Source organism: Oryx dammah, unplaced genomic scaffold (genome assembly GCF_014754425.2).
Source record: "Oryx dammah isolate SB20612 unplaced genomic scaffold, SCBI_Odam_1.1 HiC_scaffold_28, whole genome shotgun sequence".
Classification (NCBI taxonomy): Eukaryota; Metazoa; Chordata; class Mammalia; order Artiodactyla; family Bovidae; genus Oryx; species Oryx dammah.
In genome coordinates this window covers 15,067,601-15,128,548 of record NW_024070212.1, presented here as the reverse complement: position 1 = coordinate 15,128,548, position 60,948 = coordinate 15,067,601, and the positions used below count along the sequence as shown (strand labels likewise).

At 48.5% G+C, this 60,948-nt stretch overlaps 2 protein-coding genes, 1 non-coding gene and 1 pseudogene across 11 annotated transcripts in view; 1 reads left to right on the top strand and 3 right to left on the bottom strand.

The window, feature by feature from the left end:
- The first annotated feature begins 999 nt into the window (after positions 1 to 999).
- Positions 1,000 to 1,165, top strand: LOC120857102 (annotated as a pseudogene).
- Positions 1,166 to 11,859: 10,694 nt separating this feature from the next.
- Positions 11,860 to 11,965, bottom strand: LOC120857147. The gene has a single exon (XR_005719614.1). It is a non-coding gene; the product is annotated as a small nucleolar RNA U13 (small nucleolar RNA).
- Positions 11,966 to 24,368: 12,403 nt separating this feature from the next.
- On the bottom strand, positions 24,369 to 41,475 carry PMVK (phosphomevalonate kinase). 3 transcript variants are annotated; one of them, XM_040230410.1, is made up of 5 exons: positions 41,103 to 41,475; positions 38,633 to 38,696; positions 35,932 to 36,084; positions 31,319 to 31,448; positions 24,369 to 30,169 (listed from the first exon to the last, which is right to left on the bottom strand). In XM_040230410.1, the coding sequence occupies exons 1-5, from the start codon at positions 41,195 to 41,197 to the stop codon at positions 30,033 to 30,035; spliced, it is 579 nt and encodes a 192-aa protein (XP_040086344.1). In that variant the 5' UTR covers positions 41,198 to 41,475; the 3' UTR covers positions 24,369 to 30,032. The 3 variants fall into 3 exon arrangements, with proteins under 3 accessions (XP_040086344.1, XP_040086346.1, XP_040086345.1); XM_040230411.1 differs by lacking the exon at positions 24,369 to 30,169 and adding an exon at positions 30,187 to 30,573; XM_040230412.1 differs by lacking the exon at positions 38,633 to 38,696 and having other exon boundaries at positions 41,103 to 41,200.
- A 15,897-nt stretch (positions 41,476 to 57,372) lies between these two features.
- The window catches only part of PBXIP1 (PBX homeobox interacting protein 1), a 15,583-nt gene continuing 12,007 nt past the window's right edge, over positions 57,373 to 60,948 (bottom strand). For all 7 annotated transcript variants that reach the window (XM_040230346.1, XM_040230347.1, XM_040230348.1 and 4 more), the window contains 6 exons: positions 60,834 to 60,948; positions 60,690 to 60,713; positions 60,300 to 60,382; positions 59,851 to 59,979; positions 58,037 to 59,256; positions 57,373 to 57,560 (listed from right to left, as the gene is read on the bottom strand). The exon at positions 60,834 to 60,948 is cut by the window's right edge and continues 116 nt beyond it. In XM_040230346.1, the coding sequence (XP_040086280.1) occupies positions 57,479 to 57,560; positions 58,037 to 59,256; positions 59,851 to 59,979; positions 60,300 to 60,382; positions 60,690 to 60,713; positions 60,834 to 60,948 (1,653 nt within the window). In that variant the 3' untranslated portion in view covers positions 57,373 to 57,478. The remainder of the gene's footprint in view (positions 57,561 to 58,036; positions 59,257 to 59,850; positions 59,980 to 60,299; positions 60,383 to 60,689; positions 60,714 to 60,833) is intronic.

Genomic DNA, 60,948 nt, shown 5'->3' with positions numbered 1-60,948 from the left:
AAAGAGCACAAACAAAAATTCAGTTAGGATGTAAATGCCTTAAATAGTACAATCAACCAAGTTGACCTAATTGACATTTACGGAACCCTCCACCCAACAACAGTAGAACACGTATTATTTTCGAGTGCACATAGGACATTTACCAAGACAAACTATATCCAGAGCCATAAAGCAAGTCTCAAAGAATTTAAGTCACATAAAAATATTCTCTGGCCATAATGAAACTAACTAGAAATCAATAACAGAAGTCAGACAGAGAAGGGGAAATATCATGATATCCCTTATGTGTGGAATCTAAAAAGAAATGATACAAATGAACTTACTTACAAAACAAAACAAAAACTCACAGACTTAGAAAATGAACTTATGGTTGCAAGAGATGGGGGCTGGTAGGGATAGTAAGAGAGTTTGGGATGGTCATGTACACACTGCTGTATTTCAAATGGATAACCAACAAGGACTTATTGTATAGTACATGGAACTCTGCTCAATGTTATGTGGCAGCCTGGATGGCAGCAGGGTTTGGCGGAGAATGGATACATGTATATGTATGGCTGAGTCCCTTGGCTGTTCACCTGAAACTATCACAACATTGTTAATCAGCTGTACCCCAGTACAAAATACAAAATGCAAAAAAAATTACAAAAAGATCTCGGCAATATCCGCAACCATTTGGAAACCAAATAACACACCTCCAAATAATCCATGGGTCAAAGAAGAAATCAAAAGGGACAATGGAAAGTATTTTGGATGAAAAGAAAACACACAGATTATAATTTGCCACGAAATGATGCTTAAAAGTTATAGCACCAAATACCTGTATTAGAAAAGAATAAAGAATCGTTCAGCGGTTAAGATTTTGCACTTCCGCTGCAGGGTATGTGGATTCAATCCCTGGTCAGAGAACTAAGGTCTCACAAGGTACAGCCAAAAAAAATTTTTTTTTAAAGAATAAGGATCTCAAACAAATGACTTTAGCTTTAATGTTAAGAAGTTGGGGTGCTCGCTCCAGCAGCACATATACTAAAATTGGAACCATACAGGGATTCCCAGGTGGCGCTAGTGGAAAAGAATCCGCCTGCGAATGCAGGAACAATACAGGCAAGATTAGCATGGCCCCTGGGTAAGGATGACAGGCAAATTGGTGAACGCATTCCATATTTTAAAAGAAAAAGTGAAGGAAAGAAGAGAAAATTAAAAACCTAAGCAAATGAAAGAAAGGAGTATCAGTGGAAATCAATGCAATAGAAAACCTAAAAAATTAAGAAAAAAAAATCTATCAAACCAAAAGCCGCATCTTTGAGAACATTAATGAAACTGATGAATCTCTGACTCCAGGATAACAGCTGGTCACACGAAACACCAAGCTGTGATTAGAAGCCTGAAGTTTTCAGTCCCACTCCTCATCCTCCAGAGAAGGGAGAGAGGCTGGAGATGGAGTTAATTAACATTGACCATGCCTATGGGAGGAAGCCTCCATAAAATCCCAATAGCACAGGGTTCGGGGAGCTTGCAGGTTGGTGAACACATCCACATCGTGGTAGAACAACGTTCCCCAGCTCCACAGGGACAGAGATGCCTGTGCTCGGGGCCCTCCCAGACCTTGCCCCGAGTATCTCTGTATATCCTTAAATAAACTGGTAACATATATTTTTTTTAATTGATGAATCTCTAGCCAAATCAATCAGGAAAAAGAGGAAAGACAAAAAGTCATCAACATCAGGACTGAGAAAGTAACAAACCTCCATATCCTTAGGTATTAAGAAGATAATGAGGAAATATTGAAAACAAGTCTGTGCCAATAAACTTGACAACTTAAATGGACAAATTGCTTGAAAGACGCAAACTACCAAAGTTCATACAGAAAAAAATAGATAATGTGAATAATCCTATATTTATTAAGGAAATTTCCTTGTTTAAAATCTTCCCACAAAGAAACCCCAGCCCTGCATGTCTTGACTGATGAATTCTACCAAGTATTCAAGGAAGAAATAATACCAATTTTACACAAACTCTTCCAGATAATTGAAGAGGAGGAAGTATCCCTAACTCATTCTATGAAGCTAGAATTACTCTGATACCAAAACAAGACAAAGGCATTATAAGAAAAGAAAACAAGGCCAAAATTCCTCACAAACATGGATACAAAAATTCAACACCAAAATTTAGCAAATTGAATTTTGCTATATATAAAAAGAATATATATATATATATATATGTAAAGGATAAAATACCATGATCAAGTGAGATTTAGCCAACAAAGGCAAAATTGGTCTAACATTTGAAAATCAATCAATATAATTCCCTATGTTATTAATAACAAATGTAAAAAGAAAAAGAGATATTTTTAGATGTGGCAAAGGTATTTGATGAAATCCAACATACATTCCTGATTAAAAACCTTCAGCAAACCAGTAATAGAACAAACCTCTCCAGTCTGATAAAAGGCATCTACAAAAATAACTATGGTTAACAGCATACATAATGGTTAAAGTCTAAGGGCTTTCTGCCCAAGACTGGGAATGAGTGACATCCAAACTCATCACCTATTCTGATGATGGTACTAAAGTTTCCAGCCAGCGCAACAAGATAAGAAATAAAAGACATCCATATTTGAAAGAAGTGAAACTGCCTTTAGGCTTCCCTGGTGGCTCAGCGATAAAGAATTCACCTGCAGTGCAGGAGACACAGGAGATATGGGTTCTATCCCTGGGTCAGGAAGATCCCCTGGAGAAGGAAATGGCAACATATTCCACCATTCTTTCCTGGGAAAAAATCCCACGGACAAAAGAGCCTGGCAGGCTATGGTCCAGAGGGTCTCAAAACAGTCAGACATGACTTAGTGACTAAACAAAACAAAGCGAAAAAAGAAAAAACACTGTCTCTAGTCAGAGATGACATAATCATTGATGGAGAAAATTTGATGAAGTTCTCTAAAAGAGCTACTGAAAATGATAAGTGAATTCAACGAAGTTGCAGGATACAAGATCAATATACAAAACTCAATTGTATTTCTACTTATTAGCAATAAATAAGTAATGACAACAAAATAAATGACAATTACAGTAGTTTTAAAACTATGACGTAGGGGTAGATCTGATCAAAGACATGCAACATCTGTGCACTAAAAATTACAAAACATGGCTGAGAAGAACTAAATAAGTGGAGAGATATATACCACAGTCATGGATCAGAGACTCAAGGATGTTAAAATGCCAGTTCTTCCAAAGTGTCTATGGGATTCAATGCAACCCCAATCAAAACCCCAGCCAGCTTTTTTATAGACATTTATGAGCTTGTTCTAAAGTTTATGAATGTGGAAACGCAAAGGACCTTGAGGAGCTGAAAAAACCTTGAAAAACAAAGCTGGAGGATTTCTACTACCTGGTTTGAAGACTAATTATCTAGCTAAAATAATTAAGACTGTGGAGTTTTAAAAAAGTAGACAAATAGATCAATAGAAAGGAATAGAGAGTGCAGAAATAGGCCTAGACATATGTGTACACAGAGCCTCCCCAGTGATATTAGTGGTTAAAGAACCTGCCTGGCAATGTAGGAGACTTCAGAGACTCCGGTTCAATCCCTGGCTGGGGAAGATCCCTATGGACAGAGGAGCCCAGTGGGCTACAAACCACACGGTCACACAGAGTCGGACACGACTGAAGTGACTTAGCACACACTCCTAGGCATACTGCTGATTTTCAACAAGTGTGGAAAGGCAATTCAGTAGAGAAAAGATAGTCTTTTCAATAAATAATGCCAGAACAACTGGATATCTATATGCAAAAAAAAAAAATCTAATAATCTATACCTCACACTACATACAGAAATCAACTTAAAATGGATCATAGGCTTAAATGTAAAACCTAAATTTATAAAACTTCTAGAAGAGAACATAGGAGAAAATCTTTGTGACCTTGGGTCAGACTGGGGTTTTGATTGGGATTGTATTGAATCTATCGATCAACAGATACAATAGTGAAAGCACAGTCTATAAAAGAAAAAACGATAAACTGAGCTTCAACACAATTAAGGGGAATTGGAGAACCTAACAAAATGCACCCGATTTTAGCACAGTCTGCCAAGTGCCGTGGGAGTATAGTGGGCATTAGTTGGTTACATTCCCGGCAATAATTGCCCTCATCTCTGTCCTAAAAACTCTCCCTCTGGGAACCACCCCACTCCTACTTTGTAGGAGCCTCGTGCTTGGATGAGATTGCTCTCACTCCGGTTCCAAGGTGATCTGCCTGGCATAATTTCATTGCTTGTACCACACACTGACTGATTCAGGAAGAGAAGCTCTAATATGAACTGGTGTGTGAATTCTCTTATCCACTTTATGTCAGTCTAACCACAGTGGGGTTTAAGGCTTTTGCTCTATGGCTGGGGAAGAACACATTTTCTCTTTATGCCCTTAAGTCAAGAAGGATGAATGCAGTCTTTATCGCTGCTGGCCACCCATCTTGACTCCTTGAGAGAAATCAATCTGAAAACAAAGCCAACACATCTGAAGAGGCTAGAATCTAGAGAACTAATGACGAAAAGAGCCGCCGTCCTGATCAAACCATTCCTGAAGCTGTTACTTCTGAAATTCTTAGGCATCTGAGATAATAAATGGAATTTCCTCTTACTTGCATCTAAAAGCATCCTTATTGATATAGGGGCATAGAAGACAGCTCATTAATTTTGTCTGATAATACTGGAGAAGTCTTCCCAGAGGGGACATTATTCAACCTTTGATTTAAAGGCTAAGTAGGCTTTCGCCAGCTAATAAGAGAAGTAAGAATGATCAGCTGTCACCTTGAGGACAGCCTGACTTCCCTCCAACCCTGAAGCTGAGATCCTTTCCCTAAGTCCTCTCTCCCCCTTGAATCTTCACCTTCTCACCTCCGTTCACCAGGCAGCAGCTTATTGCCAGTGGGGATATATTAAAGCTGACTCCTTCTGCCCAGGAAATGGAAAGAACCCAGGAGAATTAACTGGAAAAAACCTATTAAGCAACAAAGAACATACCCAGCTAGCAAATCATCTTCAGAATTCTAAATCATGCAAGTGGCCTTCTTGAATGGCTTTCCCTGCCTGTAAGAGCTCTCCACCTCGAGAGAACCTTGGAGACCAACGGGGTCTGGAATTTTCCTAGCTTGGGCATGCCTCATCCCTCTCCCCTGTGTGCCCTTCAGTCATGAGACTTTAACAAGATCCACCTAGCCATGAAACCCTCACATAATTACAAAGAATCCTTTCTCCTTTTGAGAAGCAAGCCTTTTCCCCTTGGGCTGAGACAAAAATCCAGCCTTTGATGTGGCCTCAGACTCCATGTTGATTAGAGTTCCTTCTTGTGCAGTGCTTTCCAGCACGTTATCTCATCCAAGCTGAGAACCAGCCAGGGATTCTGGGGCCCAGATAGCAGATGAGGACCTGGGGTCTCCCAGAGATTAAATGGCTTGCTCAAGGTCACGCAGCTAGCACCTGGAGGGGGCCCATTCCTGGATCCCTGCACTGCCTCTCTTCTTACATGAATTCTCAGAAAAGCATCTCCACTGTGCCTACAGTCTGCTATGCGAACAGCAGCCAACCTCACCAGGGCAACAACAGTGTTCTATCCTTCCAGAAATCTAGGAATCCCCCGGTAGGTCATGCCTCCCCTCATAGCTTAGTAAAGAACGTGCCTGCAGTGCAGGAGACCCAGGTTCAATTCCTGGGTCAGGAAGATCCCCTGGAGAAAGAAATGGCAACCCACTCCAGTATTCTTGCCTGGAGAATCCCATGGACAGAGGAGCCTGGCGGGCTACAGTCCATGGGGTCGCGAGAGTCGGACACAACAGCGACTAAACCACCAGCCGGTAGATCTTGACAGGGCACAGCTGCCAAAGTGAGACACTGGGCAGCCACTCATTGCATCTGGGCCTCAAATCCCTGCACGTAAAGTGGACCTAGCTGCCTCACCAGCAGTGGGGACAGTCGCACAGGGCCACTGAGCTCCTCCGATGGACTGGCATTTACCCTCCACCGGCCTGAGAGCTGACCGCGGTCAACAGTGCTGGAGCGGGCGTGGGCGCTGAGGGTTCCAGCCGACCACATGCTCAGCAGGACGATGGAAGAAAGGAGTCAGGGGAGGGGTGGCTTCCTACCTGCCCCGTGGGAACCGGGGCAGAGCGTCCCCAAGGGCCGAAACCTGCACACCACCCTCAGAGTTTCCATCCTTCTCACACGAAGCCTCGCTTCCTTTCCCACACTGGTATTACCGCCCCAAGCCACCGCCTCTATTGCCCAGCTTCACCCGGAACAATGGAACCTGGAGGCCTTCTAAAATTAGCCTCTGGCCCTGCCAGGGTTCCTGCCACTGCCCAGGGTCACTGACTTCCTGAGCTGGGGACATGGGCCTGCTTGGTTTTCTTTCACTGCTCTCCCTCCCTCCTCGCCTGCCTCCTCCTGCCAGCTCTCAGGTGCAGAATTCACCTGGGTTCCTATCTCGTGCTCCCAACCAAGGCAGTGAGCGAGCCAAGCTAGGAGTGGGACTGCTGGGCCTGGAAGAACAGAAGGCTTCCCTCCGAATCAACAGCTGGGCACAGCTGTAAGTCAAGCTCAGATGAGGGGCTTGCCTGGTGGTTCAGTGGCTAAGACTCCACACTCCCAAGACAGGGGGCCCAGGTTCGATCCCTGATCAGGGAACTAGACTCCACATCCATGTGTGGCAACTAAGAGTTTGCTTGCTGCGACTGGAAGATTCCCCATGCTGCAACAAAAGACCCAGCGCAGCCAAATAAAATTTTTTTTTTCATTTCCAGTGAGCACCCACATGCTCAGTGAGCCCTGTCTGCCTCCACAGAATGACATTTCCCCAGACTCCAAAGTGATATACACTCTCCTCCTCTCACTCTTCACACCTCCCACATTCTCCTCCCACCCCTGCCACTTCATACCACCACCACGCCAATGACCTTGCTTTCTACTTCCTGGGGAAAAACCTGGTGCAATCTGACAGGAACCCCCTCCTCTCCTTACCACAAACCACTGGCCTACTCACATCAAGACCGCCTGTCTGCTTCCCTCCTGTGAGGAGGGATAACGTCCTAGGTCCATCCGGGTGCTTTGATTCCACGCTCCCCCGCTCCTCAAGGACACAGCTCCCGCCCAAGCCCTCATACCTGCATCACGAGCTTCTCTTCTCCCCAAGCCACCCATCAGCACGTAAGCATGCTTCAGCATCTCGTGTCCGTACACATCTTCCCACAGTCTCATGTCCCCTTCCAGGGGCTCGCCCCAAGCTTTCCTCCCCCTCCTCAGCAAAACTGTTGGGCAGTGGCAGCAACCACACTCCACCCACTCGTCCATCATTCTCTCTCAATGCCCTGCACTAAGAAGCCAAGCTCCTTCCTACTTTCCGGCCTTTGCACATGCTCCTCCCCAATCTTTGCTCTTCTCCTTCAGAGCTCGGTTTATGTGTTTTTCCTCAGAAGTTCTTTTCTTGACCATTTAACCTCAACCAACCTCCTAGTAACCATCACGTCTCCCTGTATTAATTCTCAGGATAACACTTAACTGTCTAGTAAGTAAACTGACTGTTGGGCTTCCCAGGTGGTGCTAGTGGTAAAGAATCCACCCGCTGATGCAAGAGGCATAAGAGACACGAGTTCGATCCCTGGGTCGGGAAGATCCCTTGAAGCAGGGAATGTCTACCCACTCCAGTATTCTTGCCTGGAGAATCGCATGGACAGAGGAGCCTGGTGGGCTACAGTCCACAAGGTTGAAGTGACCTCACACACAGACTAACTGCTCGATCATTTTCTGCTTCTTCCTTTGTGATCCATCCCCCACTACAAGGATTAAACTCCGCAACAACAGAGGCCTTATCATTCTCATTCAGTACTGCGCTTAGACAGTGCCTGGCACCTGATTAACAGGCAATGACTACGTGTTGATTGGCTGAATAAAGGTGTCCTGGACAAGCCTATTTCAATTTTTTAGAGGGGTTTTTTAAGTTGTCAAGGTCATTATTAAAACCAGGTAATGGAAGATTGACATGCAAATAGAGAGAAGCTGGAAGTAGAGGGGGCTTTAGGAAGCTGATGCCACAGGGGAGGCAAGAGGACATGCTGCCAAAACGGATCAAAGGCGGCGGTCAAAGATATCCAGGGCTGGCAGGGGCAGGGAAACCAGCGTTCTCATGAACTGATAATGACTCTATAAACCATGCAATGCTTCAAAAGACAAAGATCATGGCATCCGGTCCCATCACTTCATGGCAAATAGATGGGGAAAGAATGGAAACAGTGACAGACTTTATTTTCTTGGATTTCAAAACCACTGTGGATGGTGACTGGAGCCATGAAATTAAAAGACACTAGCTCTTTGGAGAGAAAGCTATGACAAACCTAGACAGTGTATTAAAAAGCAGAGACATTACTTTGCCTACAAAGGTCCATATAGTGAAAGCTATGGTTTTCCCAGTAGTCATGTACGGATATTAGAGTTGGACAATAAAAAAAGGCTGAGCACCAAAGAATTGATGCCTTTCAATTGTGGTGCTGGAAAAGACTTTTGAGAGTCCCTTGGACGGCAAGGAGGTCAAATCTGTCAATCCTAAAGGAAATCAACCCTGAATATTCATTGGAAGGACTGATGCTGAAGCTGAAGCCCCAGTACTTTGGCCACCTGATGGGAAAAGCCGATTCATTAGAAAAGACCCTGATTTGGGAAAGATCGAGGGCAGGAGGAGAAGGGAGCAACACGATGAGATTGTTGGATGGCATCACCGACTCAATGGACATGAGTTTGAGCAAACTCTGGGAGATCATGATGGACAGGGAACCGTGGCGTGCTGCAGTCCATGGGGTCGCAAAGAGTTGGACATGACTGAGTGACTGAACAACAAATACTTCTGCAGGCAACTTTGGTAGTATCTATTTGAAATATTAAATGTCTGTGTTCTCTGACCCAATATTTTCACTTCTGGGTGTTTATCCTGCAGACAAACTCTCACAAATGCATAAAGAGAAATGTATACAGAAACACTGCAGCACTGTTTATCATAGCAGAAACTTGGCCATAACGCAAATGTCCATAAATAGGGGACTGGTTACATAAACTATTGCATAGCTGCACAATAGACTTAAAAGAATGAGGCAGACTTATATGTATTTTCTAGAAAAGACATCTAATATAGTCCAATGGAGAGAAAAACAAGTTGCAGAACGAGCCGTATACACAATACTATCCTATTTTTGTTTTTAAAAAGAAATAAAATATGTTAATATGTGTATAAAAATGTTGGAAGAGAATATACTAAACTGTTTATGACAGTTATTTTGAGGGGATTCTGTATGCAGGGAGGTGCAACTTTTTAGATTTTATATTTCTGCAATGTGTTGGGTTTGTATATCCATACATTATTTCTGTGACCAGAAATTTTCTAATTTATTTGTTTTTTATTTTTGGCTGTGCTGGATCTTCACTGCTGCTCAGGATACTCTAGTTGTGGTGCACAGGCTTCTCATTGCTGTGGCTTCTCTCGTCGCTGAGCACAGGCTCCAGATATGCAGGCTTCAGTGGTTGCCACACTCGGGCTCAGCAGTTTCAATATACGGCTCTAGCGTGCGCCTGGGCTCAGCAGTTGCAGCTCACAGACTCTAGAGCACAGGCTCAATAGTTGTGGTGCATGGGCTTAGTTGCTCAGCAGCCTGCGGGATCTTCCCAGACCAGGGATCAAACCCGTGTCTCCTGCATTGGCATACGTGTATGTGTGCTGAGCCGCTTCAGTCGTGTCCACCTCCGTGCGACTCTATGGACTGCAAGCCGCCAGGCTCCTCTGTCCAGGGGGATTCTCCCAGCAATGCCGTGCCCTCCTCCAGGGGATCTTCCTGACCCGGGGATTGAACCTGCGTCTCTTACATCTGCCTGTATTGGCAGCCAGATTCTTTACCACTGGGCCACCAGGGAAACCAGTGACCAGAAAATACTGAAGACAAACAAGAGGTAATAAATGGCAGGCAGCTGAACTAGGACAGTGGCAGAGGGGGTACAGAGAAGAGGGCAGGCAGGAGAGCTATTGATGAGACAAGAGTCACAGAAGCTGTGCTGCAGACTTTTAGCCTAGGTGATGAGGAGAGCAAGGGCCCTAATCCAGGAGGGTAACACCTCACCACACGAGGACTGCAAAATAAGGTCGACCACATTTCGTGTAAATGACCCAAATTGCAACTGACTGACTGCTGCCATTCTGGTCCTACATGCCTTTCTAGCCGCCCAGCACCAATGTGACAAAAGCCTTTGCTTTCACTCCCCCCTGTGCTGCAGAAACTAGGCTGCCAGCACCATTCTCAGACCTAGGCCAAGGAGCCCTGTCCTGGGACCTCCTGTATGCGTGCACACACGCACACGCATATACCCAAGCGCACACGCATATACCCAAGCACACACGCATATACCCAAGCACACACGCATACACAGAAATACTGGTAAAGAACACGAGTGACTCAGCAATTCCATTCCCTCTTAAGTACATCTCCAAGAAAACAGAAACATATATCCACACAGAAGCTTGTACAGGGATGTTCGCTGCAGCAGTTCACAATAGCCACAAGAAGTGGAAACAGTCCAAACGTCCATCAACAGGAAACTGGGTAAACAAAATGTGGTCTCTCCAAACACTGGAATCTCATTCAGTCACAGAAAGGAATGACGTGCTGATGCATGCTTCAACTTGGACAAGCCTTGAAAACATTATGCTAAGTAAAAAAAAGTCAGCCACAAAAAGGCACATGTTATGATTCTGTTTATATGTAATGTACAAAATAGGCAAACTCATACAGAAGGAAGTAGACTAGTAGTTGCCAGGGACTTGGGAGAGGGGAGAACGAGAGGCGACAGCACATGGGTGCAGCATTTCTTTTTGATTAAAAAAAAAAAAAAGACACTGAAATTGGTGCTAATGGTTGCACAACTGTGTGAACATACTAAAAACCACTGACCTATTCATTTGAAATGGGCGAGTGGTATGGTATGTAAATACTGTTAGAATACAGCTATTAATAATAAACATACACACAGACACCTCCCTCTCTCAGAAGCATAGCTCAGGGCACACACAGTGCAGCGCACAACCCTAAACATCCTCTGTTGTGACCCGTGTTCTTCCATGTCTCTGGCCCCATGGCTTCCTTGTCAAAGACACCTAAGCCAAGGGTCAGGACAAGGTGTGGCCGTGGTGCAGCCAGAGCTAGAGATGGACCTGCTTTAGAGGGCAAGGAAGACAGTCCTGAGGAAGTCTTCAGCAAATAAAAAGAAAAAGCAATCCATCTGCCGGATCCTTCCTTTTAGATCTGTGACAATACATCCTTTCCCAGGAAGGGGGTGTTGATGTTCTTGCTTCTCTTCCTGTTTCAATCATAAAGTATTCAGGAATGAGCAGAGTATTTGCAACTTTTGCATGTGATTTTTGAGAAAGATTTTCAATATTAAATCATTTGTATTACTCCTCGATTTGTAAATGTGGAGGTCTAGATGGAAACGCATACAGCTTGGTACTGATTCTTTCCACTGGCCACCAGAAGAATGCTGAATACTAGAGCTGGAAATAGTTTTATGCTTATAAAAGCATGTAATAAGATTCAACTGATGGCCTAGTGGTTAGGATTTCAAGCTTTCACTATGTGGCCTGGGTTCAATCCCAGGTCAGGGCACTAAGATCCCACAAGTCAAGGTGTAGCCAAAGAAAGAAAAGATTTAACCGAATTTTCAGAAAATAAAAATTTAAGTCATCAGCTTTATTCAAAATATTTGCTTTACATTTCTATATTTTTCTATTTAAATTAGTAGTGTGCATTTTATTTTATTTTATTTTTTATTATTTTTTTTTTACGTCAGACGGGTAATGTGCCGGTTGTCGTAACAAGGTTTGCAGGGAGGCACATGTCACGCAGCAGCGTGAACACCCAATCATCACGCTTATGAACTACAAAAGGATCAGTAGTGTGCATTTTAATAGATGATTTTTGGAAGAAAAGGGATTTCTTTGAAAATATATGGTAATTAATTTTCACTTGATAGTGAAAATTTGCTTCAATTTGCTTCAATTTACATTGAATTAATGAAACAATTCAAGGTCTGTATTTTTGGAAACTGTTCTTTGTACTTTTATTCTTTAGTTCATTGCTATCAACAGCACACAAACTAGGGAAAATCCTGACCAAATCAATATAATTAGTGATTTTATTAAAATAAAGACAAGAAAAATCAATGCCATGGAAATTATATAATAATTTATGAATGGTATTTGTCTTTATTACTTATCCAGTCATCTCTGGCCCATTAACAAAATACCCGGACATGCACAAAATTAAATTCAATCAGTTTTGATTATGTTGCCAACTTTGAGTTACATATTTCCTAGTTTTGTTGTTATAAAGTTATATTTGCCAAAGTAGAAGGTTAGAAGGTATTTTATTATTTATAAAGAAAAGTTTGTTTTCCTTATAACTTTTAAATATTTGGCCATGTAATATTATGCAGGCCTCTCACCCCAGCCCCACAAACCCAATGGGCAGGCCCACTGGCTGTGCCTTCAGACTCTTTCTGAGGGTGATGGAAGACAAGCATACAGAGGATAAACAACCCCAGCTACCAGAGATGGGACCACTCCCAGGGCCCATAGGCCCTCCATAACACACTCCAAGTCCACCTGCAGAGGAAAAAGATGACTTCCCCATAGCCAGGCAGATATCTGCCTTCCTTAGCCAGGAGCATCTGCTTCCTGGGATGATGGGCCCTTGGGAGAAACCCCAGCCTACCAAGAGAGGGTGCTCCTGCTCTATGACCCCAGAGACAGCAGAACACACAGTTTCCCCATTCATTACCTCATCGGACAGACGCAGAGTCCCCGCCCTCATGCTGCCTTCAGCCTAGTGAAGGGAGGGACACCACGGTCACACGCCTAGAGGACCTGCAGCCCGTCCAATCCAGGTGGGATGCACCAGGGCCAGCCTGCTCTGGCTTCAGTCTCCCCTCCCGGAGAGGTGTGGGGACCATGCCTCCTGCCAGCCGGTCTTCACTCGGCTCTGGATGCCCCACGGAATCCTGGCCCAACAGGAACACCCAACACTGGAGAGCAAACAGCAGTCTGTTGCTCAGGGTCCCCCATATTTACAAAGGTTCAAGAAACACTTCTGCCTGCAACTGCCCGCCACCCACCCAACCGCCACCCACCCAACCGCCACCCCTGAAAGTGAGAAAGGCTCAGAGACAGAGCTCCGACTCAGCTATATGCAAAAGTCGCTATTACCAAACAGAATGACTGGACAGCTGGGAACGCACTCAAGGACCCCATGACTTCACTTCTCCCTGAGAACAATGGGTAAATGCTTACTTAACCCGCAAATAATGAAAGGACTGCTTTGGGCAATTTTTCTGAAACAAAGGAACTGCCTGCTCCAAAAAGAATTGAAGTCATCACTTCTAAAGACCAAAACTTCTTGTGACCTTTCCAGAGAATTTTTCGTCAAGGTTTCAAAAGTCTGAGAGATCGGTCTCAGCCTGAACACCCTGCTGCAGTTTGAGCAAGGGAACACGGAAGGGAAGGAGCAGACTTGGAGGGGTTATGACAAGGCTGGTTTGAGTATAACTAGTGGCATGGGTAGCGAAGCAAGAAAATTTGGGAGTCATCCACATCAAGATGAGCTCACCAAGGGAAGTGGGGAAGAGAGAGAACAGAAGGCGAGGGCCTGAAGAACACCTGTATTTCTAGGACACGAGGAGAGGAGGAGTCAGAAATAGAAAAGGCAGGAGCAGACAGGCAGGAGAACCAAGAAAAGTGAATTCAAGAGAGAGGGAGTGGGTGGTCGTCTCTGCAGATGCAGGCAGGCCAGGAGTGAGAACTGAAGACGTGTCCACGGTGGGTGACCTGTAAGAAGCTGTTTCAGAAGAGATGGGAGCGGAGGTCCAATTGCAGGGTGTGAAGGAGTAAAAGCAAGAGAAAACTGAGATGGTGACTGAGGGGTCAGTAGACGGAACGGAAGCTGTTTTAGGACAGGCGAAGGTGGAGAAAACTGGGAAATCCAACAGAAAGGAGTTAATTGAGGCCGCCAAGGCCTCGATGGAGGGATGGAGGGGAGTGAAACACTGCAGAGAACCAGGGGCAGGCCCTCCACCCGCAAGGCAGGAGGGACAGAAGGAGAAGGATGGAGTTGAGGGGGGAGGGAACACAGGTTGGGGCTCAGCCACTGTGGCTGCTTCACCTCCCCAGTCTGGGAAACCAAGGTCAGCATGGCCGAGCCACCACTGTGGGTCTGGCATCTGAGCTAAAGGACCCGTATGCCCAAGAGCCCAGGCACTTCCATGGTGATAATAAATACCTCCTGACCAACCATGGATCACTCTCTCATTCACTTATTTGACAATATTGGGCTTCCCTGGTAGCTCAGACTATGAAGAATCTGCCTGCAATGCAGGAGACCCAGGTTCGATCCCTGGGTCGGGAAGATCCCCTGGAGAAGGGAATGGCTACCCACACCAGTATTCTTGCCTGGAGAACTCCATGGACAGAGGAGCCTGGCGGGCTACAGTCTATAGCGTCACACAAAGTCAGACACAAGCAACACTCACTTTCTTCACCATCCCCTGCTCTGTGATGGGTACTTCACTGAATGCTGGAAGTTACAAAAGTCAGAGGGACCCGGACTTGCCCTCACAAAGCTCAGAGAGCAGCAGGGAGCAAGATGAAGCAGACCTTCACACAGTGTGGTAAGGCTAGACAGAAGGGGATATGGAATTCCAGAGCAAGGACATCTCACCTTAGGGAGGAAGCACGTGGGGGAGAAAGCAACACATAAGCTAAGAACCAAGGCCGGAGGAGGAAGGAGCCAAGAGAACAGCAAGGGCAGTGGTGTTCCAGGCAGAGGGTACAGAGCACTCAAAGACACAGAAGTGAGCAAGACCTGGTGATGCCAAGAACCGGATCCGAAAGGTCAGGGTGGCTGAGAGCGGGGCATACAGCAGTCATTCAAGGGATGGGGTTGAAGCCACAGGAACAGGGCTTGCCTGAGATATTTAGAAAAAAAAAAAAAAAAAACAGAATCAAATAAAATAATTACCTGATTACAAGTACAGCCTCCACAGGTCACTATATCCTGGGACCAAAACAACTGTGTACATTGTGTACTGAATAAAATCCATAACCCTTGCCAGCGGGTGGCGGGAGGGAGGGAATTGCTGCAGTGATTAAATCAGTGACTATCAGAAATGTGAAAGAAAGGGAGGGAGGGAGGGACGGAGAGAGGAAGGGAAGAAGGAGAGAGCCTGTACCAGCTTGGCTTAATGGAAGCTGAAAATAACTGACTTTTTTTTTTTAGCTGATCAGGTTTAGTCCCATCGATGTCATGAAAGCAAGGCCTCTGAAGAAGGATTGACAGAGGGAAATCTGGTCTGAACAAGCCCTGAACTGCACCTGACTTCTGCTTGTACCTCTTGAGTGTGGTCCTCCCAAATGTGTGGGTTATCAATTGAAAAACCTCTATAGTTTCCGAGCCAGAGTGAGAAGGGGTCGGCATCCTGGGGTGTGCTGAGAAGCTGCTCAGGGCCCCAGAGACACACCAAAGAGCACAGCTGAGCCTTCTCCAGGGCTGATTCGAGTTGAGCACTCCCTCCAGGTTCAAGGTGGGCTCAGACCTAGTGAAGATGGGAGAAGCTTCTGGGAAGGTCTAAGAACCCTGGAGAACCTGCCTGGGGGCCCTTGCAAGTCAGTGTCTGCACTTGCGGAGGAAACAAAGGAAGGGAGGAAGGGAAGGGAGAGAGGGAACAAAGGACCAGAGGTAGGTGTGGTGAGCCCCAGGCAAGCCAGCCTGATATTTTTCTCTTTCTCTCTTTTCTTTTTTTTTTTTTTTTTGTCTGTGCCACATCCTTGGGCCACATGCAGGCTCTTGGTTGCAGCATGCAGGATCTAGTTCCCCAACCAGGGACTGAACCTGGGCCCCTGCATTGAGAGTGTGGAGTCTCAACCACTGGACCACCCCGGGAAGTCCTGTGTTTTCCTTTATTTCTCAGTAGGAATTCCCTTTCAAAAAAAAGGAAAGTTTAGCTTATACATACCAAAGGGAAAGGTAGAGGAGAGAAAAAAAAAAAACTAAAAATGGAATAGAAGCTCAATTCCAGGCCCAACTCACTGGCTGCTGACTGTGTGGTGTGCGGGGAGGGGGGAAAGGAAGAAGTCCCGGGAACTGAGCTCCCAAGGGGTAACCCAAGCACAGTGCTACCTGCACAACCTCCGCAGTGAGTAGCAAAGCTGGGAATCAAAGCTCAGAAAGTGACCCAACCAGCTCAAGGTTCCACAGCTGGATAATGACAGGTGGGGTTCAAACCTGATGACAGGCCGTGCTGAGCAAAGTCACTCACCTTTCTGTGTCCCTGTTTTTTCCATTTTAAAATGGAAACAGTAATAAAGCGACCGCGAGAATGGAATGAAATAATACGTGAAAACACACATAGTAAACTGTAAAGCCTGAGGCCCCTGTTACTGTCCTCCCCAGGCCCCTCCCCCTGCTGAGGCACGATCTGAGCCACTCCCCTCCCTGGTGCTCCCCCCTCCCCACCTCACAGAGGGCAGGTGTTGAGAATGACTCTGCCAAACCGAGCCAAGGTCTGGACTCCCTGCCCTTCCTGGCTTGCTTGGCCAATACTCAACAGGATTTATCACAGTTCCTGGAACACTGCAGATCTGCTAGAACAAGGATGTCCAACCCTGGCCAGCTGTCCTGGAGCCTCCAAACCATCTTGTAGGACCAGCCAGCCACGGCAGCTGGAGACCTGATGTGCCAAGAGTACTGCTGGCTCAGGACTGGGTGTGCCTGGAAATTCACCAGAGTCGTCACGACAGAGGGACATTGCTGGGAATGTCTCCACCTGGGAGACACTGTCTACGCCCATGTGGAAAGCAGCCGTGGTGCCGGGCAGGGCCCTCTGCCTTCAGAACCCCAGCCCCAGCCTCTGAGGAAGGCAGGTCCAGGTCTACACCCATCTCTCCCCTCCTTGTCCCTCGCACGCCTCCTGGGAAGCGGCCTCTGTGACCTCCTCGTCCTAGTACAGCTTGATTCATCTAAACAGAACATGCCAGGTGGTGTGGACAGGTGGCCCAGCCTCCTCAGGGAAGTCTGGAAAAACCCAGGAAGCAGGCCGAGCTCCCAAGAGCTCAAGCTGGGCTTTCTCTGCCAGCCTCTGATAAAGGGCACAAGGCTCACGTACCCTCAGGGACACAAAGGGCAGGGGACAAGCCCTGGGTGGGGAGTCAGGAGCCCTGGGGCCTGGGCCTGGCATTGCCAGGATTACTGTATGACCTTGAGCAAAGCACTTCCTTTTGCTGGTCCTCAGTCTCCTCATCTGTAAGCGAAGGGTCTGAAACTAGATCACTGAGGCCCATTATAACACTTGCTTTCTATCCATCACATATCGTGGTCACCCTCAGAAAGCCTCATATGGTCCCCAACACAGACGCTTCACAGGCCCTGAAACTGGACGTCATTTGAGTCAGAAATTGTTACTCATTCAGTCATGTCTGACTCTTTGCAACCCCGTGGACTGCAGCCCGGGCTCCTCTGTCCACAGAATTCTCCAGGCAAGAATACTGGAGTGGGTTGCCATGCCCTCCTCCAGGGGATCTTCCCAACTCAGGGATCGAAGGCAGGTCTCCTGCATTGCAGGTAGATTCTTTACCATCTGAGCCACCGGGAAGCCCAGCAGAAATAGGCGGCAGGTCCACCTCTCACCTCCTGGGGGAGCCCTCACCGCCCTCAGCTGAGGCTCCCGAGGAACACAACTTCCGGCAGGACTCCCTGAACCCACCTAGAAGAAACTCTAAGCTGTAAAGGGGAGCTCATCACTTCATTCGCCTGTCAGACAACGAGGCACTGTCCAGAACCTGAGTTAGGTCATTAAAGTGACAGCTGCTCATCCAGAATATAATAAATCTGCCTCCTTGTCACTTGTTCATCAGGTCACAAGGGAACATAACAAAGGCCAGCTTTCATCACAGTCTGGTTACTGACAGTATATCCTGAGCCAAGAACAGGTCCCTGGGACCTTCCAGCAGCTCACCGCAACACCAGCAAACAGAACACTGGGCAAAGCACACATCTCTCCAGCCCCTTGTGGTGCTGGCAGCAAGCTCCAGACAGAAAGCCCAAACCCAGGAATAGACAGGAAAGCTTTGCCACCTTGGAGAAGTCTCTTAGTCCCTGAGGATAAGAGTAATAATTGGATTGATGCAAGAGATAAAATATACAATACAGAGACATGTGCTGTATAAACAGCAAAAAAGTCACCCAAACAAACTGGGTAATGGTGAAAAAACAAAAGCGGTGTAGAATTTTCATGATGTACCGTGTACTGGAGCGAGCTTGCAAGAGCTCATTTTTAAATATTCAGGAATTTTGCTAGCCAGTTAATATTGTGTTTAGTAGCTTGAAATCACTGGAGAAGGAAATGGCAACTCACTCCAGTATTCTTGCCTAGAGAATCCCAGGGACTGCTGCTCCCATAATCCTGCTGCCGTCTATGGGGTAGCACAGAGTTGGACACGACTGATGCGACTTAGCAGCAGCAGCAGCAGCTTGAAATCAGCTATAGCAGGAGTATTTACATCTCAGAAATGTAAAAGCCCATCAAAGAGGGCTTTTTTCCCCCTAGAGAGCCACGTGTTCAATATTTACCAGCACACCACTGTTTATAAATAAGAGCAGTGCAAAAGAAGTCAGCGTGCTATTGCTTCAAACACATGCACCATAACTTTATACATCCAAATGACTGTTGACTAATTCAAGACAGTAAGCTTGGGAGCTTATATTCTTTCCTAACACTTATAAAACATTTCCAGGACTTCCTTGGCAGTCTAGTCGTTGAGACTCTGCGCTTCCAGTGTAGAAGAGCACAAGTTCAATTCCCTGGTCAGGGAAGATCCTGCATGACACATGATGTGGCCAAAAAAAAAAAATTCCATTTCCACAAACATGTATTGAGATCTACTACATGTCAGGCACCAAAAATTCAAAAACAAAAGAAAACAAAATCAAACAAAACCTTTCCTGAACTGTTCACAGGGTGGTAGAGGAGTGAGGCAGCATACACCACAGGACAGTCCGGGAGTGGAGCGGCCTGAATGCTAGTCGCAAGCCACAGGGGAGGGCACTGTGGGCAGAGGGAATGGCATACACAGAGGCACAGAGGGATGGGCGATAAGACAACTTTTTAAAGTTTCTCTCTAGAATAGGCTTGGAGGAAGTTTTAAAGTTGATCTACTATAGGCAGGGTAACAGAGAAGGCGATGGCACCCCACTCCAGTCCTCTTGCCTGGAAAATCCCATGGATGGAGGAGCCTGGTAGGCTGCAGTCCATGGGGTCGCAAAGAGTCAGACACTACTGAGCGACTTCACTTTCACTTTTCACTTTCATGCACTGGAGAAGGAAATGGCAACCCACTCCAGAGTTCTTGCCTGGAGAATCCCAGGAACGGGGGAGTTTGGTGGACTGCCATCAATGGGGTCGCGCAGAGTCGGACACAACTGAAGCGACTTAGCAGCAGCAGCAGCAGCAGGCAGGGCAAAAGCTAATAGAGTTTTGTCAAGAGAATGCACTGGTCATAGTAAACACCCTCTTCCAACAACACAAGAGAAGACTTTACACATGAACATCACCAGGTGGTCAACACCGAAATCAGATTGATTATATTCTTTGCAGCCAAAGATAGAGAAGCTCTATACAGTCAGCAAAAACAAGACCAGGAGCTGACTGTGGCTCAGATCATGAACTCCTTATTGCCAAATTCAGACTTAAATTGAAGAAAGTAGAGAAAACCACTAGACCATTCAGCTATGACCTAAACCAAATCCCTTATGACTATACAGTGGAAGTGAGAAATAGATTCAAGGGATTAGATCTGATAGACAGAGTGCCTGATGAACTGTGGATGGAGGTTTGTGACATTGTACAGGAGACAGGGATCAAGACCATCCCCATGGAAAAGGAATGCAAAAAAGCAAAATGGCTGTCCGAAGAGGCCTTACAAATAGCTGTGAAAAGAAGAGAAGCAAAAAGCAAAGGAGAAAAGGAAAGACATACCCATTTGAATGCCAAGTTCCAAAGAATAGCAAGGAGAGATAAGAAAGCCTTCCTCAGTGATCAATGCAAAAAAAAAACAGACGAAAACAATACAATGGGAAAGACTAGAGATCTCTTCAAGAAAATTAGAGATACCAAGGGAACGTTTCATGCAAAGATGGGCTCGATAAAGGACAGAAATGGTACGGACCTGACAGAAGCAGAAGATATTAAGAAGAGGTGGCAAGAATACACAGAAGAACTGTACAAAAAAGATCTTCATGACCAAGATAATCACAATGGTGTGATCACTCACCTAGAGCCAGACATCCTGGAATGTGAAGTCAAGTGGGCCTTAGAAAGCATCACTACGAACAAAGCTAGTGGAGGTGACGGAATTCCAGCTGAGCTATTTCAAATCCTGAAAGATGATGCTGTGAAAGTGCTGCACTCAATATGCCAGCACATTTGGAAAACTCAGCAGTGGGCACAGGACTGGAAAAGGTCAGTTTTCATTCTAATCCCAAAGAAAGGCAATGCCAAAGAATGCTCAAACTACCGCACAATTGCACTCATCTCACACGCTAGTAAAGTAATGCTCCAAATTCTCCAAGCCAGGCTTCAGCAATACGTGAACCATGAACTTCCAGGTGGTTTTAGAAAAGGCAGAGGAACCAGAGATCAAATTGCCAACATCTGCTGGGTCATGGAGAAAGCAAGAGTTCTAGAGAAACATCTATTTCTGCTTTATTGACTATGCCAAAGCCTTTGACTGTGTGGATCACAATAAACTGTGGAAAACTCTTAAAGAGATGGGAATACCAGACCCCCTGACCTGCCTCTTGAGAAACCTATATGCAGGTCAGGAAGCAACAGTTAGAACTGGACATGGAACAACAGACTGTTTCCAAATAGGGAAAGGAGTACGTCAAGGCTGTATATTGTCACCCTGCTTATTTAACTTATATGCAGAGTACATCATGAGAAACGCTGGGCTGAAGGAAGCACAAGCAAGAATCAAAATTGCTGGGAGAAATATCAATAACCTCAGATATGCAGATGACACCACCCTTATGACAGAAAGCTAAGAAGAACTAAAAAGCCTCTTGATGAAAGTGAAAGAGAAGAGTGAAAAAGTTGACTTAAAACTCACATTCAGAAAACTAAGATCATGGCACCTGGTTCCATCACTTCATGGCAAATAGATGGGGAAAGAGTGACAGACTTTATTTTGGGGGGCTTCAAAATCACTGCAGATGGTAACTGCAGCCATGAAATTAAAAGATGCTTACTCTTTGGAGGAAAAAGTTATGATCAACCCAGACAGCATGTTAAAAAGCAGAGATATTTTATTTATTAAAAAGCAGAGCCAACAAAGGTCTGTTTAGTCAAAGCTATGGTTTTTCTAGTAGTCATGTATCATGTGAGAATTGAATTATACAGAAAGCTGAGCGCTGAAGAATTGATGCTTTTGAACTGTGGTGTTGGAGAAGACTCTTTGAGAGTCCCTCGGACTGCAAGGAGATCCAACCAGTCCATTCTGAAGGAAATCAGTCCTGAATATTCACTGGAAGGACTGATGCTGAAGCTGAAACTCCAACACTTTGGCCACCTGATGCAAAGAACTGATTCATTTGAAAAGATCCTGATGCTGGGAAAGATTGAAGGCGGGAGGAGAAGGGGATAACAGAGGATGAGATGGTTGGATGGCATCACCGACTCAATGGACATGAGTTTGAGTAAACTCCGGGAGTTGGTGATGGACAGGGAGGCCTGGCGTGCTGCAGTCCATGGGGTCACAAACAGTCAGATATGACTGACTGAACTGAACTATAGGCATTATTTATTCTAGCCAAAAAGTGTATCTCTCACCTCACTCCTCTCAGCAGAATTTAGCACCAAATTTCCTTTGGCTGTTTCCAAAACCGAAATCCACTTTCAAGGGATGAGAATTTGCCATTGAAGAGTCCAGCCACTCAAAGTAAAAACACTGACAGAGACAACCTCTCTGTTGAGGGGGCTCCTTCAGGCTGGCTCTTGGATATATGAGACAGTTTAAATTTCCATCTCATTTCTCCATAATGCTTTACAGGGAACAATGAGCACCAACTTGTTTCTCTTGAAACATGTCCACGTTCTGCCTTGGAGAATGCCAGAATTTGAATTTCAAAAGTGAAGGCCAAGGAAAAAAAAAAGCATCCAGACAGCAAAAGGAGGTTACCTTCAAAGGAACAAAACTCAAGGTGACCTCAGACTCCTCAACATTAAACACTAGCGACAGGGGAACCAGGTCATGAATCCTAAGCCAGCCAAAGCACTGTCCACGTGTAGAGGCAACAGAATGTCATTCTCTCATTCACAGAGGTTCAGAAAATTATACCATCCTCATGCCCTTTTGGAAAAAATATTTGAAGGCAACTAACCATCTGGAGGGGAAGTAAAATACAAAATTCAAAAATGGTGAAGTTGAGGTAACATGGAAAAACTAAGAAGTGTGCAGTAAAGCAGTCAAGTCTAAAAAAACAATTGTTGGGGAATTTCCCTGGCAATCCAGTGGTTAGGACTCCACTTTCATTGCCAGGGCCCAGGTTCAATCCCTGGTCAGGGAACTAAGATCCCACAAGCTGCATGGCATGGTCAATAATAAATATTAGGATCAACATATATACACTATTGATATCATGTACAACATAGACAACTAATGAGAAAACTAAATGGGAAAGAAATCCAAAAAAGAGAGGATATATGGATATATATGCAGCTGATTCAGTTTGCTGTACAACAGAAACTAACACAACATTGTAAAGCAAATATGCTCCAATAAAAATTAATTTTAAAAATAATAAATAATTGTTGTAAATGTGTTTTAACACTAGATGTTAGCCATTTATATGAAATTCCAGAACAGGCAAAATTAATATATGGAGAAAGAAATTAAAACAACAGTTGTTTCTGGGGGGACAGGGGTTGACTTCCTAGGAAGGATTAAAAAGAAGCCTAGAGTGAAGAAAACATCTCTATTTTATAAACAACTTTTATTAAACAGGTATGCACATTTGTCAAAACTTGAATTGTACACTTAAAGTCAGTACATTTCACTGTATGTAATGATGTCTCAATAAAAATGAATACCTTGATTCTTACAATCTATGAATATGGTATAATTTCTGCTTTTTAAGTCATCTTTGTCTCAGCAATGCTTTACAGATTTGTACAGATCTGTAGATTTGTACAGATGCTGTACAGATTTTGCATATCTTTTATCAGATTTACCTCTATTCCATGTTTTTAATGCTTTAGTTAATTTGCATCATTTGAACTTTTTAAGATCTAATTTTTTATTTGTATTTTTTTTTGGCTGCACTGGGTCTTCGCTGCTTAGTGGGCTTTTTCTAGTTGCAGAGATCAGGCGTTCCTCTTCATTGTGGTGTGAGGAACTCACACTGCAGTAGCTTCTCTTGCTGCAGAGCACAGACAGGCTCTAGAGCTCAGGCTCAGTAGCTGTGGCACATACGTTTAGCTGCCCTGAGGCATGTAGAATCTTCCTGAACCAGGGATTGAATCTCTGTCTCCTGAATTGGCAAACAGATTCTTAACCACTGGACCAGTGAAGCCCTATTTTAATTTTTGCTTCTTGCTTATAAATAGAAATACAATTTATTTCTATCCATTGATCTTATATCTTGAAATCTTGAACTCACTTATCAATTCTAGTAGTTTTTTTGGAAACTCCATCAAATTTTCTATATAAATGATCATGTCATATGTGAATAAAGACATTTTTACACTCCCCCCGCCAATCCAGATGCCTTTTATTTCTTTTTCTTATTACAGACTAGACTCTTCAATATGATGTTGAATAGGTAGTAAGAGTGGACAACCCTGCCTCATTTCCCAGTCTTAGAGTGAAAGCATTTAGCATTTCACTGTGAAGTATGCTGTTAGCTATAGGGCTTTTGTAGATGTTCTTTTTCAGGTAGAGGATGCTCCATTTTATTCCCAGTTTGCTGAGAGATTTTTATCAAAATTGAACATAGGATTTGCATCAAATTAATCTTATAGAAATGCAAATAAAATGTTCATGAGATTCCACTATCTACCTATTAGAATAGGTAAAATTAAAAAGACTGACCATACAGAGTATTGGTGAGGATCTGAAGCAACTGGAATTCTCTTTCAGTATTGGGGAGCATGCTGTACCACCACTTTGGAAAACAATGCGATGGCTTCTTAAAAGGTTAAGAATGTATCTATCCAAGAGAAATGAAAATACATATCCACACACAAAAATGTTACCTGAATGTTCACAGCTTCTTTATTTGTTATATCCAAACACTGGGAAGAACCCAAATGTTCAACAGGTGAATGAACAGACAATGGTGGTATATTCATACCACACAACAGCAATAAAAACAAGCAAACTATCCACAGGAACCTGCAGTGATGTAGATGGATCTCAGAACTTACGCTGAGTGAAGGAAATCAGACCAAAAAAGACTGTAGAGTGCACAGCTCATTTAGACAAAGTTATTGAAAACGACAACTAATCTACAGAGACAGAAAGCAAATCAGTAGTTGCCTGGGAACAAGGGTTGGGAGAGAGAGGGTAGACATGGTGAAGTTTTTGAGGATGATGGATACGTCCATTTAAAAAAAATACTTATTTATTTGGCTGCACCAGTCGTTAGTTGCACACAGGATCCCAGATCTTCGTTACAGCATCTGGGATCTTTAGCTGCAGCACAAGAACTCTCAGCTGTGGTATATGGGATCTAGTTCCCTGACCAGGGATCAAACCCAAGCCCCCTGCATTGGGAGCTCGGAGTCTTAGCCCCTGGACCACCAGAGAAGTCCTGGATATGACCACCCTAATTGTGACCATGGGCATATACAAATATCAAACCTTGCCAAATTGTGTACTTTAAATATGTGCAGTTATTATATGCCAATTACACCTCCATTTAGCAGTTTAAAAGCAGAGTAATAAAATTTAAGAGAATGTTAGTGATACAAATCATTATTATTAAGAACATATATATAATATTAATAACTTAAGAGCAATACTCTGAGATCATAACCATATACAAAATTAACAAAGATTAGGAGGGTGGGGAGAATGTCTTGAAACAAAAGGAGTTAAAACTCTCATCATAAGATAGGGCATCAAAACTCAGGGTTATTACTGATTTTGGTATTTACAGAAATTTCATGGTTTTTTTTAAAGTGCTGAGAATCTTCAAGTCCAGCAGAAGTGACTCTAGTTAGCCACTGGGTCCTCCCACGTTAAGAGGCATCAGTGCCAACCTGTCGAAGGATGGGGAGTAGACTCGCTGGCTTCTCAAGTCACGTCCTGTGACTCTTCCAAACACTCCGAGCCAGGAACCAGGTCAACACCCCTACAAGGGACATATGAGAACCACCAACCAGCCTACGTTCCCTTCTCTGCTTCATCCCTGACTCCTGGGAATTTAAACTTAATTGACAACAATCATTTATCATAGGGCAATTCCACTGCTGGGTAGACATCTAAAGGAAAGAAAACAACTACTTCAGAGATATCCGCAACCCTATGTTTACTGTAGCATTATGCGCACTAGCCAAGACATGGAAACACCCTAACTGTCCATCAGTGAGTGAATGGGTTAAGAAAATGTGCTAGGTTTACACAGAATGGAATTATTTTCAACCAAAAAGAAAAAAAAGAGGGAAACCCACCTTTGGCAGCAACATGGGTGAACTTTGAGGGCATTATGCTAAGTGAAAGAGTCAGACAAAGAAAGATAAATACTGCATGATCTCACTTACACATAGGATCTAAAAAAACTGAACTCAGAAACAAGAGTAAAATGTTGGCTGCCAGGGGCTGGGAGCTGGAGAAATGCAGAGATGTTGGTTAGAGGTTACAAACTTTCAGTTACGAGATGAGCAAGTTCTGGAGATCTAAGGTACCACATAGTCACTGTACTTAGCAATACTGTATTATATACTTGGAAGTTGCTACATGTCATCACCATCACCCAAAACAAATGACTGTTACGTGAGGTAACAGAGGTGGTGGTGTTCAGTCGTGTCCGACTCTTTGTGATCCCATGGACTACAGCATGCCAGGCTTCCCTGTCCTTCACTATCTCCCGGAGTTTGCTCAAACTCATGTCCACTGAGCCAGTGATGACATCCAACCATCTCATCCCCTGCCCCCATTTTCTTCCTGCCTGCAATCTTTCCCAGCAGCAAGATCTTTACCGGTGAGTCGGCTCCTCATCAATTTTGTGGTGATTATTTCATAATAGATAATATGTATCAAAACATCATGTGTAGGTCTTAAATTTATAAATATTATACGTCAATTACAGCTCACTAAAGCTAGGAAGAAAGAAAAACAAATCAGTCATCTCTCAGTCTGGTACAACGCTGAGGGGGAAGTGACCTCACAAGTGAAGTGAAAGTTGCTCAGTCATGTCTGACTCTTTGCAGCTGTATAGTCCATGGAATTCTCCAGGCCAGAATACTAAAGCGGGTAGCCCTTCCCTTTTCCAGAGGATGTTCCCAACCCAGGGATCAAACCCAGGTCTCCCGTATTACAGGCAGATTCTTTACCAGCTGAGCCACAAGGGAAGCCCAAGAATACTGAAGTGGGTAGTCTATCCCTTCTACAGCAGATCTTCCCTACCCAGGAATCAAACCAGGGTCTTCTGCATTGCAGGCAGATTCTTTACTAAGTGAGCTATCAGGGAAGCCCTCACAAAGAGCGGACCTAAGGGGAGGCCCAAGGAGCCAGAGTCTCTGTGTTGGAAAGGACCCCAGCAGCCTCAATACCAGCAGGAAGCAGAGGTTCCAGGCCCAGAGGGGGTGGTAGCGGGGCTGGATCAGAGCCTCTACTGGGAGGTGAGGAAACATCCAATGCATGAAATGACCACCCACAGGATTCCACCCAGTGTGACTCCTACAGCCCTGGCTCGCCCTGCCTCCAATCACATCCATTTTCTGAAGCCCACTGTGGACCCACAGCTCTAGGAGACAGGACTACAACTACCAGACAGACATGGCCCTACCATCAGGGAGTTCACCTTCCAATGAGAATCCCAGAGGGAAGACATGTGAGGGGGCAGGGCAGGTGCCCAGTGGTGAGTTCCAGACCCTTAGCGCTGTGGTTAGAGGCGCCACTCCACCAACAGCCAGGCAGTGGTCCTCAAGGCACAGTAGGTGAGAGGCGATCTCGGCCTTCTCCCCGGGGCTATCCAGGCTCTCTAGCCTCAGAGCTGCTGGGTGAGCTGGGGGGCCTAGGGACAGGCGGAGAGCTGTGTCTCACAGAGCTTCAGAGCCCTCGACACGGCCGCTTGCTGGCCAGGCCCAGGCCTCGAAGCAGCTGCGCCCTCTCCTCCACCCCCCCACTCTGTGGTCTAATGGTGGTGCCGGTCTCCATGGGTCACCATCCACAGGGGCCTCCCTCAGCATCTGGAGTGCATGGACACTGCCGTTAAGGTCACAGCTTCAACCAGCTTCAGTGTCTCCGTTCACATTTCAAAAATTGATATAGCCGAGATCAGCTGTCTACCCACTGGGAGGTGGCCAGAGGTCAGGGTTAAGTTGCATGACTTCAGGTCTATCTTTATGGGTGGAGCTGTTCTCAAAGAATGGTAACTGCTGTGAGCTGGGAACTAACCTGATGGGCGTTTGCTACAACATGTATCCCTACTGATCCCACCCAAATGATTCGCTCCAGTTTAAATGAAAAGCCCGAGGGCTGGCTGGGTGCTGGGCGCCTGGATCCCTCAGTGATGACGGCTGGGCAGGCTCTGGGGACCCGCCCCTGAGTGCACCACCAGCTGAGCTCTGCCTCTTCAGCAGGGCCTGGGCACTCATAGAAGGACACAGACTGGGTGCTGGACCAGTGCTCCCGGGCAGAGTAACCGGCCAGCCCAGGGACTCCTCCTCTTGGCCTGGGCCTCGGAGGGCAAAAGTTGAGCCTTAGGACTTTGCCCTTCTTTGTCAGAACAGAGAATAACATTTGTTTTGGTGGAGGCTTCCAGCAACATTGTAACCGGACCATGACCTGACCTTAAGAACAAAGGATCTGACGCCAAGAAGCTTGCAACAACTAACTATACCACCCTTTCCTATAAAAGAGCTTTGCTGAAAGCTTTCCGGGAGTTGGGGGTCTTTTAAGGTAGAAGCCACCCGTCTCCTTGCGTGGCCCTGCAGTGAACCTCTCTCTGCTCCAAACTCTGACATTTTGGTGTTGTCAGGCACACAGCCTGGCATTCAGGAATGGACACAGGCAAGGCAGGTTAACATAACCTGGAGACCAATCAGCCGGGGGTTGGGGACACAGAGGAGTCCATGGCTTTCAGGCCTGCGGGAGAGCCAGGGGACTAGTCTCAGGAAGAGGTAATCTAGGGAGGAGATGTGGGCAGGAATGTGTAGAGTTCACTGAGGGTCACAGTGACACCTATGGAATTTCCTTGGTTGTCCCCTTATCAGTGTGAACCATCAGATTTTATAGAAGGAGAACAAAGTCAGTGCCAGAGAGGTGGTGGGCCCAGGCTACGCAGTAGGATGGCCAGGATGGCCATGCGGCTTTGCACCATACCCCAAAGGTACGTGGCCAAGGGGAGTCAGGAGTCAGGCGGCCTGTGTTCTGGCCAGAGTGCCAACATTTACTAATCCTCTACCCTGGACAGGTTGTTTACTTCTCTTGAGTCCTTGGCATCTGCTAAATGCAGATGAAAATGTCCTCCTTGAATATTTCACAGAGTAGCTGTGAAGAATCTGCAAGAAATTTAGATATTGTACAAGGCTCTACTGGAGAAGGCAATGGCAACCCACTCCAGTGTTCTTGCCTGGAGAATCCCAGGGACGGGGGAGCCTGGTGGGCCGCCGTCTATGGGGTCGCACAGAGTCGGACACGACTGAAGCGACTCAGCAGCAGCAGCAGCAGAGGCTCTATGGGCTTCCCAGGTGGCACCAGTGGTAAAGAACCTGCCTGCCAATGGGGGAGGCATAAGAGATGCGGGTTTGATCCCTGGGTGGGAAGATCCCCTAGAGGAGGGCATGGCAACCCACTCCAGTATTCTTCCCTAGAGAATCCCACGGACAGAGGAGCCTGGCAGGTCACAGTCCAAGGGGTCGCAAAGAGTTGGACATGACTGAAGTGACTTGGCACACACACAAGGCTCTATAGATAAGCGGGGTCAAGTCCAAGGACTCCTACGGGAAAGCTGAGGTTACATGACCTGCCCAGGGCCTCTCAGTGGTTACCAAGGGCCATCCAGCTCTGGTGCCTCTGGCTTTCTATGACACCGTAGTCCTTCTGGGTGCCTGCTGGTGGAGCACGGAGCCTCTCTTGGGGCCATCCCAGCAGACGAGACCCACAGACTCCAATCCTGCCTCAGACATGCACAGGCCTGTTACCCGAGTGGCCCAGATCAAGGTCAGCCTCTGCAGGATATGCTGCAGCCCAAGGGGGAGCCAGAGCAGGAACCCAGAGCCACCCGGTCAACCCAGACACTATGGAGCCCCACGCAAGCTGAGCTGTCATCTGGGAAAAGAGAGATGTCCAGTTCTGAGCAGGTGCTCCAGAGAGGTTTATGATATCCACAGTGGGGAGCCCCAGGCTCCTACTCAGAACAAGGGGTTGAGAACATCCAGTCAGGTGATCACGGCCACCCCAGGCTGACAGGCCTGGCACCTGTGGAGATGGTGATGCTTCTGCTTCAAACACAGCCAACTCCCTCCCCTCTGCCCTTTAAGTCTCCTTGTAAAGAGGCAGGGCTGTCCTTTTCATGACGCAATGAGGTCCCTGGCGGTTTCTTGTCTGACACCTATCAGCCCCCAGAAAGCTTGACCCAGGCCCCCTGTCTGCTCCCCAACCTTGGCCAGCGTCGGCAACCGCATGTCCAACACGGTCAGCCCACGCTCAGCCCAGCGGCCCCCAGCCTGCCCCTAGAAGCTGCCGGCTAAAGTCTGCAGCGGACGAATTCTACTAAGTGCCCCAGCTGCTCTTCCAGGCGCTGCTCATCCCCGTGGTTCTCAATGACCCAATCGAAGGTCCCGAAGTTGTCCAGGCCACACTCTGACTCAGCGTCGTCCACCCCTGCGGAGAGGTAGGGCAAGGTCAGGCCTGTCCCTCCCAACAAACACAGGGCATTGAGGCCTGCGGGCCCCACGAGAAGCCACCCTCTCTTGAACACTCCTCAGCCCCTCAGAGCTAACCACCACACACCCCAGAGGGCACTGCCGTACCCCTGAAACACTGGGACATCAGATTCACCGGTCCACAACCACCTGAGCCCCGAAGAGGGGCCCACTGACATCTTCACTTGTCACTGCCATCTCAAACCACAGACAATCCAAATGGTAATTTTGTTTTCATTTTACGTAAAGCCCGTCGTGTCAGTTTTGATCCTGACATCTCCGACTCAGGCCCCTTGGGAGGCAGCATGCGCCATTCTCAGCGAGGCTGGTAACAAGGGCATCCACCTGGTGGGTCCGCTGTGACTATAAAGTGAGATCCTGTGTTCAAAGCGCTTAGCCCAGGCCAGAGCGAGTGCCCAGGAGGTCAGGATGCTTAGACACTCAGTCATGACTCTGTGCGACCCCATGGACTGTAGCCCATCAGGCTTCTCTGTCCGTGGGATTCTCCAGACAAGAATACTTGTGGGTTGCCATTAGGAAGCTATTCACCTCATTTAGGAAGAGTCAGACCCACTAATCCAAGTCACAGTGACCCGGGGCAGGGAAGACACCTGAGCTGTGCCCCTGAACTGCCAGAGAGCAGGTCCTGGGCTGGCACTCCTAGGGCCATCTAGGAAAGCTTCCTCTCCCCGTCCCCCAACTGTGTTAATCAAACAGGAATGAGGTTTGTCGGGCCTGCCCTCTGACCCACTGTCAGTGCCCCCTCCAGGCTGGAACACAAAGATGAAGGACCAGGGGCAGCAGAGGGTCCCAGCCAGACCTCCAGAAGCCCACTGGCCTAGAAAAGACAACCCAGGTAAGGGAACCAGGCCAAGGTCACAGGAAAACCTTTACCCCAAGGACACCATCCTCTACTCAACTCCACTTATTAATCTGGAGGCACTCCTGAGCCCCAGACCTCAGACTCCTTTTTATAGCCCCCTGCTCACACCCCCAGCCCGCCAGGGAGACAGCAGAAGACCGAGAACGTGGGAGGGGGTAGCCTGGTCTACGGTGGGCCAGCCGGCCCGCATGCTGAGCCCTGGGGCAGAGGTTGTGAGCAGCTCACCTGGTGTGAACACCCAGCCCCGCTGCTGCCGGCTCTCCTCCGTGGCCACCACACGGACCGTCTGTGTCACAGCCCCATAGGCCTCCTGAAACCACTGGATGTCAGACACCCTCCGTGTATCACTCACCAGCTACAGGAAAAGAACATAAACCAGTGACCAACAGGACATGGTGCAGGAAGCAGCAGGACCGGACCCTGGAGCTAGAGGGGAGAGAGGGAGACCTGGCCCCATGCCCAATAAGCAGGAGCCCAGACTACAGAGCCCAGACAAGTGTAGCCCCATTCCCTATGATAACCCAACCAGCTGGAAGGGACATCCGCTCCTCCCTTCAGGCATCCCTCCCTGATCAATGTAGCCTGAGGCCTGCTCTTCCCACGCTGTGAGCTATGGTCATCATTGGTGAGCTGAAGAGGCCTCAGGCTCTGAAATCAGATCAGCCAGTCATTTTACAGATGAACAAACCCAGGCCAGAAACAAAGACACCTTAATCAGTCCCTGCCCCCAACACCTTTTAAAATGGAAATGTGACCTCGTCAGTCCCCTGCCCTAAGTCCCTCCAAGACTTCCCACAATTTTAATAAAATCCAAAGCTCTCACCCCAGCTTACAAGGCCCTTTAAGATCTGACACCTATTTCCTGTCACCTTCCCTTCATTCATTCTGCTGCGTCCAGCTGACAACCTTGCCCTTTCTTAAACATCCCAACCAGGTCTCCTCCTCAGGGCCTTTGCACTTCCTTCTCCTTCTGCCTGGCTCCCTCACTTCAGAGAGGTTTCTGCTCAAATGTCATCTCCTGGGACAGGCTGACCCTACCATCCTGGCTCCCTCCCTGTCCCTCTCAATTCTGATATGCTGTTTATTCTCTGACCACTAAGTATTCATGAAACCATCATCATCTCTTTGTGTGTTGACTGTCTGATCCCTGCTCTGTAGAGTAGCTCCATGAGCGGAAGGACTGTGTCTCACTCACTGCTCCGTCCCTGGCCCATAGCACCGCCTGACACATAGGGAGCACTCAGGAGCACACGGTCTGAAGGAGTCTTTTGGGCCTGGAAAAGAAAACAACAGTTTCACAGGCCCTTGCTGAATCATCTAACTTCGGAAAAAACAAAACAGAACTTTAGGTCCCGCCCTGATGCTCCAAGCCGGTTGCATCTCTCTGGGACTTATCACCCCCTGTCCAGAAACCTTCCACCCCCTACACCTCCACAGAAGACTTACCACCCCCTGCCCAACTACAAATGCCATCTCAACTAAAGAATACCCAAAACATCCCGCCTGATTAATGTTTCCCTTATCGCTTCCACAAGCCTCCCTATAAATATGGAGCCTCCCTGATCCCTCTCTGCGCTCAGCCGGGTCCAGCCTGGTCATTAGGCCGACTGTCTCCCCTCCTTGCCTGAATAAAGGTAACCTACTTCTGTTGAGGTCATCTTTCCTCTTTCTGCCTCAGCCTGAACTATACCTTACACGGTCAATGAATGAATGAATCAGTGAATAAAGAGGCCAGATGTTCTTGTCCAAGCCGCGGGCATGTTCACTCAGCCAATCATTAAACAAACACTATGAAGGGAAGGATACTCACGCCAGCATTCTTGCCTGAAGAAACCTATAGACAGAGGAGCCTAGCAGGCTACAGTACTTGGGGCTGCAAAGAGTCAGACACGACTGAGTGACTAATACACACCTGTCAAACACCTACTGTGTGCCTGGCACCGTGTTAGACTCTTGGAGCAGAGTTGTAAGCAGACCAGGTACTTGCCCTCGGGGAGCTCACAGTCTACTGGGAGAGACACTCTAAACCAGCAGCTTCACTAATTACTGTGCAATCACAGCGCTTATCAACTTGCATCTGGACCTTAACACTGGGAAACCAAACTCCTGGTTTTCTTCCCAAACTCGTTCTGCCACATCATCTCTGTCTCAGAAAATGACAACTCCAGCTGTCCAACTGCTCAGAACAAAATCCTTGGACTTGTCTCCTGTCCTTCCACCCTGAAGTGAAGTCGCTCAGTCGTGTCCGACTCTTTGCGACCCCACGGACTGTAGCCTACCAGGCTGCTCCGTCCATGGGATTTTCCAGGCAATAGTCCTAGAGTGGATTGCCATTTCCTTCTCCAGGGGATCTTCCCAACCCAGGGATCGAACCCAGGTCTCCCGCACTGTAGACAGACGCTTTACTGTCTGAGCCACCAGGGAAGTCAGCCATCATATCAGGAAATCCTACTGGTTCTATGTTCAAAACCTGTGCAGAATTTACCCCTCTCTCCACTCCCCCGCCACTCCGAGTCAAGCCATGGCCACTCTGCTGTCCTCTGGAAAGATCCTCGGCCTGGCCTCTCTGCTTCCACTCTTGCCCTCCTCCCAACAGCCAGGAAGAGCCTCTTAAATCTTCAGTCAGTTCAGTTCAGTTCAGTCGCTCAGTTGTGTCCGACTCTTTGCGACCCCATGAATCACAGCATGCCAGGCCTCCCTGTCCATCACCAACTCCCGGAGTTTACTCAAATTCAAGTCCATCGAGTCAGTGATGCCATCCAGCCATATCATCCTCTGTCGTCCCCTTCTCCACCTGCCCCCAATCCCTCCAGCATCAGGGTCTTTTCCAATGAATCAACTCTTCGCATGAGGTGGCCAAAGTATTGGAGTTTCAGCTTTAGCAACATTCCTTCCAAAGAACACCCAGGACTGATCTCCTTTAGAATGGACTGGTGGGATCTCCTTACAGTCCAAGGGACTCTCAAGAGTCTTCTCCAACACCACAGTTCAAAAGCATCAATTCTTTGGCGCTCAGCTGTCTTCACAGTCCAACTCTCACATCCATACATGACCACTGGAAAAACCATAGCCTTGACTAGACGGACCTTTGTTGGCAAAGTAATGTCTCTGCTTTTCAATATGCCATCTGCATTGGCTGTAACTTTCCTTCCAAGGAGTAAAGTGAAGTGAAGTTGCTCAGTCGTGTCTGACTCTTTGCTACCCCATGGACTGTAGACTACTAGGCTTCTCTGTCCATGGAATTTTCCAGGCAAGAATACTGGAGTGGGTTGCCATTTCCAACGAGTAAGCGTCTTTTAATTTCGTGGCTGCAATCACCATCTGCAGTGATTTTGGAGCCCCAAATAATAAAGTCTGACACTGCTTCTACTGTTTCCCCATCTATTTGCCATGAAGTGATGGGATGTTCCATGGGATCTGTTCCATGACACAGATGCCATGATCTTCATTTTCTGAATGTTGAGCTTTAAGCCAACTTTTCCACTCTCCTCTTTTACTTTCATCAAGAGGCTTTTTAGCTCCTCTTCACTTTCTGCCATAAGGGTGGTGTCATCTGCATATCTGAGGTTACTGATATTTCTCCCGGCAATCTTGATTCCAGCTTGTGCTTCTTCCAGCCCAGCGTTTCTCATGATGTACTCTGCATAGAAGTTAAATAAGCGGGGTGACAATATACAGCCTTGACGTACTCCTTTCCCTATTTGGAACCAGCCTGTTGTTCCATGTCCAGTTCTAACTGTTGCTTCCTGACTTGCATATAGGTTTCTCAAGAGGCAGGTCTTAAATCTTAGGTCACCCTTAAAATAAAATTTTTTAAAACTTAAGATCAGATTATGCCTCTCCTCTGCTCAAAACACTCCAGTGAGTCCCCATCTCACTCAGAGCAAACTCCAGGCTCTTCCAGAGAACCTGCATGACTTGACCTCACCTCCTGCCACTCAACTCTCACCTGCAAAAATCCATCTAGGTCACCCCTTACTTCCTGCAGGTCCTCCTCAAGTGTCATCACGTCAGTGAGGCCTTCCCTGATACCCTTAACAAAGCAGCAACAGGGCCCCCTCACAGCTGTGGCCTGCTTTCTTTTCCCCTTAGTAGCTATCTCCAAATACTCTGTATTTATTTAGGGCCTAACTCCCTCTACCCCCAGCGACAATGTATGTATCCTGAGAGTAGGGACTTCAGACTCTCACATGATGTAGCCCCACATCACCTGGAACCAGTCCTGGTACCAGAAGGTACCACTGGCTGCCAGAAAGAATGAGGAAGGAAAAGGGTAAGGAGCTATAGGAGCACCTGAGAGGGAGCATCAGTTAGGACCTGGGTATCTGGGAAGGCTTCCCGATGGAGGCGCCATGGACGCAGAGCTGGACCGAACCAGGTGAAGAGGGAAAGGAAGAGCGCTCCAGGCAGGTAGAAGGACACGGGCGGAGGCCCTGATTCCAGAAGGAGGTTGATTTACTTGAGGAACAGAGAGAAAGCCAATGTTGCTGCAGCTGAAGGAACAAGGAGGCTAGAAGGGCAGCAGGAGCCGATCAGTCAAGGCCCAGAAGTTCATGTTAAGGATTTCAATTCGTCCATCAGAACGGCAGGACAAAGGGTTCCAAACATGACTTGGTTTGTGTTTTTAAAAGGTCACTCTGGCTGCTGTGTGATGAATGGATCACAAGGGACAAGAGGCGAAGCAGGGACCAGTGTGGGGGCTACTCCAACTGTCTGGGTGAGAGACAGCAGGGCCTTGTGCCAGGGAGGTGGCCATGGAGAGAGAAACGGACATATCTGGGGAGGGATGGCGGGCTGGGGAAACAGATTTTCTCAGTGCCACCATAGAGCCCACTCACCCAGACAGGCTGGCAGACACCCTCCACAATCTTCCTGCAGAAGAAGCCTGGGTCAGCCTGGCGCTTCTCCTCGCCCCAGCGGATCATGTCCCTCCGATAGGCCTCCTTGTAGGTGCTGGCATCCAGGAGTCTCTGGAAGTCCAAGCCGTGCTCCTGCCCAAAGCACATTCTGTTTATGCCACCAGCCTCTCAACCTCACTGGTCTCCCCTAAAACAGAAAGAGGGTGCCCCGTCACCCCCACCTCGACCCGCCCTCCCTGAGGGCTGCTGCAAGGACTCATGAGGTTGCCCCCAGGACAGAAGCCTGCAAGGGAAAGGGGCCTAGAAACTGAGAAATCCCGAGCACTGGCAGATAGAGGGAAGAAAAGTCGAGGTCATCCAGAAATTGTTTTGGCTTGCCTTTAAATGTGTGATGTGGTTTTCTCTTCTGCAACAGTTTTACCTTCCCAATTCTTTCTGGCTTAAACTAGTCCTGAAATTAGTCTGCCTCCCTTGGACACACAGGCTTAGCCTTCACCCAGAAGTGGGAAGTCTCAAAACACTGCACTCCGTATCCTTCCACTACCCCTTCTGGCATTGTCTGTCCCCATCCCAAAGCCCAGGAGACCTGGCTTCCCCGTCTCTCTCTCCTGCCCCCATCTCCTTCCTCACTCCCAATTCCGGGCACCTTTGCTGAGTCAGCCTCATTATGTTTGGCTCTGGGCACTCCTGGAACCCTGAGGGAGGAGGGGCAGCTCTGACGCCCTAGGAAGCTGCTTCCAGGCGGGCCTCCCTTTCTCCAGGAACACTGAAAGCAACAGGGTCCATCAGAGGGCCCCAGAATGGGAGGGTTCAGATTTCAGCTCCCCTGGCATTCAATGCAGCAAGACCCTCTCCCCAAAGACTCAGCCTCTTCATGGGCAAACTGAGGGGGCTATGGCCCAGCCAGTCAAATCACCTGCTACCACCTTGTTCCAAGGTGAGGCCAACAGCCATCTCCCATTTATAGTTTCCCACGTACTCTACCTTGGGAGAAGGTTAGCTCCCAGGGGCATTATGGTTGGCCTGTCAATTATATTCCCCACTGCAACTGAAGAAATCAATGTGTTAACATTTCATTTTGCATGTGTTTTGTAATGGGTGTAAGGGATGAAGTGGTGCTGGACTTAAAAACAGCAGGGGCAGGCTGGCCTATCAGAGTCTCCTACTGGGGTTTTAGACATGCCAACTTCTGCCCACCGACCCTACCCCGCCCTCCAGCCTGGCTCAGCAGTCTGGACTGGGGCCTCATATGGGAAGTCTGGAAGCAGACCAGTGGTATTTAAACTGTTCCTCTGAGCCCTGGGGTTTGGAAATGTCAAGCCCCACTGGGGAAAGCTGAGTGCCTCCCCTCACTCAAAATTGCTCCCAGTCTGTCTACTGGATACAAAGAATCTCCGCATCCAATTTCATTTGGGAAAGGTTCCCACAAGGAAAAGATTTTGAAAACCAGACTCTTGTTATCCCAGGCCCCCCCAGGCTGCCACCCGACAAATGGGTCTGTTGTGCTGGTGGGAGAAGACCAATGGCACAGGGGAGAGATTCATTTTGTGTGGACTCAGCGGTCTAGACACGGGCCAGCTGACCAAGGAACCTTAAGTACAAGGACACACCTAGAGGTCAAGGACAGAAATGCAAGAGAAGAGCAGGCTCTTCATGGTGTGGGGAGCTGATCCCAACTTCCAGGCTCCCTTTTTAAAATCTACGGTTCTGAGATTCCTGTTTATTTTTTTACAGTCCTATTTTTTTTTTTAATCTACATGGTTCTAAACTCAAAAAATAGTTTACAGTGAAACATCTCCGTTCTGTTCCCCAGCCACATAGCTCCCCTCTTGGAGGCAGCCAGTGGTCCAGTCTCTTATGTATCCTGCCCAGGCTTTTACACAACCCAAGCATCCAGAATGGTGCTGAATGTGCTCCATATGTATCTGTTGAATGGCTGAATATATGGGCAAATATGTTTACAATTTTCCCCATTTTTATATAAATGCAGCATTCTCTATGGTATTCCCACATGGCATAGTGATAAAGAACCTGTCTGTCAGTGCAGGAGACGTAAGAGATGTGGATTCCATTCCTGGGTCTAGAAGATCCCCTGAAGGAGGGCATGGCAATCCACTCCAGCATCCTGGCCTGGAAAATCCCATAGAGAGGGGAGCCTGGTGGGCTACAGTCCATTGGGTCACAAACAGTTGGACACGACTGAAGCAAATTAGCAACAGCAGTGTTCTCTATACACTGTTCTACATCTTGCTTTTTTTCACTTAACAATGTAACTTGATAACTCATTAAATTTCTAAGGGGAGAATTCCATGGGTTGTGGCGGGCCAACTTCAGAGGGGGCAGGGGGAGGTGATCTGTGTCATATTTTTTGAATAAGGGTACAGACTGTTACCAATAACACAGCATCAGAGCTGCCAACTCACATCTACAGCCTTTTCTGGACACATTTTCCTGACCATCCTCTAGGGAAGGTGGCCTGAAGTGAGTAAGGCCAATGGGAAAGAAACTTAAATGGAAAATGCCACCCTATAGGTCCACCTATAGAGAGCAGAGAGCTGTGTGTCACCCTGCCAGCAGGGGGTCATAGGGACCCTGCTAGTGACTCAAGCAACAGCACAGCAACCAAAGCTTGGGAGCTGGCTCCTTCCAACCCACGAGGTGCCACAGAGCTGCCACCTACCTGAGCGTACTGCTCCTTGAGTGGACCGGAGAGCCGGAGGACAGCACACACGTCAGCCCCTAGCCTGTGAGACAGGGAGAGCCGAACCCCATTAACCTGAGGCTTCCAGGCCCCAGAAGAGTGAAGCCCCATGTCAGCTGTCAGTACCTATATAACCTTGTCAGGTCTCAACTTCCCTGATCTCCTCATCTGTAAAATGGGGTAACAGTGTCTGTTCTGTCTCCCAGAGGATTAACATGAAACTCAAATGTGAAAAAGCCCTGAAACGCTTAACAAGTAAGACAAATAAAAGTATAATTACGGTCTGAAGATCCCAGGAATATTCAGGCTGGATTTGGTTACTGCTGGGCTCCTGAACTTGTTCTCTCATAGCCAGGGGTATCTCAGTCTTAAAGGATTTGGTCTGCACACATAAACAACTCATTCATTCAGTTGCTCAATTTACTCAACCAACTATCTGTTGGGTACTGTATCTGGATCCAGGTGATACAAATGCGAATAAGCTATGCGATTTCTGGGACTTCACTACTGGTCCAGTGCTTAAGACTCCATGCTTCCACTGCAGGGGGCATGGGTTCAATTCCTGGCCAGGGAACTAAGATCCTACCTGCCACACGGCCAAAAAAAAAAAGATACATGACTTCTGCCCAAACACTGACATGGTGAGGTGGGTGTTCTTATTTCCATGTTTCAGGTGAGGAAACTGAGGTTGAGGGAGGAAAACTGACTCACCCAAAGGACCACTGCAAGTCAAGTACTAGTAACAAAGCCAATATTATAAAATGCATCCTAGGTGGCGCAGTGGTAAAGAATCCGCCTGTCAACGCAGGAGATATGGGTTCAATCCCTGGATCAGGAAGATCCCCTAGAGTAGGAAATGGCAATCCACTCCAGTATTCTTGCCTGGAAAATTCCATGGACAGAGGAGCCTGTCAGGCTACAGTGCTGGAGAGTTGGAGATGACTGAGCACACACACATTGGTAAAATAAAAATAAAAGCCAACATTTAGTCCCAGTGCCTGTGCAGGTGTGTTCAGTTGCTAAGTCATGTCTGATTCTTTGTGACCCCAAATACTGTAGCCCTACAGGCTCCTCTGTCTTTGGCATTTTCCAGGCAAGAATACTGGAGTGGGTTGCCATTTTCTACTCCGGGGATCAAAGCCCAACGTGTCCTGTGTCTCCTGAATTGGCAGATGGATTCTTTATCACTGAGCCACCTGGGAAGCCATGCCTGTAACTAGGTGCTAAGAGTTGTGCACATTGTCTCACTTAATCCTTACAATCACCCTATTATCTCCAACTCATGGATGACAAAACTGAGGAACAGAATGCATAAGAAACTTGGACAAGATCATACTCGAATAAACTGATGAGTCAGGATTTGAATCCCAGCAGTCTTAATTCCTGAGTCTGTGCTTCTGACCACAAATTGATTGATGTGCTGGGTGGAGAAATGTAACTTGGGAAAAGGTGACAGATACTTAGTGGTGAAAGATTCAGGTGGCAAACTCTGCCTTGGATTTTCCACAACCTCTTAGACTCCCTCCCCATGGTGCCCCAAAGCAGCCTCCTAGCAACCTCAACACACTGGCCTTCAACAGGAGAGAAGCCCCGCTCTACCTTCTCTGGCTTCTGTGCTCTCCTTACCCAGAAAAAATGCTCCCACATAGAACATCTTCCTTTGGGAGAAAACCTGCTGAAATTCCCTGGTGGCCCAGGGGTTAAGACTCCACAGTTTCACTGCTAAGGTCCAGGATGCGATCCCTGATTGGGGAACTAAGTCTCAAAAGCAAGCAGGCAGAGGCCAAAAAAAAAAAAGACACTTAAACAAAAAAGTATTAAAGAAGCAATAGGGAAAAGCAAAAAGAACCCATTCCTTAGGGCTAGATGAAAGCTGAATTTGAGTCCTGGATCTACCAACTTTGTGTTCCTGGCAGGTTTGGGTGTTGTCTTTTGAACTTTTCAGAGTCTCCTTTTTTGCATGTGCAAAATGAAGATACTGACTAAAAATAACACACAGTACCTAACAACAGTATCTGGCATACAATAAAAGCTCAATAAATCCCATCAACTAGGTGGAGTACTAACTAAGGATTTGTCTGTGGAGTCAGATACAATTGGGGTGTGGTCTGAGGCAAATCCTTTATTTGTGACTCAGTTTCTTCTTCTGTACATTACCTCGAAATACTGTCTGGGGGATTAGGAATGGGGTATAAAAAGCGCCTTGGTAGCAACTGTTACTAATACTTCTCGAAAGATCTATAGCCCGCCTGGTTCTTTGAGGGGGGCGTGTGTAGACTGCTGTTTTTCCTGACGGTGACAGTCCTCCACTTCTGGCCACCCAGTGCTCCTTCTGCCCTGAAACCTGAGGACCCCAACTCCAAGGCTCACTCCATCACACCCCAACACACCCCTCGTGTCACGTGACTCGGGGTCTCTCGGTCCTCCTCCTTCCCCACCCCACGGACACCTGCTCTGAAGCGCCTCGGTCACGAAGTCCTTCCCGGATTTCCTCTTCCCGCTGAACAGCAGCACCAGCCCGGGGACGCCTCCCAGCGGGGCCATGGGGTCACCCCGCTTTGCGATCCCTAAAGCTAACTTTTCCCTATCCCTTACATCCGACCACCGGCACGGAACGGACGCGGCCACTCGGTGGAGCGGCAACAAGGAGGGGCTCCGCCCCCGCCCCCGTCTTCTTCATGGCCGTGGAGACGACAGTCAGCTAGCACACGTGCTACCGTGACTTTAAATTAAAGCCTGCGTAAGTGGAATATGGAGAGAAAGAATGTTAATTCCTAGGGCAGCCTTCTTCCTTAAAGAAGCTCCCCTACCAGAACTCATTTGGAATCGCCCAACCCGCCCACAACCTGACGTCACGGCCACGCCTTCTTAGCTGACACGCGTGACACGTGGGGAGGCGGGAGTTGGACGCAACTATTCTCTTCCCGGGGTGGTGACGTCTTAAAATTTCCTAAGTGAACCTTACACTGCCTTCCACATAATCCTACAAACACACCAAAAAAAGAATAAACTTGTTCATATTGCGAAAGCTTTCAAAACTACCTGTTCATCTGTTCATTTTAATGCATGTGCTAAAGCAAATCCGTATATGCCCCCCACAGTGAAAATAGGTGTTTCTGGATGTGAAATAAGGCGAGGACTCGAGGGGCGTGTCTTGTGACGTCATGCGGGGGTGAGGCTTAGTCAAACTCTCTTTATTTTATTGTTAAATGGGGTTTATTAAAGTCAGCGAGGCTACTGCAGTTCGACACTTTAAGGCAGGAAAGAAAACTCACGTCGGTTTTATAGCCACGGCTTCCTCTCCAAAAGTTTTTTGAAGGCAGAGAGCTTGGAATAAAATAAATTTAAAAGGCTCTTTGAAGCCACTCTGGACTAGCTTATCTAGTTTCACCTGGAGTCCAGCTCTCAACCGGGAGTTCAAGGGGCAAAATAAGGGGCAGTGATCTGTCTCTATCCTGAATTCCCATCTCTGACTCTGCCCACAGCAGCTGCCAGCCAGCCCGTTACAGAAGTGGAGTTGTCTTTAGCTATGGCTCGCTGCCCTGTATCTCTCTGAATTTGTCAAAACAGCCTGCAACCCATTACTGCTTCTGTTTTACATGCTATCATGTAAAGAGAAGTGAGGTGTGAAGATCTCCTTTGGGAGAAACCGTTAATTCTCCTAACATGGAAAAGATGGCACAGAAGCAGCTAAGGAAAATAGAATGATCAGTGGTGAGATACAAAAAGAATGGACTTTGGGAAGGTCTTTTTTTCCTTGTAAGCAACTCTGAAAGCACTGCACATTTGCATGTACTTCGAAGGAAGCCTACAGTGGAATTGTAATCCCAGCTTTGGCATCCCAGCACTTGGCAGGAATGTGACCTTCAGCAAGTCACTCTGAGTTCCCATCTCACAGGGTTGTATTAAGAAGGAAATGAGGAAAATATATGATAAAATACAATAAATATGCTTCATTTATTATTAAGTGCCAGTTGCGAAGAGCCGACTCATTGGAAAAGACCCTGATGCTGGGAAAGACTGAAGTCAGGAGGAGAAGAGGACGACAGAGGAAGAGATGGTTGGATGGACGTGAGTTTGAGCAAGCTCCAGGAGATGGTGAAGGACAGGGAAGCCTGGTATGCTACAGTCCATGGGGTCACAAAGAGTCAGACACAACTGAGCGACTGAACAACAATCTAAATATGGAATCGTTGGACTTCCCTGGTGGTGCAGTGCATAAGAATCTGCCTACCAATTCTGGAGACATAGATTCAATCCCTGGTCCAGGAAGATTCCACATGCCACACAGCAACTAGACTCTTGTACCTACAAGCCACAACTACTGAGCTTGTGTGCCACAATCATGAAAAGCCCTAGAGCCTGCACTCCACAGCTACTGAGGCAGAGTGCTGCAGCTACAGAAGCCCTCACACCTAGAGCCTGTTCTCTGCAACAAGAGAAACCGCCACAATGAGGAGCCTGTGTATGGCAACAGAGTGGTCTGCCCTGCTTGCTGCAACTAGTGAAAGCCCTGGCACAGCAATGACCCAGAGCAGCCAAAAATAAATAAGAAAGATTTCAAATATGGGGTTGTTATTTATTCTGAGCCATGTGTGATTTCAAGAGTTCATTTTTCTTTTTAATATTTATTTACTTATCTGGCTGCCCTGGGTCTTTGTTGTGGCATGTGGGGTATAGTTCCCTGACCAGGGATTGAACCTGGGCCCCCTGCACTGGCAGCTGAGTCTTAGTCTCTGGACCACCAGGGAAGTCTCCATTTCAGAGTTTACAATCCAGTGCAGGATCAGATTTCCCAGGTCACCTTCAACAAGTTTCTTTGGGAGTTCACCGAAAGCACCAAGCCCACCTCTGCCAGCAGAGACTAAACAGGATTAACTGCACTCATGCTCCTGCCACCCAGAGTCACCACTGAGAAATCAGGTCTTCTCCAAGAGACTCCTCCCTCACCTGACCCAACCGCACCCCTGCCCCTTCCCCCAACCCTTCCTAGAATGAAGCTCCCTGGAAGGCCCAGTGATTAGAAAATATCCCCCACACCCCAGTCTCTTCTCAATAGTTCCCTCCTGCTCCCTGCCTTGGTGGAAACTCGCTGTCCCCTACTACCCTCCCAGGGGCAGCCTCAGAGCTAAGCATCCGTACACTTGGTGTCTGTGGCCTTCCTCCCACTCCGTTTCAGCTTCTGTGCCATTCCTCCCCTGTTTCTTAGAAAACTCTAAGACTTTAAGACTTAGTGGCTCCTCTAAGACTCATGCCACCTGCCTGAGCTGCCTCTTCCCCTCCTCATTGTTGACAACCACCAATGCTGGTGATCATTCTCACATCCTGAGTCTCAGCCATTGGCTCCCTGTCTTCTTTTCCACTGGCTTCCCACCACCATTCTTGGTGACTTCACCGTTGGTCAGCCCATCCAACGCCCCAACAGCTCAAAGCCTTGGCCTCGGACATCCAAAGACTTTTTCTTCCTCTCCTCCTCAGGATACCAGCTCTCAGGGGCACACCCTGGGCCTTGTCATCACCAGAAACCATTCAACCTGCAAATTCCCACACCCATCCACCCTACCCTCCAAGGTCACTTGTCCATGTGCTCCCCAAAGGAGTGCTTCCCTCCCAGAGCCCATGAAACTCTTCACGTTATGTGACATCTGCTCCTCCTTCCTTCGACAACCAAAGGGAACGTGGAATATGTGAATACGTGTAGAAAGCTTTCCTAATCTGTACAGGACTGCACTATTTTTAGGATAGAACAGGCTGGGCTAAAGGCCAGGCTGCTGCCAAGGGTGAGGCAGGAAAGAGCAAAGGAGTAGGAGTGTCTGACAGGAGCAGAGACCAGAAGGGAGTGGCCAGAGTTCCTGGGGACTGAGACTGGGAGCCAGAGACTCTAGGTGACACTGCCTCCTGATGAGGGCTCCGAAGGTGATGCCTGAGGAAGCCAGTGCTGGCCTCAGAAGAGTACTCCCAGAACCCAGGAACCTCTGAGAGTCACCTCTCACTAAAGGAGTGGACACTTCAAAGAGAGGTTTGGGACTTCCCTCTGTCCGTGGAATTCTCCAGGCTACAAGACTGGGGTGGGTTGCCATTTCCTTCTCCAGGGGATCCTCCCAACCCAGAGGAGCCTGGTGGGCTATTAGTCTATGGGGTTGCAAAGAGTCAGACACGACTGAGCGACTCCACAACAACAGCTAAAACCCAGTGCAGCCAAATTAAAAAAAATTTTTTTTTATAATAATAAAGAGAAGTTTACCTCACTGACCCAAAGCTTGGGAGGAAGGCCTGTTTGAAGGTCACCTGCTCACTGCTTTAACACACTCAGAAACAGGATAACTCTCCTGCAGGGGAGTGGCTCTTACAGCTCTGCAGAGCCTAGAAGAGGGAAGAGCTGGGCTTGTCAGTACCCCTCCAACCTTGCCCAGGCAGAGGGGAACCCTGGGCAGGGGGTACCAGGGTCTGCTCCTCCAGGGCAAGCCTGTCCCACAGTGGAACCAGATGCCGTCCTGGCTCGGCAACACCACGAGTTACCCTTGCTTCAGCTCCATGCTCTGGCTCCAGTTTGCTCTCCCACGGACATTGTGTACCTGACCCAAGCATTCCCCTCTGCTGGTGTGGCCAGTGTAGATGTGACTTGTGAATCAGTCGTCGCGGGTTTGATGACCACCACTTCAGGGGCAGTGGAGCCCAGCAGATGCAGGACAGAATGGGATGGCCTTCTTTGTTTTGTTTGGATTTTTTTTTTTTTTCAGTCCTTATTCATTTATTTATTTTGCTCCACCAGGTCTTAGTTACAGCATGTGGGATCTAGTTCCCTGAGCAGAGATCGAACTTGCACCCACTGTGTTCGGAGCATGGAGTCTTAGCTACTGGACCACTAGGGAAGTCCCCTGGGGTGGTAAGAAAATAGCACAACAGGGAAAGAAAGGAGGGGAAGTCTGAGTCTATGCAAAGCTATTGGGAGAGACGTCTGTGCATTCATTCAACGTGTATTAAAGTTCTAAAACATGCCAGGAACTGCTAGAGACACAGCAGTAAACCAAACAGAGCCTTTTCTCAAACAGCATTTATTCTCATGGGAGACAGGCAATTTCAAGACAGCTTAAAAATGGAGCGTGAGAGCCTTCATCCCAAAATTGGAGAGGGAAGATTTATATAAATCAGCACTTGCAGGACGCTCTGATACAACCTGGAAATGTCTCTATGCATCCTTATATTAATAAATGTTACTCCCTCTGCCTGAAACACTCTTGTGTTTTCTTGTCATGAAACAGACTCCGACTTGTACTTCAACACTTAGCTTGTCTTGCCTCTTCCAATGAGCCGTCCCTGACCCCCTGTCCCATCTGACTTACACATATTTGTCTTCTATGCTCCTGAGATACCCTGTGCTTGTGGCTCAGACGGTAAAGAATCCACCTGTAGTTCAGGAGATCTGGGTTCGCTCCCAGGGTTGGGAAGATCCTGTGGGGGAAGGCATGGCAACCCACTCCAGTATTCTTGCCTGGAGAATCGCTATGGACAGAGGAGCCTGGCGGGCCACAGTCCATGGGGTCACAAAGAGTCGGACACAACTGAGCAACTAAGCACAGCATAGCTCCCCTACATAGCAGCTTACACTACACCATAACTGTCAATGTACTCACTTCTCTCCCCTCAGATAGCTAATAATTAATATCTATTGAGAGAGTACATCATGAGAAATACTGGGTTGAAAGAAGCACAAGCTGGAATCAAGATTGCCAGGAGAAATATCAATAACCTCAGATATGCAGATGACACCACCCTTATGGCAGAAAGTGAAGAGGAACTCAAAAGCCTCTTGATGAAAGTGAAAGAAGAGAGTGAAAAAGTTGGCTTAAAGCTCAACATTCAGAAAATGAAGATCATGGCATCTGGTCCCATCACTTCATGGGAAATAGATGAGGAAACAGTGTCAGACTTTATTTTGGGGGCCTCCAAAATCAGTGCAGATGGTGATTGCAGCCATGAAATTAAAAGATGTTTACTCCTTGGAAGGAAAGTTATGACCAACCTAGATAGCATATTCAAAAGCAGAGACATTACTTTGCCAACAAAGGTCCATCTAGTCAAGGCTATGGTTTTTCCATTGGTCATGTATGGATGTGAGAGTTGGACTGTGAAGAAAGCTGAGCGCCGAAGAATTGATGCTTTTGAACTGTGGTGCTGGAGAAGACTCTTGAGAGTCCCTTGGACTGCAAGGAGATCCAACCAGTCCATTCTAAAGGAGATCAGTCCTGGGTATTCTTTGGAAGGAATGATGCTAAAGCTGAAACTCCAATACTTTGGCCACCTCATGGAAAAAGTTGACTCATTGGAAAAAACCCTGATGCTGGGAGGGATTGGGGGCAGGTGGAGAAGGGGAAGACAGAGGATGAGATGGCTGGATGGCATCACCGACTCGATGGATGTGAGTTTGAGTGAACTCCAGGAGTTGGTGATGGACAGGGAGGCCTGGCATGCTGTGATTCATGGGGTCACAGAGAGTCGGACACGACTAAGTGACTGAACTGAACTGAACTGATTGAGCATCTGATGCAAAAAGCTGACTCATTGGAAAAGACCCCGATGCTGGGAAAGATTGAGAGCAGGAGAAGGAGGCAAGAGAGGATGAGACGGTTGGATGGCATCATAAACTCAACAGACATGGGTTTGCACAAACTCCAGGAAATAGTGAAGGACAGGGAAGCCTGGCATGCCTCAGTCCATGAGGTCACAAAGAGTTGGACACGACTGAGTGACTGACAACAACAATTGAGTGTTTACTATGTGTCAAACCTCAATCATGTGATGTAAACAATACTATCCTGACTGAAAAAGAGACACCCAAGGCTCATGATAACTAAGAGATTTGCCCATTTGCTCATTTATCTAAAAGATTATCATACATTGCCCCACACCCTGGGATCCCACACGAGAGAGAAGGGGCAAAACAACTTAAAAACAACTGGAGGGACTTCCCTGTTAGTCCAGGGGTTAAGAATCTGCTTTGCAGCGCAAGCAACTCAGGTCTGATCGCTGGTCAGGGAAATTCAGATCTCACATGCCATGGGGCAACTAAGCATGCCCTACTGAGCCCACGTGCCACAAGAGAAGCCCCTGGGCACTGCACCTAGAGAAAGCCAGAGCACCATGATGAAGACCCAGTGCAGCCAAAATAAATAAATAAATACAATTTTAAAAAGGAAAAGTCTAAAAAAAGCAAAAAATAAACAACTGAAGAATTTGACACTTAGGGTCCCACTTCTCCCGTGAACCCCCTCCCCCCAAATTGTTAAGAACCCAGTGAGGATGAACCCAGCTCTGACTTTGTAGGTTCTCTAGCTTTAAGAAATGCCGCAAGCCAAAGTTGTCTCTGGAGGTGAGAGGTTACTCGTCTAAGGAATTCCCAGAGGGTCATCCAACCCTCCACCGGACAGAGCACCCCCTCCAGCAGACCAATGGAGAGTTGGAGCCTCCTGTTCAGTTGCTGGTCCGCAAATTATTTCCGTCACTATAAGGCAGAGATTTTACCTTCAGTTTTATGGCTGAGAAAACTGAGGCACAATTCAGTGAATATTGTACAGCCAAGATAAAATCTGAGCAACCTGTATATTAATATATAAAAAGAGATGCTTCTAGCATTCAAAGAGCATCTACTATAGACTGTAAATACTTTTAAACTTCATATTCTTACCATATCCGTAATGTAGGAAAAGCACTATGTAAAAAGTAAATGAAAGGCAGTATGATCATATGATGAGCAATTCCACTTTTGGGTTATGTATCCAACAGATTTGAACATAAGTCTCAAACAGATGTAAAATTCACATTCCTACTAGCGCTAGCAGTCATCAAAAGCTGAAAACAATTCAAATGTCCATCAATGAATGAGTAAATGAAGCAATTCCCTGGTGGTCCAGTGGTTAGGAATTGGCACTCTCACAGCTGGGGCCCAGGTTCGATCCCTGGTCAAGGAATTAAAATCCTATACCCCTCTTGGTGAAGCCAAAAAACAAACAAACAATAACAACAACAACAACAACAAAAAACCCAAACAGGTGAATGAATAAACTAAATGTGATATATACTTACAATGGAATATTATTCAGCCTTTAAAAAGGGTAAAATTCTAAGGAGAGAAGAGGAAGATGAGACGAATCACAGGAGTAGAACTGACATGTATACACTGCTGTAGCTCCTGCTGCTGCTGCTAAGTCGCTTCAGTCGTGTCCGACTCCGTGCGACCCCATAGATGGCAGCCCACCAGGCTCCGCCATCCCTGGGGTTCTCCAGGCAAGAACACTGGAGTTGGTTGCCATTGCCTTCTCCGATGTATACACTACAGTATGCAACATAGATAGCTAGGGGGAAGCTGCTGTGTAATACAGGGAGCTCAGGTTGCTGCTCTGTGATGACCTAGCGGGTGCGACAGGGGTGGGATGTGAGGTTCAGGAGGGAGGGGATACATGCATACATATAGCCGATTCACTTCGTTGTGCAGCAGAAACTAACGCAAGATTGTGAAGCAATTATACTCCAGTTTTTTTAAGCTTTTAAAAAAATCATGAAATCTATGCAATAAAGAATAATAGTTGGCTTGGGGAAAAAAGAATAAAATTCTGATACATGTTAAAAATCAAAATAATAATGTAGGCAAAGCAAGGGTCCTCCCATTTTCAAAAGAAATAGTCTCCAAAAGTTTAACTAATGTACTCAAGGATGGTGGCTACACCTAAATATTGAACACAATAAGAGAACAGAGTTTTGTTTTGGTTTCTGCGGGGGTAGTTTGTTTGGGGTCTTTTTTGGTGTTGTTGCACTGGGGCTTTGTTGCTGTGCTCAGGTTTCCTCTAGTTACCACGAGCAGGGCCTACTCTCCACTTGCAGTGCATGGGTTTCTCCTTGAAGTGGCTTCTCTTGTTGTGGCTCGAAGGCTCTGGAACGTGGGTTTGGTAGCTGTGGCACACAGGCTCAGTTGCTCCGTAGTGCGTGGAATATTCCCAGACCAGAGATCAAACCCATGTCCGCTGCGTTGCCAGGTGGGTTCCTAACCACTAGACCACTATGGAAGTCTGAGTTTTGCTTTTTTTTTTAAACAAAGATTCATGATAGAGGCATGATTTTGTTTTTCCGTTAGATTATTTTGTGGTGAACGTAAACCTTGGCGCTGAGGGACAGACTACAAAAGAGCAATTGAGGGGAGTTCCTGCTGGCCTAGTGGTTAGAATTCCAGGCTTTCACTGCAGTGGCCCAGGTTCAATCCCTGGCTGAGGAACTGAGATCCCACAAGCCGCCTGGGGCAGGCCAAATGATTAGTGATTTATAGATTTCATCTGTCATTTAACAATCTTAGTGATAAAGGCCAATGTTTATTTTCTTTTTTTAATTACATATTGTAGTTAATTTACAATGTTGTGTTGTTTCAGGTGTACAGCCAAGTGATTCAGTTATACATGTAGTGTATCGATTCTTTTTCATATTCTTTTTCCTGTATAAGTTATTATGGAATAGTGAGTAGAGTTCCCTAACTATACAGTGGGTTCTTGTTGGTTACCTATTTTATATATAGTGGTGTGTATATGTTACTCCCAAACTTCTAATTTATCCCTCCCCCTTCTACCTTTCCCCTTTGGGGACTGTTATTTAACAATGTTAGTGATAAAGTTTGATATTTCTTTTCAAAAGAAGATTGAACACTCACCAGGCTCTTGGAAAGAATATCAAGTAACAGTCCAGGGCCAGGCCCAGGGTATGAGTGCTCCATAAGTGACTGATGAATAAATGAATGAGCATGTTAATGGGAGCTCTTACGCAGACAGCTGGGGAGCCTGGATCTACTCTCGAGGCTGGAAGGCCATTTGTGGGTTTCCTCAGGGCTGAGACCTCATAACCGCACATTCAGTTGTTCTGGGTCCAGGGCAGCTCCAAGGTCCCCTCTCTCCCTCCCAGCCCATCCTTGGCCAGCCTCCTGTCTCTCCCGCTGCTGCCCCCTGTGGCCACCACTGCAGGCATCACTGCAGAAGGAGCCAGGCGTGAAGTCACTGCTCAGCGGCAGCAGAGGAAGATTTGTCTTGCAGCAAGCGGCTCCTCCGGACCTCACCTCAGAGCCTAAATTCCAAGGGTGAAGAACCAGAGGGAGGAGTGGAGGTAGGAGGAACAGGGGACTCTTAGGAGTCAGCAGCTGTGGTCTCCCTTCTGTCCTTAGCAAGCTTTGCGACCTTGGACAAGAAACTTCCCTCTCTGGGCCTCAGTTTCCACCTCTGAACAACAAAAGAGGTGGGACCAGTGCTCATGACGGTCCTTCCAGGATTGGCCTACTCCTACCCACATGCTGGGGCCAATCAGGTAGCAGCTGGGAGCCAGAGAGGAAATGCCTCCAGGGCCAGGGAACTGAAGTCGGGGGGCACACAGGCCCAGGGAGGAGGAGTCAGCTAAAGGGACGCATGCTCAGTCACTTCAGTCATGTCCAACACTTTGCAGCCCTGGGGACTGCAGCCCACCAGGTGCTCCTCTGTCCATGGGATTCTCCAGGCAAGAATACTGGAGTGTGTGGCCATGGGGATCTCCAAGGGATCTTCCCAACTCAAGGACTGAGTTGCAGATAGATTCTTTACCACTGAGCCACTGAGGAAGCCCAAAAGGGACCCTCAGCTATTTCTTGCAGTCCCTGGGTCAGCTCCGGGGGAGGGGCATGGAAAGCAGTGGTACCGGACATTTCAAATTTCTACTGGCATCCAAAGGACTTCTTGGGGGCCAATCTTCCTCCACTGCCACTGTCCAGCTATCATAGGACCTTAGGCAAGTCAACTCTTCCCTCCCTCTCAGTTCTTCGTCTGTATAAAAAAGAGATTCACGGTCTCACCTTCTTTAAGGTCTACATCTCAGTGAGATAAAAGGCAGAGAAGGGCTCTGAAAGTCCATGGCCCATGGAGATGAGAGGGGCAGCCTGTTTCTCAGGCCAAGACTCCTGCACTGGGCCATCCCTACAAAGAAAGCTGCCTCCCCAAGGGCCCAAGGCCTCATTCCAGATGAGCAAGCATTTCTGGCAGGTCTGTTTGGCCCACAGGTGGTTGAGCTTCCCAAGGGGGCGGTCTAACCCCTACCTCCCTCTCCACAGTGCATGGCTTCAGGTTTCTGCCCGTGGGCCCTGCATGGTGACCTTTCACTTTGACTCCAGAGAAGGGCTCAGTGATGACCTCAGTGGACGCACTCACCTCTGCTGGCTGCCTCCTCTCAAGCCCAGTAAAGGTAAGTGTACTGACTGGTAAGAAGTTCTCCAAAGGGGCCCTGCCCTGGAAAGGAATTCGGGGGTGGGCGGGGGGTAGAAGGGACGCAAGGATTGGGAGGTAGACACATACAGCTTGGTGGAGCAGAAGGGTGGCCTGCTGGAAGACTGGCTTTATCCCTGTCCCACACCATAAACAATCAAGCCCACCAGGTCCCCCTCCCCCATCCCCAGCCCCCTCCATCCCCACTGCACACACCTCACCCCACCCCACCCCCTACAAAACCAGTTCCAGCCTTTCCTCCTTCTCTCCTGGTATCATGTGAGGATGCAGTCATCCAACTGTCACGAGGCTGGGAAGCACAGTGTGTCCTTGGCTCCTCCCTCTCCCTTGTCCTCGTCCCATCCAAGGCCAGGCCATTCTAATTCCCTGCTCTAAATCAGGCCTGCATCATCTCGCTCCTTAGTTGCTGGCTGACACCTCCTAACTACCTCTGATTTCATCTCTTTCTATTTCACCCTTCCACCTGCCAGCTGCCCTGCACCCCAGTGTGTCTTCCTTTTTCATGCCCCCTGCCACTCACACCTCTCTCCATTTCCTATCACTATACACTTGCAAGCAGGCCTATGGGAGAACTTGCTCCCTTGCAGGACCGTGAACTTAACACCATCTGACCACAGGGCTGTTCCACCCTCCCCTAAGGCCTCGCTTCTGCCTAGTCTGAAATCCCCTCCCCATCTTCAAGGTCCAGCTCAAAGGCACCCCTTCCTGGGACTTCCCTGGTGGTCCAGTGGTTAAGACTCCATGCTTCCACTGCAGGGAATGCAGGTTCGAATGCTGGTCAGGGAACTAGGACCCCACATGTCACATAGCACAGCACCCCCCAAAAACACCACCCCCTCCTTCCTCTTCGCCTTTCTGGCACCGGTAAGAGAGTACTTTTAAAACTCTGCTTGGTATTACACTCACACACGTAAAGAGATAGTCAGTGGGAATTTGCTGTATGACTCAGGGAACTGCAACTGGGGCTCCATAATAATCTAGAGGGATGGGAGGTGGGAGGGAGGTTCAAGAGGGAGGGAACATAGGTACACCAATGGTTAATCCATGTTGATGTATGACAGATATCAAACCAATATTGTAAAGCAATCATCAATCAGTTAAAATAAATATTTTTGATTAAAATTTTAAAAAATAAACTATAATTTAAAAAAAGAACTCTCTGCTTGGTATTAAACTAATTTGGTTAGCCTCAGGGGCAAAGACTGTGGTCCCCCCAGCACGTAGCACAGTGGTGGGTCTTGAGTGCCAGCTGGCATCTTTTCCCTGTCAGCTCCTACTACATGGTCTGGGAACCAACACCCTCTGCTCGCATATCAGTAGTTCACAGAGGCCTCAACTTCCCCCTTAGAGGCTAAGTAAAATAAAAATAACTAACACTTTTGACAGCACTCTACAGTTTGAAAAGCCTTTTTCCTTTGTCTTTGGATGCTCATTCCGTCATCACAGCTACCCATGAGGGGGATTACAGGCTCACTTCCATGATGAGAAAGCCAAGCCCTAAAGCAAGAAGGCCCACAGGCAGGCAGTTGTGGAGACCGGAGACTGAAAGTTTGCCCAGGCCACCGGTCTAGTTAGAAGAGACCCGGGCTGGGTCTCCACCTGGCCCCGGATAGAGACCAGGTGAGCGGGGAAGGGGCCTGCTTTGGTATTCCAGAAGCCAAAGGCTACCAAAGGGATGGGCAGCAACCTTGAGGGAAGGCCCACAGGGGAAGGACAGGGAACTCGGACAACCCCCGAGAATTAGTACTAAGGGGTTTCTGTGGCTCTGACCACCGGCTGGTGAAAGGGATCTGATATGGTCTGGGTTTAGGCCAGTAACCCACACACACCCCTCTACCTGCAGATTCCTGCCAGACCCTCTGTGAGCAGGTGAAGTGTGGAGGGACCAGGAGTACCTATGACCCAGAACAGATGAGAGGAGGAGATTGAGGTTCCCATGGCAACAGCCTGCCAATCCAGCATCTGTCCAGGGGCCCAGCAGAGGGGGCTGGAAGTGGTCCTCCAAAGGAACACAGGCCTCTGGCCTTCAAGGAGCTTATAGGGTGGGGCAGGTTGAAGGTGACCACCACCCTATACCCCCACTCCCCAGCATGGGTGGGAGTAAAAGGCAGGGGTGAAACTGGGGCCTGGAGGACCCAGGGAAGCAGGAAGAGATGGGGAGGATCCTGGAGGAGGTTAGGGCTGGAAGGGGCATGATGAGAGAAGGTGGCGCTAAGGGCAGGAAAGGAGGTGAGGCTGAAGAATGAGGGGCAGGGGTGGGAGGGAGGAATGGCAGGTTGGGGGACCTCAGGGAAATAAAGTTGGGGGATGGTCAAAGGAAGCAGAATTTTTCCACTTGAGAGGGGAAAGCCAAGGAGGGCCACCCCGATTCTAGTGATTCCCCCAAGACACCCTGGAGCTGAGCACTTAGCTGGGGGAGTTCCCAGAGGAAAAGGCAGAAAAGCCAAGTGCTTAAAATACCAAATGCTTAACCTGGAAGGGCCCAGGCCAGACCCTGGGGGCCAAGCAAGGTCGTGTGGCAGAGTCCAGTGGGTCTACCCTCCTACATGGTCAAAGATGTCCCTGGCCCTGTGGGAAGGAGGGAGCTCTGTCCCCACAGCTCCAGCCTCCCTTGGCTCGTCTCCACATGCTGTGTCTATGACCAGCGAGCATCCTATGATCTGAGACTCGGGGTCCCCCCCTTTACCAGCGCTGCTGTAGAGGCATGGGTGTGACGGAGTGGCAGTGACCTACAAAGGGCAGGAGGATCACTGACGGGGTACAGCTGAGAGAGGGTAGTCATAATGGCCAATGTCCTTGGTGTCCTGGCCCCTCCCCAACCTACCCCCTGGGTTCGTGGCCTTTTCTTCCTGATTCAGCAGTTTCAGAAACCTCCAGCTCAGCATATCACTTCCTGAGTGGCTCAGAAAGAGGAGGGGGCTTGGGGGAACTTCCCAGCCTCCTTGAGAGTTCGTTATGCAAACGAAGGAAATGGGCCCTAGAAACGAAACTGAGAAGCCCCAGGCAGCCCACACCCTCTGGGAACCCAGGGGGCCAGTTTGTGTCCCCTCCCTAAACACATTCTCCCTCCTGGGACACGGAATCATACCTCCTACCTAGCCTGTCTCCCTCTCCAAGAAGTGTAAGTTCTGAACACCTGCAGAAGGCAAGCAATGTGAACCAGGCTTCCTCAGGTGGATGATGGTCCACAGAGCCAGGATGCCAAGTCCAGACCCTGGTCCCCAGGCTAGACGGTACTTACTCCTCTCGACACCCACTCTAGAAGACTCCTTAAAAAAAAAAAAAATAGAAGACTCCTTTCCTAAACCCCCTTTTCATCAACCCTCTATGAGGAAGTTCTTCCTTAGGTCTAACTGCAATCCCTCATGCTGCAGAAAGTGGGCTCCACTGGACTATAAACTACTTAACATGCCTCCGTATTCTCAGTACCACACTGCCTCTGGTACACAATAGAGTGTAAATGTTTGCTTAATGAGTGGACCTTGTTCCATCCCCACCCTGCCTCACCCCATCCTATTGGAATTCAGTTCAGTTCAGTTGCTCAGTCATGTCTGACTCTTTGCGACCCCGTGGACTGCTGCACTCCAGGCTTCCCTGTCCATCACTAACTCTGGGAGCCCAAACTCATGTCCATCGAGTCAGTGATGCCATCCAACCATCTCATCCTCTGTGGTCCCCTTCTCCTCCCACCTTCAATCTTTCCCAGCATCAGGGTCTTTTCCGAGTCGGTTCTTCGCATCAGGTGGCCAAAGTATTGGAGTTTCAGCTTCAGCATCAGTCCTTCCAATGAGTATTCAGGACTGATTTCCTTTAGGATTGGGTGGTGGATCTCCTTGCAGTCCAAGGGACTCTCAAGAAGAGTCTTCTCCAACACCACAGTTCAAAAGCATCAATTCTTTGGCGCTCAGCTTTCTGAATAGTCCAACTCTCACGTCCATACATGAATTAAGCTAGTGCCCTTAAAGTCCTTTAACAGTGAGCAACCCATCAGTTGTAGTGTTACAGAAGCACTTGTTATCAATTACAGTCCCCTTTCGGGCAGACCCCTGGGCTTCCCTGGTGGCAAGTAAAGAGTCTGCTTGCAATGTGAGAGACCCGGGTTCAATCCCTGGGTCAGGAAGATCCCCCGGAGAAGGAAATGGCAACCCACTCTAGTATTCTCGCCTGGAAAATCCCATGGACAAGAGCCTGGAGGGTCACAGTCTATGGGGTCACAGAGTCGGACGTGACTGAGGGACTAATGCACCTCAGCTATACTAGCACATTCCTTGGACCTGGCCTGAAGCCACACATTCATTCTGTCCCCCCAGGGGGATTTCCAGGGGTCCATGATTTGGGGCACTTAGTAGAGAGGTAGGTGAGGTCTGGAGCAAATGTGGAGCCAGGGCGCCACCTAGTGGTTCCCTCACCCCCCCCCAACGCAGAAGCCTGTGCTGTGAGGTGGGGGTGGGGAGCCCCTCCTCCACCCTCCTCCACACTCTAAAGGGAGTGAAACCACTTCTGAGCGCCAAATATTGGACACATATTTTGTTTACATTGATTTATTTACAGTCCTGCTGGAAGAGTCCCCAGCCCTTCAATCTTCCTTTTTGGGGATTTGAAACCCAAGGTTCCCAGGGATTAATTTGCTCAAAATCACTCAACCTGGATTTGAGCCCAAAACCCACTTGCATATTTCTACATGTCCCAGGGATGCAGCCAAGACAGCTGTGAGCAAAATGGGGAGTTCCAGCCCAGAGGGCCTGAGGTTTGCGGGGAGGGTGAGGTGACGGGGAGAGGAGAAGGTGAGTACCAGTATGAGGTGGTGGGTGTGGGCTTCCCCTGAGCTTAGAAACAGCCCTAAGCAACAGAGCCCCCACCCAGTGTCACAGCTCCTACAGAATTTTATTGGAATCTGAGTCTACAGTTCACAAGCAGAGGTGAGGCCATGTGAGGAGCACGGCTAAAAGGGGGACTTCGATTCCCTAGGGATAGCTCCTTCCAAATCTAACAAAACCCCAGGGAAAGCCTTCATGCTGGGCCTCCAGCCAGCCGGGAGCCAGCGGGGCAAATCGAATCCCAGGGTGCATGGGTCAGTGTGTGCAGCCAAGGGGCCCACTCTGGGCCCCCCTACAGACACAGACACAGACACAGACACAGACACAGACACAGACACAGACACAGACACAGACACAGACACACACACACACACACACGCACGCACACACACGCACGCACACACACGCACGCACACACACGCACGCACGCACTCTGGCTTTAGAATCTGAATCGCCCCATATCTCTTACCCCCACCCTACCCTCCTAAAAAACAGGCTTCTCTCCCATCCCCCCTTCACAATCTGCTGCAAGGGTCATGGCCCTAAGAATTTGCATTCATTTGCATAGACAGCACTGCAGCTCCAGCTAAGGCCTTTTTCTAGTAGAAGTGGTGTCAGTGCAGGGCTGGGTGATCTCCACGCTGCTCTGTGAAGGACATCCAATGACACCAACCGAGCAGAGGGCGGTGGCAGCTTAACGGTTCCCAGGAGACAGATAACGCGGGGCCTCAGCCCCGGCGGTGGGGGCTGTGCTCCTCCCTGGGCTCCACAACTCTGGAGTTCTGCAAATGTTTGTCCTTCTTCCCAGACCTGTCGGGGAGGGGGGCAGGGCAGGGAGTGGAGGCAGGAAGAGGCCTTTAGAGAACAATGTCATGTGATGAGAAGGGGGGCCCCTGAGAGGGGACCCTGTTCCCCCTAAGGCAAGTGACACGGGCAGCCACCAACCATCAGACTAGGGGGAGGGGAGTGTGGCCAGACCTGGTGTCCCAGGACAAGGCCCCAGCTGGGGAGACAGGAAGCAATCTCTTACCCCCACACCACACAGGTATGTATGGTCAGCACAGGGCAACTTGGGAGGAAAAACATTCTAGCCCCAAAGGGGACTCCCCAGGACCACTCTGGGCTGAGGACAGGCTCAGCTTTCTGCCCTCAAGAGACAAAACCTCAAACTTAACACCCCCAACTCAGGGCCCTGGCTCCTTCACACACACACAGACACCCTGGCCCGCCATCACCTCCTGCCCCCTGCTTTGTCCCATTGACCCAGCTCCCCCACAGCCGCCCACCTCTTCTTCAGTGCTTTGTCTCCAAAGAAGTGACTGAAGATGAAATCCTCAAAGTCGTCCACCGCGTCGTCATCACCTGTTTGTCTCACCGCCACCTCCTCCAGACGGTCCTCCAAGGCGTCTACAAAGTCGCGGAAGCGGAGGCGGTCGTGGCGGAAGATACCATCCTCACCAAAGTAAGCAGGAGAGAAGGGCAGCTCCTCGGTCAGCGGCCCGGCCCAGGGCAGTCGCGCCAGGTATGTCCTCAGCAGAGAGGCCAGCTCCTGTTGCCGCACGGGGGCTAGCTCTATGCCAAAGAAGGCCAGGCCCTCCTGCCGGGCACAATCGTGCACACCTGAGCAGCCCTGCGGTGCCTGGTACTTGTGCCTGGACAGCTCTGCCCAGAGTGGCAGGGGGTCATGCCTGTCTTTAGCCCCTTCCTTCCACCGAGGGTGTTTCTGCCTTTCTCCGGAGGGGTGGGGGCGCCCACTTTTCCTGGGGGGCTCCTTGGCGCGCTGCCGCTTGCCATCCTTCTTGCCGGCCCACTCCTCCACCCTTGCCTTGCCCTCCTTCCGCCTCCCCACCAGCTCCCTGTCCTCCTCACCCTGCCAGCTCTTCTCCCGGCCAGATGCCTCCTTCTTATGTTTCCAGGGCTCGGTCTTCCAGTCCCCTTGCCTATCCCACCACTTTTCCTTCCCACTCCGCTCCCTGGAATTCTGGAAGTGAGGCTTCTGATGCCAGGCCTCTGAGACATTGGCAGGGACCCCAGGGCGCTGGTCTTCCAGGCCCTGCAGCTTCTGGGCCAGCCTGTGACCCAACTCAGCCAGGCCAGCCCGGGCTGGATCCCCTCGGCCCGCCTCCCTCAAGCTCCGTTCCAGGTCCTGTTGCACAGACCCCAGCAGCCGCCGCTGCTGCTCCAACTCTTGCCTTAATGCCTGGGCCTCAGCCTCTAGCTGTTTCTTTTGCTCCAGGAAACCAGGGCTTGGCTCCTGCCCTGTAGGGCCTTGCTCCTTGGTGACCTTGCCAGCTTGTGGGCCTCTGCCCCACTGGAGACACTGCCCATCTGCACCCTGGATGCAGTCAGCCTCCAGTCTCTGAAGCTGGGCCCGCAGCTGCTGCAGCTCTGACTCCAGGGCCCGCTGGGAGGCTTCACCCTGCTGGAGGGCCCCTCGGAGCCGGGCATTCTCCTCTTCTAGCCCTTTGGGCTGACGCATCAGGCTCTGAAGCTCTTCCTTCTGGGCCTGGAATGGGAGTAGGGATAGAGGGTCCAGGGAGTCGTCAAGGATGGGTCCAGTGCCTGGTACCCGAATTCCATTCCATTATAGCCTGAGAGACTCAGAGGATTTGGTTCTCATCTCCCACCCCATCTGCACCCTTCACCTGACCCTGGGATCCCCAGATTCCACCACAGGCCTTAGCTCTGTCTGTTTATAAGCCCACACGTCTTTAATTCACCTAAAGAGAGCCAAGATAGGGCTCTCATTGCCCTATTTCAACCTCCTATACCCAGAACAAATATTATTAACTGATCACAGCACTTCTTTCCCACTGAGTCTTGGCATGTTCTTCAAATCCTTCTCCACACAAGGCTCCAGGTAGACCATGCCAATCAAGCAGAGGTGGCATGCCACGTGAAGCAAATATGCCAGTCCTGGCCTAACCCTTAGCATGCAGGACAGGAACAAAACATGGAAGATGCCTGGACTCTAGTGGGAAAGGGAGAGGGTCAGCATATGTGGGTGAACACAGGAAACTTCTTTGGGCGGAAGAAACTGGACAGACAGACACGCGGCCTAGGGAGGGTGTCTAGCCCACCCCATCCTGCTTGTGCCCACCTGCAGCTGGGCCTGCAGTAGTCGGATGTCCTGGTTCTCCTTGGCCAGCTTATCCAGCAGAAGGGCCATGTTCTGCAGGCTGGGGACACTGTCCAGGAGCTCTGAGGTCTGTAGCTGCTGTAGTCCATCCTAAGGGCAAAGGTGGCTCAGTCAGTAAAGAATCTGCCTGCAGTGCGGGAGACCCAGATTTGATCCCTGGGTCGGGAGCATCCCGGAGAGAAGGGAATGGCTACTCACTCCAGCATTTTGCCTGGAGAATTTCATGGACAGTGGAGCCTAGTGGGCTACAGTCCATGGGGTTGCAAAGAGTCAGACACAACTGAGTGACTAACACACACACACACACACACACACACACACGGGCAAAGGAGCCAGTCACCCCAGCCGAGCCCCACAACCCCGACAGCCCCCACCAGGCCCCTCACACAGGTGGAGACAGTCACACATGCCTGCCCATCCCCCACAGCCTCCAGCATCTCAGTCTCAGACTCCGTATCTGGCAAGACCTGCAGGTCCACTTCCTCCAGGGGCCCTGTGGGAAAGTGGAATCCTGAAGCTGGCCTCAAGGCACACAGAGCCCTTTCCTCCTCCCCTTCCCTGCAACCCCCCGGCCAACACACACAGTCACTGTCCTGCCCTGGACCTTGCCCTATGGCTGAGGGGTCCAGCAAGGTAAAAGGTCAAGGGTCACCCCAAATAGCTGACATAAGGCCTATAACTGAGCAAAAAATGTATAGCCCCCAGGATCCCTACTCCTGACCCAGAGAACTACCCCCATCAGCCTCCCTCAGGGCTGGAAGGGGACAGACACGAACCAGTCAGGCCTCATCCTCACTCACCACTTTCAGACTCCGAGAGACCACCTGAAATGGAGACAGAGGAGTCTGGTCAGGCCCTCAGAGGCAGGGGCGGAATGGGGTCAGAGTGCTGCAAGAGGGGCAAGAGCAGAGGCTCAAGGTGCCAGGAGGGGAGGGACCACTCACCGAAGAGGAGGATCCCCAGGCCCAGCAGGACCAGGGACCCGAGGAGACACATGTTGAGGGAGATGCCCAGCTCCCCGCCCGCACCCTCGCCCTGGACCTGGTCCTCCACACCCAG

Bases quoted from the DNA above. Each gene is read 5' to 3' on its own strand.
- PMVK (XM_040230410.1), bottom strand. From the start codon at position 41,197: ATGGCCCCGCTGGGAGGCGTCCCCGGGCTGGTGCTGCTGTTCAGCGGG. The intron at 38,697-41,102 runs GTGTCCGTGGGG...CCTGTCTCACAG, and splicing joins ACCGAGGCGCTTCAGAGCAG to GCTAGGGGCTGACGTGTGTG. The intron at 31,449-35,931 runs GTGAGTGGGCTC...CTTTTCCTGTAG, and splicing joins GTGTCTGCCAGCCTGTCTGG to CTGGTGAGTGATACACGGAG.